Source organism: Carica papaya, chromosome 9 (assembly GCF_054855325.1).
Source record: "Carica papaya isolate Zhongbai chromosome 9, ASM5485532v1, whole genome shotgun sequence".
NCBI classification, from domain to species: Eukaryota; Viridiplantae; Streptophyta; class Magnoliopsida; order Brassicales; family Caricaceae; genus Carica; species Carica papaya.
In genome coordinates, this window is record NC_142317.1 from 17152941 (window position 1) to 17223758 (window position 70818).

The 70818-nt window shown below is 36.0% G+C and overlaps 6 protein-coding genes across 14 annotated transcripts; 3 read left to right on the forward strand and 3 right to left on the reverse strand.

Moving 5' to 3' along the window:
- The first annotated feature begins 2010 nt into the window (after positions 1 to 2010).
- On the forward strand, positions 2011 to 4437 carry LOC110807835 (UDP-N-acetylglucosamine-N-acetylmuramyl-pyrophosphoryl-undecaprenol N-acetylglucosamine protein). The gene is made up of 8 exons (XM_022033103.2): positions 2011 to 2518; positions 2826 to 2859; positions 2965 to 3183; positions 3356 to 3445; positions 3572 to 3637; positions 3762 to 3853; positions 3945 to 3992; positions 4125 to 4437. Exons 1-8 carry the CDS (start codon positions 2154 to 2156, stop codon positions 4240 to 4242), a joined length of 1032 nt encoding a protein of 343 aa, XP_021888795.1. The 5' UTR covers positions 2011 to 2153; the 3' UTR covers positions 4243 to 4437.
- A 1693-nt stretch (positions 4438 to 6130) lies between these two features.
- LOC110826370 (Phox (PX) domain-containing protein) lies at positions 6131 to 13147 on the reverse strand. Of its 7 annotated transcripts, none has more exons than XR_015816262.1 (6): positions 11304 to 13147; positions 8960 to 9958; positions 8091 to 8316; positions 6958 to 7100; positions 6675 to 6840; positions 6453 to 6591 (listed from the first exon to the last, which is right to left on the reverse strand). XR_015816262.1 is itself a non-coding variant. In XM_088211227.1 (5 exons), the coding sequence occupies exons 1-5, from the start codon at positions 12915 to 12917 to the stop codon at positions 6379 to 6381; spliced, it is 3282 nt and encodes a 1093-aa protein (XP_088067353.1). In that variant the 5' UTR covers positions 12918 to 13146; the 3' UTR covers positions 6131 to 6378. The 7 variants fall into 7 exon arrangements, 5 of the variants coding, with proteins under 5 accessions (XP_088067353.1, XP_088067352.1, XP_088067354.1 ...); XR_015816263.1 differs by having other exon boundaries at positions 6675 to 6798; positions 11304 to 13146; XM_088211227.1 differs by having other exon boundaries at positions 6131 to 6678; positions 11304 to 13146.
- A 15370-nt stretch (positions 13148 to 28517) lies between these two features.
- LOC110812589 (U3 small nucleolar ribonucleoprotein) lies at positions 28518 to 33663 on the forward strand. Its single transcript, XM_022039407.2, has 13 exons — positions 28518 to 29118; positions 29656 to 30354; positions 30564 to 30616; positions 31385 to 31487; positions 31623 to 31733; positions 31869 to 32006; positions 32123 to 32191; positions 32301 to 32342; positions 32514 to 32582; positions 32692 to 32763; positions 32848 to 32901; positions 32975 to 33116; positions 33251 to 33663. Exons 2-13 carry the CDS (start codon positions 29656 to 29658, stop codon positions 33334 to 33336), a joined length of 1638 nt encoding a protein of 545 aa, XP_021895099.1. The 5' UTR covers positions 28518 to 29118; the 3' UTR covers positions 33337 to 33663.
- Positions 33664 to 34615: 952 nt separating this feature from the next.
- On the reverse strand, positions 34616 to 41801 carry LOC110812611 (uncharacterized). 2 transcript variants are annotated; one of them, XM_088211097.1, is made up of 6 exons: positions 41604 to 41801; positions 41129 to 41349; positions 40368 to 40472; positions 35953 to 36208; positions 35512 to 35589; positions 34616 to 35176 (listed from the first exon to the last, which is right to left on the reverse strand). In XM_088211097.1, the coding sequence occupies exons 2-6, from the start codon at positions 41165 to 41167 to the stop codon at positions 35046 to 35048; spliced, it is 609 nt and encodes a 202-aa protein (XP_088067223.1). In that variant the 5' UTR covers positions 41168 to 41349; positions 41604 to 41801; the 3' UTR covers positions 34616 to 35045. The 2 variants fall into 2 exon arrangements, with proteins under 2 accessions (XP_088067223.1, XP_088067222.1); XM_088211096.1 differs by having other exon boundaries at positions 41590 to 41801.
- An 87-nt stretch (positions 41802 to 41888) lies between these two features.
- On the forward strand, positions 41889 to 45454 carry LOC110812610 (uncharacterized). The gene is made up of 3 exons (XM_022039431.2): positions 41889 to 42949; positions 43499 to 43546; positions 45224 to 45454. Exons 1-3 carry the CDS (start codon positions 42124 to 42126, stop codon positions 45280 to 45282), a joined length of 933 nt encoding a protein of 310 aa, XP_021895123.1. The 5' UTR covers positions 41889 to 42123; the 3' UTR covers positions 45283 to 45454.
- Positions 45455 to 56925: 11471 nt separating this feature from the next.
- LOC110815268 (tryptophan biosynthesis 1) lies at positions 56926 to 65100 on the reverse strand. Of its 2 annotated transcripts, XM_088211286.1 has the most exons (11): positions 64501 to 65096; positions 62160 to 62589; positions 61875 to 62018; positions 61072 to 61233; positions 60884 to 60967; positions 59592 to 59780; positions 58092 to 58182; positions 57935 to 57994; positions 57639 to 57757; positions 57365 to 57499; positions 56926 to 57284 (listed from the first exon to the last, which is right to left on the reverse strand). In XM_088211286.1, exons 2-11 carry the CDS (start codon positions 62394 to 62396, stop codon positions 57267 to 57269), a joined length of 1239 nt encoding a protein of 412 aa, XP_088067412.1. In that variant the 5' UTR covers positions 62397 to 62589; positions 64501 to 65096; the 3' UTR covers positions 56926 to 57266. The 2 variants fall into 2 exon arrangements, with proteins under 2 accessions (XP_088067412.1, XP_088067411.1); XM_088211285.1 differs by lacking the exon at positions 56926 to 57284 and having other exon boundaries at positions 57329 to 57499; positions 64501 to 65100.
- Positions 65101 to 70818: the final 5718 nt, after the last annotated feature.

Consider the following 70818-nt stretch of genomic DNA (forward strand, 5'->3'; position numbering starts at 1 on the left):
TGTAGCCTGTCACCGACATGCCTCGTCGAAATTGGGGTCCTCAGATCAGGCCCACCATCCAGAATGGGAAGTCAGGGTTCAGTCAAGGTCGGTCCCACATTCAAAGCACTCACAAATCTCGTGCCCTCATCAAAAGCTACCCATCATGATGATCATGATGACAATGACTTTTTTCTTGTCCCCACGTAGATGATCATCCCCAAATCAGACCCGCTAATCTAATCTGAGAGTTGAGATAGTGAACGGCTCATATCACGGATCGAAAAGTTGGATGATGGTGTTGAATCCAGCTTATCATTTCTCCTCAACCCCACTTCACTTTATGCTTTTATTTGCAGCAGCAGAATACAACAAATCCATTTCCTGTTCGCCAAAACCAAAAGCATCTCCTCCTCCATTATCAAAAAATCTCAATATAATACTAACTGTTCCTCTTCTTCTTCTTCTTCTTCTTCTCTCTCTCTCTCTCTAAATATCAGAAAAAGAAAAAAAAAACTTAGAAAGACTAAAAAAACCAGTGAGGAGTTATAATCACAGAAAAAGTTGGTAGTAGCAACAACATGAATATCTTTTAATTTTAGATTTATGAAATATCTTTTAAATTTATATATTATTTACATAAATATACATTTTTAAAATAAAAATTTATATATTTCATTATTCGAGTTATAAGTCACGTAAAAATCATAAAGATAAAATTCTAATAAAAAGATCTGGAATGCACAATTTAAATTAAAATTTATACTCTTATAACGAGAATAGATTTAATGTAATTCAGAATTTACGTAAAAAGAAAAAAATATTAATTAAATTAGTTGTTATAAAAATATATAAATTAATTAATTATAAAAAAATAATTATGAAAACAATAAAATGTTAAGAAATATAAAGAAACTATTTTTAATGTTCTATAAAAAATATTTTCTTTCTATTTTAATTATTTTATAAAATATATTAACCCTTTTTGTGTTTGTATGAATAAAGATATCTATAAGTACATATAATTTTAAAATGTTTTTATGTGAAAAAATGGCATGGCTTTGTGAATTGTGTGCATATAGAGACCATACAGAGGATTTTCTCTTGGACATGGCACCAAAGTTGCCAATAGGAGAACATAAAAGAGAAGCTTGTGCCCAAAGCACACCATCCTTCTATCACCTCTCTCTCTCTCTATATATATATATATGTATGTATATTATTATATTCCTCTGTTCATAGATTAAAGCAAAGAAGCAAAGCATCTCTTCTTACACGCCACCACATTGTCTTTTCTTTCTCTTGTAAGCCTTTAACAACATTCCTTTGCTTAGAATTTAGCTTCTCTGCTTTTTTTTTTAAAAAAAACATATATATAAATATATATATATATATGTATCATCTTTAATCTAAACAGAATAGTGGGTTTCCATTATCTTTTTCTCTGCAAAAACATTGCTGAAGTTTGGAATCTCTTCCTAGCTATAGCTTTCTGGAATCGATTAATTAATTAATCCATTAATTATGAGGTCAAACAAGTTCAAAATGGAATTCTGTTTTTCTTTCTTGGACTTCCTATTAGGCCAAATCTTTCTCTTGTTGTTTTTATGTTGATATATATAAATATGGAGTCTAAAACTATTAAGAGCCTCTTCTTTTCTTCTTCCTCTTAAGAATGCAGCTTTATGGTATTTTCAATTCTTTTAGTTAAGCTCTCTGTCGAGTCTTCAAGTTTTTTTTTTTTTTTTTTCCGTCAAATATGTTTTCTCAATTTATTCTTTTACCTTTCTTTGCTAAATTTCTCTAATGGGTTTTTGTAGATCTCTTTTCCCAAGCCTTCTAGTTACAAAATTAACTCTGTTCTCTGGTTCTTTTTCAAGCTTTCTGTGTCTGATATTGTTTCATTCATCAGTTCTTATCAGCTTCTATTGCTCTAACCCATTTCTTTATTCTCCACTCTCTACACAGAAATTTGAAAAATTTTAATGTATTTCTTCCTGAAATCATCAGCAAACCAGTGTTAGCACCTCTCTTCTTTTGCTTTCTTTGTTGATAAACTATCCCAAGTTTGAAGTTCCAAACTTTGTGTTTTGCTTTCCATGTGAAAGTTGAACAGCATCCATCAGCCAAATTCTTTGATAGGCGAAGAACCAGATAACGAAATTGTAACAAGCATGAGTTCATTAACAGGATCAAAAGACACATGGCATCCACCCACGACTGCCAATACAACCACCTCAAGCTACTGGCTCAACTGGAGAGTCCTGCTTTGCTGCATCTGGTTATTGCTCACTTTAATCTTTGCATCCACTCTTATTTCAAAACATGAAGGTTTTCGCAGAAGACGAGATGAAAACGAAGAAGATCAGCAAGACTCAGCAGGAACCTTGTTTGAGGATGAAACTTGGAAGCCATGCCTCAAAGGAATTCACCCAGCTTGGCTTCTGGCTTTCAGGGTTGTTGCTTTCTTTGTGCTCTTGGTTATGTTATTTGTCATTGTTCTTGCGGATGGTGGCACCATATTTTACTACTACACTCAGTAAGTCTCATATTTGTTCTTGTTATCAAAGTTGTAGTTTATTATTGAATTGATGGATTGATTCATTTTTGCACTGCCATTCATATCCATACAACTTGTTCTCTTTCTATCTTTTCACATTTTCATTTCAGAACTTCCAGTATATTTTTCTTTTTTTCCTTGAGGCTTTTAAAGGGCTTCCTTGGACATGAAGATATGAATACATTGTCAAAATCTCTTTGTGAAGTTGATTTTGTTACACAAAGGATGGACATAGAAATTTCTGTAGCAGTTTCTAATCAGTAATTTGTTTTGCTTTTTTCTACAGGTGGACTTTCACATTAATCACTTTCTATTTTGGGGTATGTTGTGTGTTTTAAAAGACTCTTCCATAAGATGGTTTTATTTCAGTTATATACCTCTTTGTACTGATGTTTTTTCTCTTTCCTATTTGGTTCTTTTTTTAGCTTGGGACATCCCTCTCCCTGCATGGATGTTACCAATATCACAAACGAACTAGGGGCGATAGGGTTGGCAATGTGGAGTTAGATGCAGAACAAGGAAACATTGACTCTACTGCAGTTGCTGAAAATTCAAATAATGCAGCAAAAAGCTCCAACAGCCATCATCATCAACCTCGACAACCAGCAGGCATATGGGGCTACATTTTTCAAATAATCTTCCAGGTAAATTTTCCCATAGCAAAATCACAGTTTAGCATTGAGTCGAACCTTGCTGTAGTATTACAGTTCTGTTTTGGTGTTTGTTTGAATTGATATGTCAAAAACATAAAAGTAAAATTAGCTTTGTTTTACTGTTATTTTTATTAACACTGTTTTTCCAATTAATGATCTGCAGATGAATGCAGGCGCTGTTTTGCTCACAGATTGTGTCTTCTGGTTCATAATTGTTCCATTCCTGGAGATCAATGATTATAGGCTCAATTTTGTAAGTAGTTTCTACTGTTTACTATCTTCGTTATAAGTTAATGAACATGTTTAGTTGGGTTTAATTTAATAATCTTGTAACGTAATGGAGTTTATCTAACAATTAATCTAATGTTCTTCATGGCAGTTGGCAATTAATATGCATACCATTAATGCTGTTTTTCTTTTTGGTGATGCTGCTTTGAATTGCTTGGTAAATAGCTAACTTCAATTGATATTTGCCATTAACTTTCAACTCTCATCATTATTTCAGTCTAAAATTTGATACTTTTTTTTTTTTTTTTTTTTTTTTTTTTTTTTTTTTCTGTTTTTTTTAGCGATTTCCTTGCTTTCGGATTGCATACGTTTTTCTATGGACAGTAACATACACGATATTTCAGTGGGTTCTCCATGCTTCTGTCAGGCTCTGGTAAATTCAGTACCCTTTTCATCTGTCTGTAACTTGAATATCTTTGGTAATTACAGTTCAGTGATGGTGAATTGTTCTTGCTCTGAACCAGGTGGCCATATCCATTTCTTGACCTTTCTTCTTCATTTGCTCCACTATGGTATGTATCTTCCTCCTCAAATCAACACATTTTTACCCTTTTAAGGATATGATCTATTTCCAAAATTCCCTATTATTATCTACTAATCGCGGATCGCATTCTTATTCATTTTCCAACTCGGAACTATTAAAGGTACTTCTCTGTAGCAGTGATGCATATCCCCTGTTATGGCGCATTTGCTTTGGTAATGAAGCTAAAGCACCATCTTCTGCTAAAATGGTTTCCCGAGTCCTATCAGTGCGTTAGGTAATTTCGGATACCTGTTTCAAGTTGTGGGAGAAAATTGTGATTTTCTTGGCAGAAGATGGAACTAAAGAATAGAGAAGATGAGTTATTGGATCTTCTGCTGCATAAACCAAGTTTTGCAGAAGAGTAGTGTGGAAATACTGGTTGTAACTACATAATAAAATTGTTGGTAAAAGTTAGTAGAGAAATTTCCTACCCATCTATATTCCACCTTTCAGTTTGCTTTTGATTTTCTCCATGTAGATGCATCTATAGTTTCAATCCTTCAGCTCACAGCATCCATTTCACGAATTCTATAGGGAATTAGATGGGATTCCAACTGCAAAACATAGTGGCTAGAAAACTATTTGGTTATTTCCAACCCTTATTATGCTTTTATCCGTATAAATTTTTTTTTTTTGTTTTCCTATGAAAACTTTGTGCATATAATTTTGATTACAAATAAAGAGAAATTAAAGTTGAGAAGGTCGGATTCTCACGAGTCATTGCTTTATAAATTTTGAGGTGTTAGTAGGGCGCAAGCTGTCTGGAAAAAGATGTTGAAGTCAAAGAATAGAATAATGACATATCTTCACTTTTAACTACAAAATTGCTGATTAAGGAGAAGCAATTTTGGTGCTTTTGAATGTCATCACTCATCACCGACTGCTTTTATTCTTTTATTACTACTACTATTTTGGTAATGCAAAGCACTTTACTTTTGCCAGGGGTTAATCCAACCCTCAACAAAACTATTGTCAATGTTGTTTCCACTTTCTACCAGTTAAATTATTAGATAAAAATTAATAGACGTATTGAAAAAAGATATGTACAAAATATTACATATGTAAGAGAATATTGATAACAGCTCAAATATCATTAAAAGATAATATATTACTAATTATTTATTTTTAATATTTTATAAAAAATATATTTATTATCATAAAAAATTTTGTTGTTTCTTTCTTTTCAAATAATCTAAAATATAGTAAGAGAAATAAAACAAAATTTAAAAGAATGTGATTGCAACTCTCTGGTATAACACTTGCATAGGAAACACCTATTAATCATAATTTTGACTCTTATTATCAAGTTGTCTAAAGTCAGAATCTTCTCTTTAATAATAATAATAATTCTGGGATAAACACCGGTTTTCCAAATATATTTAGAGGGGAGGGGAGTGGAGGGGAGGGGAAAGGAGAATTATTTTCAGTGCTGCACTGGTTACTGGTGTTGGAAAGAATGTTGTAGAATGACATTTGCTATATATATATATATATATATATATATATATATATATTTTTTTGTCCCTTCCAGATCAAAGTGTCCAGAATATCAAAGTATTCTCCTAGGACCTGTCTAAATCGTGTTCCTGAAGATAACAAAAACAATTTTGGAGCTTATAAGCGCTATGATGTAGCAGAATTTTACATAATCCAAATTTTTCTAAGAAAAAAAAAAAACCAAAACGTATCAAGCTGACATTGCAATTCAATTTGAATTTAATCAGCGTATCTTTATCTAAACCAATATCAACATGTATTTAAGCATCATCAAAATTTCTGGGGTTAACTTGCTTTTTTTGCTTCTCATAGTCCATTAAATTATCCAATGGCACACTTAAAAACCAAGAAAACCAAAAGGCAACCACATAAAGGTACTGCCATCAGCCAAAATAATTTATACGATGTTGTTATTATATTGACATTGTCACGTGCCAATACTTTTTTATGTAATAAAAAGAAAATGATATATAATAATTCTTGTCCATGCAAATCGGGTTTAGTTTTATTTTCCTTGTTCTACATTGTCTAAAAAGTTTTATAACTTATTCTCTCTCACTTGCCAAGCATGTGAAAGCTAATCAGACTTTTGTTCCAAACAACAATTGATAAACAGGGTTGAAAAAAATATAAGAAGAAAACAGTTGAATTAAATTCTATTACAAAAGAATCTGACTCCACAAAGATTTCTTTTTCTATTGTTTACAAAGAAAAGAAGGGACAAAATGTGAAAGGGTGCAGCATCCCACCTTATATATTTGGACGCAAAGATATAGTTTACTTATATCCTTATTCAACTTCCATACAAGTTCTCAACAAATTGGCCACTAAAATACAAAATCAAGCTAAAAGATAAATGATACACTAAAGATTGTAAACTACAAGGTATTACTTGGCAAAGAACCCATTAAAATGACAGTGTCACTATCCTTGCGTTCCAGCCTCTCACTCTTTGTCTTAGAAAATAAACTAGAGAGGAATCCCACAGGCAGCCCAGAACCCAGTCTCCTCCCCAACACATCCAGTCCTCTGTTTCCCTCACCATCGACACTACCATTGGCCATGTTAGAGGATCCAACAAGATCAACCACCTTGAGACACGGACAATTTGTGAGCTTCCTAAAGCAAGGCTTATGGAAGACTGATTCACAAGACAAACATTTTTCAACCTCACCTTCCTGCTATTCATTCTTCAAGAGTCAGATTATGTTGGTGGAGACGGTCAAGATTTGATATCATGCAACATGATGCTTGTTTTCAGCTTTTCCAGGAAAAGTCTCAAAACCAAGACATCCTCTCTTGGATATGAATATGACAGAAGAAACATTGTTCATTCGGAACTTATTTTACCATTAGTCAGTTTTGAGTTTGGATTCAATAAAAGACAGAAATCTTGATTGTAAGGAAAGTAAAATGAAAGATGACGATGACTTTGTGTCTACTGTATAGGTACTCACCTGAAAAGGGAATATAAGGGAGGATGGGTCATCACATGCTTGTCGAGCACCACACGCTACTCCTACATCACAGCATACGAGACATTGCTCCGTAATATGCTCCAGAATTCTTCTTGAAACATTTTCAACCATCATAGGAAGAACTGCCATTGAGAAAGATAGAATAACTTGAGCAAAGCACCTTAGAAGATATTAGCAGCTCGAAACCACCTCCTGATCTATAAAAAAGAATTATAAGCAACAAGAGAGGCCTCATTCATGTCCGAGGAATTTATCTATTTAGTGGTCAATATGAATAATTTGATGAGACAATCATCAAAGGCTTCATCTTCCAAACACTAAGATCCTGTTAGAAAATTGTTTTGGCTTTTTATTTTTGTAGATTCATATGCTTGATACATAAAACATAAGACTTAAATGAAAACAAGGCTGGCAAAGTAATAGTGAAAAATGTGACATGAGATTGATAACAATATCTTATTCTTCCTAAATTAATTTTATATTTTCACTTCATTTTCCACAACTATGTACCATTTGTATATAGTGTACATAAATATATAAAATGAAAACTCCAAGTAGTCTTCTACAATTCATCAAGGCCTCAACTTCTACTATCTTGTTGGTTTCATTCCAAACTTCTATTGCTATTTTCACATAGCCAGTGAAACAACTCATAACAACACTCACCAAGTTGCAACATTATTTCATTTCAAGGAAACAGTGCAGAAACCAGACTAAAAGCAATTAACCGACTCCAATCACTTATTTAGCTTAATTCAGATTTCTCTCCCACAAACCAAAAAGCTTAGTTGAGACAGCCAAACTGCTTTTCCTAAAAGCTGTCAGCCAATTGTTGCTAAAGGAGAATGTATAAGCTTCTTTTAACATAAATTCAAAAATAATATATATATATATTTCTATAGACATGGGAAAATTAAAAAGTTGACCTAAATTTTTTTGAAAGCAAAAAAAGTACATTTTATCAACCAAGTGAAAATTGAAGGAGCAAACGGACTGGATCCTCTAATTCTGTCCCATAAAAAATAATCATTACTTGCATCATGCTCCTCTGGGTCGATTCCCATCAACCCATAAAATATACATTAGCAGTTAACTTGTGATCAGAAATTTACCTGCAAATGCTCCTTTGGATAGATCAATCAGGTCTTTAAGTGCAAAAAAATCGTTGTTCTCAAGAAGATATCTTCGAGACCCAAGTCCTTTGTTGATTGACCTACGGAATGGGCAGCGAACATATGGAAGCATAGTTCCTATCTGTTTCCTAATGCCCATGACATGATTCAGGGCTGGCACCTTTGAGAATAGTAAAGGATTAACTGCACTAGCACAGAGCATTGGCTGCAGGATAGAATTCATTAGACATTAGAATAGTCCCAAAAGTGCATTAACCGATACTTAGTACTTAGCAATATTTTAAAACGTTCTTTTTGAACAAAACTAAGATTTTACAATATATTAGCATGCAAAGAATGTGCAGGCTTATCAAATTACAACTATTCGTTTCCAGAAAAAGCACAAGATGTCCTGGATCTAGGATAAAGGAAGTATTGCACTATTTTTAGTCTCCCTACCTACAGCAATTTTACAGAGCCTTGTTGAAAGAAATGGCTGTCTGAGCTCTTTGTTTTATGAGCATTATCTAGTATATTCTGCAAAGTTTCTTCAAGATAGAGGAGCAAATAAACAAAAGAAATTTGACCCATAAATATAAGGATTTTGGTTAGATGCTAATGATATTGATGGCAATGAAACATCAAGCTACTTGGCGGGCGGAGAAAATGTGCTGCTGTTGTAGAAGGAAGACCTATATATAGATGGATTGTCATTCACCCAAGGGAAATGAAGTGCCACCTGAGACAAAGGCTAGTGATACATATTCCCTAGTTTCATTTGCTCGCTAATGTGATATCAGTTTATCTCATATGCATTATCAACAAGTAACATCATCTTACAGCAAGATAAGCACCAGTCTTCAAATTACCTGGTCATGAATAGAATCCAGATATGATTTAGCCAATTGGGAAACTGAATATTGACCAAAATCCCATTGATGCAAAACTTTTGCTGGCAAAACTGCAGTGTCATTTGTATGACACGAAGAGCAAAACAACTGACCAGTATATACACAAAGTCGGGGTTTTCCCCACCCAAATGTCTGTACAATATCTCGCATTAGAGTCATTCCATCATCAAAGTGTTTATGGCATCCAGCACAAGTATAGTGTTGTGCTTCTAACAATTGTTTCATTGATTTATGTGGTTGAATTTCAACAATAAGTGATATAGTCTTTCCCAAACTGGAAATGGTTTCTGTATCTATGCCTCTGTTGAAAACCGTAGACTGAGACACTAGTGCATTGGATGCAGGGGAACTGGGGCATGAATCTTGAGGAGATAAAAACCAAATTAATGCGCTTGGGGGACTGGAAAAAAACCTTGAACGGAGGACAGATTGTAGACACTCCTGAATAAGAACACTCCTTTCAGCAATAACATTAGGAGATGCATTCCCGAATATCTTTCTGGATTCCCTCTCTACAGAGGACCATGGAGAAGGAAGAATCCAACCCTGGTCGGAAAATAATGATTTCAAGCGGCGGTAGAGGGTAAAGAAATCACGGTATCTACGTTCAACCTCCCATTTGTCCTTGCCACTCCACACTCTTATGACATATACGGCATATTCTTTCACCCCAACTAATCTTTCACTAAGTGAGACATCTCCTTTCTTTTGCTTTGCGCCAACAACTTCAATACTATCAATTCTTGATTGCCGCAAAACTTGAGGGTAGGAATTATCTGCACCAGAAGTAGAAGCAGTTCGCCCTCCATCTCTTAGAGGTAGAGATGGTTGTGATTGAAACATTGGATTACCTTGAGGAAACCTTGACCCAAGAGATTTAACACTAGAGTCAAGTAAAATTTCTTGCATGTCATGAACAAACTCATCATAAAATTCATTAAGCTCGAGATTTCCTGTCTGCAAAAGGAGACAAAAAAATAAATAATAATAAAAAAAGAAAATAAGCAGCTTAGCCTGAAACTAAATGGTCATAACATGGAATATTGTTAACAAGGAACTTCTGATTTTGCAGAACCACTGAGGACAAATGATGAATATATTGACTAAAGCATATATAGCATAGTATATTACAGTAAATATGTTATAAAACTTAAGGAGCCACATCTTCAACTACATTTCAACAACAAGATTAGAATTACTGCCAACTTGATTGCTAGATTTACAAAGATGAATAGAGAAAAAGAAGTAGCAAAAAACAGATAAAAGGAAAATAAGAACTCAAACCAGAGACAAAGATCCCAATAATTGCAAAAGTTCTCAATTCATTTAAAAAATATCGTAGTAGGTGTGGCTTAAACCATAGTAGAGGTACTCTTCTTAACTCTTACACATCCAAATAGGAAAATAAATGGTGACGGTTCTATGATCTGAAAATAGGAAATTAATTTATAATAGAAACAAAGTTAGTCCCAAATTTGTTAAAGATCCCTATTATAGAAAATTTAGAAATTAGACAATAATTTTCACAATATTACTTGATATTAGCATCCTTCCAATTTTTAGTTTCTACATGTCCTCATTAGAAAAATAATTTATCAGGAATACCCCTGTGTATGATGTAGGTATTATCAATCTTTTCTCTTTGTAACTTTGTATATTGGTTGCACCCTTTTAATACCTGTTAATCTTGTTTATTTTTTCCTCTTTAAAAAAAAGAAGAATAATAATTTATAACATTTTGTGCATATTTAAAATTAAATATAGATGTGCATCTAACTCAGAACAAAATAATAATAATAATAATAAACCATTTATAACTGTTGTAGGAGTGATGCTTAATAGAAACTATGGCTTATCCTACCAAAATGACAACTTTGCGTGTGAGCTCTTTTCCCAGTAGAGTTCTATATCAGTGGCCATTTTTTTAAAGTATAGAAATTATATTGAAATGAGGTGCCAAGGGGGCGTCTCCCATGTACAAAAGATTTACAAGTTTATGAGAATATCTACAACCGACCCTAAATCATCAAAATGGTTAAGGTTATGTTCCAAGACAGCGGAACCAAAAAAGTGGAGCCATTTGTTCATGATGTTACCAAAAATATCTTCCTTTCCTTCAAAGGCTCTATTGTTTCTTTCTTTCCAAATTACCCAGAAAAAAGTAAGTGGTATGAGTCTGAAATTCTTATATCAGTGGCCAATTTTGGACATGAAAAAACTCCAAGCACCAAAATCAGCCAAGCTACTAATAAAGGAAGCACAGCTACTAAGCAAGAAAAAGAGTACTGTTTTAAATAATTACCTTAACTGGTGCAGGATGCACTTCAAAGGGGTCTTCTGGGGCAGGAAATTTTTGTGATGTAATCATGTTTTCAAAAGTCGAAGACATCGACTTTGGTTTAAACTCTTCTGAAAACTGGGCATTTAATTTCCCTGAGAATTCTGTTGAAGTTGGAGAAACTTTATGAACTTCATTGTCAGCCAGGGGGTCAAATTGAACCTTAAAAATCCCAAGCTCTTGATTTTCTAATACCTGCGCATCATCAGTAGCAATGGTATCCATGACGAGATTCTTGCTGGCCGTGCTAAAATCTGTAGTTTTCAAACCTATTGCCTGTGGACGTTTTTCTTCCAGTTGATCGTGCACCTTCTTGCAAATATCACTAACAGAAAATTTTTCAAAGTTCATCTCATCATAAACATCCCAGACTTTATTGCTAGAAATAGATATGTCTCTGACATCTCTCTCAGGTTCATATAGCTCCCGAACACCAATGGTTCTGATGGAAGAACTTTTGTTATCGTCAACCAATTCATCAGCACCTTTTACCTGATAACTGTCTATGGTAATGTCTTTCACTTCTCCAACCTGCTCAGGTTTACCAAAGATCGGAAAGCATGTTGGCGCTGAAACAGAATTAACATTTACATCTATATGATGAGCAACTTGAACTTGTTCTCCAGCTATCAACACATCCGTTTGATCCTTTCCTTCTAGCTGACTAACAGTTGATATCTCTGGGGAGTTTCTTTCACTTTCGGGATTTTGTTTTTCACGCTCCTGGACCTTATCCAATATCAGAGGCATCAGGGGACCAGCTCCACTTTCCAACTCAAAATCATTCCAATCCTCCGAACCAAAAGCTACAGATGAATTTATAAGGAAGGGGTTTTCATGGCTGGCATTCGCATCTTGTGGATACGGTACCTTCTTTGGATAGTACAAATTATGTTCACCCTCATCATCTACACCATACATTGAACCGTCGTCATCAGAATATTCATGCACCGACAAGTTCTCATCTTCCTCTGTCCCCAATTCTACTCCACCAAACCCCACCTCCAATTCTGCGGTCGATCCAAGTATATTTCCCCCTCTCTCTTCGACAAACAACTTGGGCACAGAACCTCCTCCATCTACGTCACAGCCCATCAAATTCCCCTCATAACTTCCATCGTAGCCTACACCTTGAGCACCTGTACTCTCCGTATTTTGATGAAACATGTCAGCACTCAACTCACAACTAATCCCCTCATCACCGTTATCATCCTTTAAAAACTCGACTCTTCGATTCCCTAACCAATCTTTTCTCGCAGAGGAAAGGTTGAGGTTCGGCTCAAAACTAAAATTCTCCAATCCATTATCATCTCCAAACCCCAAATCACTCTTCATAGATCCAAAAAACTCCGATGCCATGCAATCAGTAAATGCCCCAACTGAGCTGCACAAACTTCGTGTTTCCATTACGGAGTTTGCACTGCAATACCGCTCGAATTCGGATTCTCCGCACGAGGAATACTGCGATGATTGTGCAGGCGAGCTCCCGCCATCGTCTGATTTCGGCGACGAGAGATCAAACGGATCAGGAGAGGCGACTGCTGAGGTATTATCGCAAGTCTCCTCGACATTGATCATTTGAAACGAAACAAAATCAAATTATTGATTGAAAATACTGACCCGAAACGGAAACGGATTGGAGCGCGATTCACTAGACAATAAGAGTAAGGGGTGAGAGAAATCAGAAGGAGAAGTTAGAGCTGAGCGCGAGAAAGAGAGACGATCTCTTTCGAGCGTGAAAGTTTATGGTAATCGTTTTGTTTGTTTTCTGTTTGGTTCCAGGATTCTGTTTCTTGAACGATCAAGACTCGTTTAATCACTTTTTCTGGTTTTTATACTTTTTTTTAAGATAAATTTTAATCATAATTAATGCATAATAATACCAGTAACTAAACGGAAATTACAGTAATTGTGAATGATAAAATTATTTTATGTTTAAAAATTATTGTATATTAATGACATATTTTTATTTGAATGATACGACGGTATGATTATATTTTCAGTTAAGTTACTAATTTACTCTTACTTATTTATATAATAATAATTAGTATATAAGAAATATATAATGAAAAAAATAAATAAATTATTTATTAATATAATTATATTTATGTTTAAATAAATAATTATTATAAATTAAATTTTTATATTTAATAAAATAAATAATAAATTATGAAGATAAAAATAAAATTAAATATATTATATGAAGATATAAAAGAAAAAAAAAAGTAAATTGTCAGTCACATACCACCAATTCAGTAGTTTTAAAATTCTTTCCAAATTTGCCGGTCAGATATCATTTGTTACTATTGAAAGTTAAAATAAATATAATTTTCTCACATTTGTGAAGTAACATACATTAAAATCTTATCATTTACTACGATCCAAACAAAATATAAGGGTTTGTTTGTCTGGTACCGTCAAGCCATCAATATCCTCATTTTTATTGTGCGGTTATCTAGTACTATATGCTACATTTTTGTGAATAAATAAAAAAATAATATTAATAATAATAACAACAATTTAGAGATTGGTACATGGCCCAATGGCATGTCCCACACCCATTAACTCACTTCATTTGAAATTAAAAAGTTACTAGTAAACATTATAATTCATAATGAGTAATTGGAAATATATATATATTTTTTTTATTGACAAACTCAATTTAAAACTCTAATTCTAGAAAAGTACCTACATTTCATATGCTAGTTGAGATGTCATCAATCCAACCTGATATCACAACCAACTTACCTTTTACTCTTATTTAACTCTTTAATATTATTATTAAAAGATTCATTTAGATTATTTATAAATTTTAATAAAATATCTCACATATATAAAAATATAGATTTATTCTTATTAACTATAATATTTTAATCATTTCTCCCTAGTGCTCTTAGCAAAACTAGCCTAAGCACTACTGTAATCAACTATTAGTCTTTGAACTCAACTTTTACAGAGTCAAATACCTAAAAGACCTTTCATTTCTACAAAAATGATGGTATTATAGGTTTGTATAAAAGGAAGACAAAAGAGAAAAAATGAGTACTTTTTTTAAGGGAAATACAACAAATATTGAGATAAAAAGTAGGGTGAACAAATGATCAATTTGTTAAAAGATTTAAAACATCGACCGAAATAAAATAATCGAAGAAACTGATTGAAATAGATGATAAAATTGAAACTCCCTCTTCCTCTTCCACACTTAATGCCTCTTACTCTTCCTCTTTAATGCATTTTCAAAATCTACATCCATAAACGTGCACCTCATCTTACTCATTGTAGCGCCCGAAAAGGAGGAGAAAAAAAAAAAAAAAAAAAAAAAAAAAAAAAGGGGGGGCCACGTCAGCAGCCACGTCAGCAGGCCCGGTCAGCAGTCCCGGCCAACCGGGGCCTGCCACGTGGCAAGATCGCGTCACTCCGAAAGGAGCCACGTTGGCGATCCGCGTGGGTGCGATCCGACGGTCCAGATCAATCACGCGATCGGACGGCCCAGATTCAAACGCACGGACGGCCCAGATTCAATCAAAAACGAACGGTCCAGATTAAAACGAAACGAACGGCTGTGATCAAAAGGCAAGGGGTTATAAATAGAACCCCCACACCAGACCAAAAACCCTAGCCGCCAGCCGCTCGCCGGAGAAGACGAACCAGAGGCCGACCGCCGCCACCCGCCGCCACTCGCCGCCGCACCGGGGAAATTTCCGACCGCCGATCGAAATAAATTTCATACCCCCGACTCGTTTTTCCCCACTGATTCCTCCTATGGCCAAATCGAAGCCGAAATCCCGGCCAAACGGCCGGAATACGCGGCCGAAGCCCAGCGGCGCCGCCGCGCCCCCTCTCGGTTTTTGCCTCCGACGAGGCCCTTCCCGGCCTCCGTTCGATGCAATTTTTATATCACCGTGATCACCATTCTTTTCTCTACAGGTTGACTGAAGCCAAATCACCAAAACACGAACTTCGCCGGAGAGTCGCCGTACCCGAGAGCGCCGCCGCCGGTAAGCTCCGCTTTTCCGTGATTTTTTGGCCCCCCGAGGGCCCTAGGGTTGTTTTCTGACAAGGACCAATGCGAGTGTGGCCGAATTCGGCCAAAAACGGCCGAAAACAGTCAACCCGAGGCGACTCGCCGCCGCCAGCGGCGGCGCCGTCGCCGGAGCACGGCGGAGCCGCCGTGCCGGAGTTGCGATTTGGGCCGAAAGAGGCCCTGGGCCTAATTTGGATTTTTTTTGGAACCCGTGCAGGTACTGTTAGCGTGTTTCAGTTCCCCAGAAAAAATTCAGGGAAAATTAGGGACAGCCTGCAGGCGCACTGTGAATCGTATTCGGATCCCGAAAACAAGTAAGGACCCCTCACCCTATTTCCTATCACGGTATTAAAGTTCAAAATGATAAAACAGTATTTCTTGAATTAACGCATGTGTGAAATTGCTTAAGGTTGCTAATGGAGCCCGAGTCTAGTGTGATTGATGATTTACTGTTATTTGGCCTGTTTACAGCTTTAAATGCAAAATGAGGTTTGATGTGTTCATTTTACAGATTTGTGTGCATGTACTACGTTTTTATTAATTATGGGTTGAATGACTGAAAAACTGATACTGTATGTTGTCTGTTTGGTATGAATTACGATTTGCTTGTTTAAATGTGAATTGATGATGCTGATTGAGGAAAAGGAAAAATGAAAGATTGTGTAGACTGATAATTGTATTATGGGGGTCAGCCTGACTAGATATCCTGGGAGATGGTGGACGGACCGGGTCTGTAGGGAACCCTACCGGGATTGTGGTCTCACATGCCGGACGGGGTATGGAGATCTTATGGTTTTGGCGCCCATACCGGACGGGGTATGGGGACGGCCCGTTTCACCCTCATACCGGACGGGGTATTGAGGTTTATGGTTTTGGCACCCATACCGGACGGGGTATGGGGACGGCCCGTTTCACCCTCATACCGGACGGGGTATTGAGGTTTATGGTTTTGGCACCCATACCGGACGGGGTATGGGGACGGCCCGTTTCACCCTCATACCGGACGGGGTATTGAGGTTCATGGTTTTGGCGCCCATACCGGACGGGGTATGGGGACGGCCCTGGAAACTGATTATGAATGTTAAAGGTTAACGGGTAGCGGAACCCCTATGGACCCCCACAGATACTAGTAGGCTGGTAAATGAGAAAAAAGATATGTTGTACAATGATTGAATTACAAGAGGCGTGATAAGTGTTATGTTTTACAGCTTAGATTATTCAATGATTATGATAATGTTATTGTTTTTCTCATATTGTTTTCATAAATTCCACCAAGGTAAGTGGATGGTAAAAGTTTTATTATTGATAAAAGGTTTTGTTGTTAATAAACGAGTTTATTGTAAATTATGCTCCATTGGTCTTTTTGTGGTTTTCTACCCACCTTTATCTCCGTGACGGTGAGATATCGTGATGTTCTTACTGGGCTAGTGTAGCTCACTCCTTAATTAACCATTTCAGATCAGGAAGACATGGTTCCCGAGCCCGTTCCGCAGGAGGACGACGAAGGGGATGCCTAGAGACTCTGTAGTCATACGCATAGTTTATTTTCGAGTTTTCTTTCTTAGTTAGTTTAACCTTTTATATTTTAAGTACGTTTGTTTGGTTTTTTCGTGTAAGGGATGTTAACTGAAATTTTGATCTCGCTTCCGCATTCGATATATTTAAATACTCATTTCATTTTAATATTTTCCGGGGTCGTTACAGTTGGTATCAGAGCCAGGTTTCCTCGGACCCATCCCTTACACTATAGTCCTTTAAAGAAATACTCACCGATTGGTCGTTACTCAACCATTCCTTGTAAATGCAGGTACACAGAAATGAGGAGAGGAAGGCCCCCACTAAACCGAGCGGCCCAAGATAATTCGCTTCGGGAGGATTTGGACAGATTATATGAGATGGTGGAAGCTCTCGTAGCTGCTCAGCGAAGGCAAGAGGAGAGAAGGGAGTTACCCGGACCTCCTCCGCTAGCGCAGGTTGAGCCCCCGTTACAGCAGGCTGATCCCGAGCCACCCCGGCAGGAGCCTGTTCCTCCACAGTACCACCCGGCACCACAGCCGCGGTACGACCCGGTACCACAGCCACGGTACCAACAGGTACCGCCACAGCACATTCCAGTGCCCCCACCCCATCAGCAGGCGCCACCACAGGGTCCCCCAGTTCACCCTCAGCCGGCCCCAGTTCCTTTACCTCGGGACCCCGCTCCCTCCTTGATCGACCCTGGCTTCATAGAGAGGTACAGGAGACTGAACCCTTCTACTTTTTCAGGGGGATCCTCTTTTGAAGAGGCCCAATACTGGCTGGCGGAGACTGAGAGAGCCTTTGAGATCTTGGGAGTAATTCCTGAGCAGAGGGCTGCCATTGCCTCCTACATGCTGGTAGGGGAAGCAGTACGCTGGTGGGAGCTCAAGCGGGCCACCCTGCCTGTACCAGTTACTTGGGAGCAGTTCCTAGCGGCTTTCCATGCGGAGTATCTCCCTAAGCACATCCAACATTTAAAGGAAATTGAATTTGCTCAGTTGGTCCAGGGTAATATGACAGTGTCGGAGTATGCCCGCAAGTTCCTGGAGCTGGGCCGACATGCCCCGGAGACATTGTTGGATGAGGGCCGAAAGGCCAGGAAATTCCAGTGGGGTCTCCGCCCGGCGATCAGACAGCACTTGTTGGTGATGGAGCTCGAGACATATTCGGCAGTCCTGGCAAAGGCGCAGATCATAGAAAGGAGCTTCGACACCCGCCCTCAGCTAGCGGGAAGTTCCCGACCTTCAGCCCCGCTCCGCAGGCCAGCGCCTACCATGCCGGTCCAACCCAGCAAGAGACCCAGGCCTGCCGCTCAGGGCCCTCCTCAGGCTATGGGGGCAGCTCGTGGGAAGATCTGCCAGTACTGCGGCAGGGATCATGGGGACCGACCCTGCTACCGCCTCAACAACACCTGTCGCATATGCGGCAGTGCCCAGCACTATGCGAGGGAGTGTCCTAGGAACCAGAATCAAGGGAGGCCTCCAATCCAGGGCAGAGTTTACAACCTTACCCAGAAGGATGCCGATACAGACCCGGACGTGGTACATGGTATGTATACTATCTCTGGCCACATTGCTCATATTTTGTTTGATACTGGTGCATCACATTCTTTTATTTCACATGTTCTTGCTTCCAAAATTTGTGTACCACCTGATAGACTTGATTCATTATTGTTTGTATCTACCGCTGGGGGGGAGACATTACTAGGAGAGGTTGTCTACAGGGCATGTGCCGTGGAGATAGCAGATAGGAAATTGAGGGTAGACCTGATAGGGTTAGACACAGGGAATTTTGATGTAATCCTAGGAATGGATTGGCTGGCGGCGTATCACGCCACCATAGACTGCTTTAATAAAAAGATTGTATTTAATCCTCCCAACGAGGAGCCATTTACAAGTTAATAAAATTATTCGGTACTGATTCTCCCAAATGACAAATTCTTTTCTTCTTAATTCCCATGTGCGTTGATATTGTATTTTCCCTAACTAGGTAAACCCAAGAAGGAAGTTTGTATCCAAGAGATTCCAGTAGTCCGAGACTTTCCAGACGTATTTCCGGATGAACTGCCCGGTCTACCAGGGGACAGAGAGGTCGAGTTCACCATAGACTTACAGCCAGGAACCCAACCCATCTCGGTAGCTCCTTACCGAATGAGCCGCATCGAGATGGAAGAGCTAAGGAAACAAATCACTGAGCTACAAAACAGTGGCTTCATTAGACACAGCATTTCCCCATGGGGTGCCGGGGTTACTTTTGCAAAGAAAGGAGATGGAACGTTGAGACTGTGTATTGATTATAGAAGGATAAACAAGGTAACAATTAAAAACAAGTACCCTCTCCCCCGGATTGATGACCTTTTCGATCAGTTGCAGGGTGCACAGGTCTTTTCTAAAATAGATCTACGATCAGGTTACCATCAGGTAAAAGTGAGAGCAGAAGACATCCCCAAGATGGCATTCCGAACCAGGTACGGACACTATGAGTTCCTGGTTATGCCGTTTGGGCTAACCAACGCCCCGGCCATCTTTATGGATCTAATGAACAGAATCTTCAGAGAGTTCTTGGATAAATTTGTCATCGTGTTCATCGATGATATCTTAGTCTACTCAAAAAGTAGAGAAGAACATGCTCACCATCTTGCCCAAGTCCTCCAGGTACTCAGGGAAAAGAAGTTGTATGCAAAGTTGAGCAAGTGTGGATTTTGGCTCGAGCAAACCGCCTTCCTAGGACATGTTATATCGAAGGAAGGGGTGTCGGTGAACCCCGAAAAGGTTGAAGCGGTACTTGGTTGGAAAAGGCTGACAACAGTTAAGGAAATTCGCAGTTTCCTAGGGATGGCGGGTTATTACCGCCGGTTTGTCGAAGGGTTCTCCAGTCTAACGGCCCCTCTAACCCGACTCACAAAGAAGAATGCAAAGTTTGATTGGAATGAGAACTGCGAAAGGAGTTTTTCAGAATTGAAGAAGCGACTGACTACTGCACCCGTGCTGGCTCTACCGAGTGGATCAGGAGGGTATACAGTTTATAGTGATGCCTCCTATCTGGGCCTGGGTTGTGTCCTGATGCAGCATGGAAAGGTTATAGCATATGGGTCTAGACAGCTAAAGAATCATGAGAAGAACTATCCTACCCATGATTTGGAGCTTGCCGCAATCATACACGCCTTGAAAATCTGGCGCCATTATTTGTATGGAGAGACCTTTCAGATCTACACCGATCATAAGAGCTTGAAGCACATCTTCACTCAGAAGGATCTCAACATGCGTCAGAGAAGGTGGATGGAACTCCTCAAGGACTATGATTGTGACATCCTATACCATCCAGGTAAGGGCAACGTAGTAGCCGATGCCCTCAGTAGGAAGAGTGCAGGCACCCTAGCCCATCTGATGGTTTCGGAATGCAGGTCCATTGGGGCTACGCAGCAGGTTCGACTGCAAGATCTGAAGAGGGTCACATGTTTGAGCCACCTAGCAGTCCAACCCGAGTTAATCCAAAGAATAAAGGAAGCCCAATCAATCGACCCCGCCCTAGTAAACCGCAAGAATGATGCAGAACAGGGAGTGAACTCAGAATTTCAGATCTCTGCCGACGGATTGATTCGTTTCAAGGACAGAATGTGTGTCCCAGACGACAATGAATTAAAAAGAGACATCATGACAGAGTCCCATAGTTCAAGGTTCGCCATGCATCCAGGAAGTACAAAAATGTACCAAACTATGCGACCCCGATTCTGGTGGAATGGGATGAAGAGAGATATAGCCGACTTTGTATCTAAGTGCTTGGTATGTCAGCAGGTCAAAGCAGAACATCAACGCCCAGGGGGGTTGCTTCAGCCTTTACCGATTCCAGAATGGAAGTGGGAACACATCACCATGGACTTCGTATCGGGACTACCCAAGGCACGATCGGGACACGATGCCATATGGGTAATTGTTGACCGACTCACTAAGTCTTCCCACTTCCTGGCCATCAGAATGACTGATTCGTTGGACAAGTTGGCAAGAATGTATGTCCGGGAAATAGTCAGACTGCATGGGGTCCCAGTAACAGTGGTATCCGACAGGGATCCCAGATTCACTTCTCGGTTTTGGAATAGTTTCCAGCAAGCCATGGGAACAAAGCTGTCCCTCAGTACTGCCTTCCACCCCCAAACCGATGGACAATCAGAGAGGACAATCCGTACGCTGGAGGATATGCTCCGAGCTTGTGTCCTTGACTCCGGAGGCCATTGGGACGACCATCTACCCCTGATAGAGTTTGCCTACAACAACAGTTACCAAGCAAGCATCGGCATGGCCCCATACGAGGCGCTATACGGGCGTCCGTGCAGGTCACCGATTTGTTGGGAGGAAGTGGGCGATAGAAGATTGTTTGGCCCGGATTTAGTGGAAAAAACCACGTCCAAGATAGTTAAGATCAAGAAGAACATCCAGACAGCTCAGAGTAGGCAAAAGAGCTATGCTGATACCCGGAGGAGAGACCTGGCCTTTGAGAAAGGTGACCGTGTGTTTCTTAAAGTCACCCCCTTCAAGGGAATTAGTAGGTTCGGCAGAAGGGGAAAATTAAACCCCAGATACATTGGACCCTTTGAAATCTTAGACAAGATTGGTACCACTGCCTACAGACTTGCACTGCCCCCTGAGCTCTCCCGGGTTCACAATGTGTTTCATGTATCTATGCTGCGCAAGTACAATCCGGACCCTTCTCATGTCGTGGCTCATGAACCGCTCTCACTCCGAGAGGACTTGTCTTATGAAGAAGTACCGGTCAGTATCACGGACCGAGAAAGCAGAATACTCCGTAACCGGGAAATATCATTTGTAAAAGTCTTGTGGCAGAACCACACGCCTAGGGAGGCGACTTGGGAGCTGGAATCAGAATTTAGGGCCCAATATCCTCATCTGTTTGATCAAGAGTAATGAGGCAAATTTGGGGACCAAATTTCTTTATGGGGGGGAGAGTTGTAGCGCCCGGAAAGGAGGAGAAAAAAAAAAAAAAAAAAAAAAAAAAAAGGGGGGCCACGTCAGCAGCCACGTCAGCAGGCCCGGTCAGCAGTCCCGGCCAACCGGGGCCTGCCACGTGGCAAGATCGCGTCACTCCGAAAGGAGCCACGTTGGCGATCCGCGTGGGTGCGATCCGACGGTCCAGATCAATCACGCGATCGGACGGCCCAGATTCAAACGCACGGACGGCCCAGATTCAATCAAAAACGAACGGCCCAGATTAAAACGAAACGAACGGCTGTGATCAAAAGGCAAGGGGTTATAAATAGAACCCCCACACCAGACCAAAAACCCTAGCCGCCAGCCGCTCGCCGGAGAAGACGAACTAGAGGCCGACCGCCGCCACCCGCCGCCACTCGCCGCCGCACCGGGGAAATTTCCGACCGCCGATCGAGGTAAATTTCATACCCCCGACTCGTTTTTCCCCACTGATTCCTCCTATGGCCAAATCGAAGCTGAAATCCCGGCCAAACGGCCGGAATACGCGGCCGAAGCCCAGCGGCGCCGCCGCGCCCCCTCTCGGTTTTTGCCTCCGACGAGGCCCTTCCTGGCCTCCGTTCGATGCAATTTTTATATCACCGTGATCACCATTCTTTTCTCTACAGGTTGACCGAAGCCAAATCACCAAAACACGAACTTCGCCGGAGAGTCGCCGTACCCGAGAGCGCCGCCGCCGGTAAGCTCCGCTTTTCCGTGATTTTTTGGCCCCCCGAGGGCCCTAGGGTTGTTTTCTGACAAGGACCAATGCGAGTGTGGCCGAATTCGGCCAAAAACGGCCGAAAACAGTCAACCCGAGGCGACTCGCCGTCGCCAGCGGCGGCGCCGTCGCCGGAGCACGGTGGAGCCGCCGTGCCGGAGTTGCGATTTGGGCCGAAAGAGGCCCTGGGCCTAATTTGGATTTTTTTTGGAACCCGTGCAGGTACTGTTAGCGTGTTTCAGTTCCCCGGGAAAAATTCAGGGAAAATTAGGGACAGCCTGCAGGCGCACTGTGAATCGTATTCGGATCCCGAAAATAAGTAAGGACCCCTCACCCTATTTCCTATCACGGTATTAAAGTTCAAAATGATAAAACAGTATTTCTTGAATTAACGCATGTGTGAAATTGCTTAAGGTTGCTAATGGAGCCCGAGTCTAGTGTGATTGATGATTTACTGTTATTTGGCCTGTTTACAGCTTTAAATGCAAAATGAGGTTTGATGTGTTCATTTTACAGATTTGTGTGCATGTACTACGTTTTTATTAATTATGGGTTGAATGACTGAAAAACTGATACTGTATGTTGTCTGTTTGGTATGAATTACGATTTGCTTGTTTAAATGTGAATTGATGATGCTGATTGAGGAAAAGGAAAAATGAAAGATTGTGTAGACTGATAATTGTATTATGGGGGTCAGCCTGACTAGATATCCTGGGAGATGGTGGACGGACCGGGTCCGTAGGGAACCCTACCGGGATTGTGGTCTCACATGCCGGACGGGGTATGGAGATCTTATGGTTTTGGCGCCCATACCGGACGGGGTATGGGGACGGCCCGTTTCACCCTCATACCGGACGGGGTATTGAGGTTTATGGTTTTGGCGCCCATACCGGACGGGGTATGGGGACGGCCCGTTTCACCCTCATACCGGATGGGGTATTGAGGTTCATGGTTTTGGCGCCCATACCGGACGGGGTATGGGGACGGCCCTGGAAACTGATTATGAATGTTAAAGGTTAACGGGTAGCGGAACCCCTATGGACCCCCACGGATACTAGTAGGCTGGTAAATGAGAAAAAAGATATGTTGTACAATGATTGAATTACAAGAGGCGTGATAAGTGTTATGTTTTACAGCTTAGATTATTCAATGATTATGATAATGTTATTGTTTTTCTCATATTGTTTTCATAAATTCCACCAAGGTAAGTGGATGGTAAAAGTTTTATTATTGATAAAAGGTTTTGTTGTTAATAAACGAGTTTATTGTAAATTATGCTCCATTGGTCTTTTTGTGGTTTTCTACCCACCTTTATCTCCGTGACGGTGAGATATCGTGATGTTCTTACTGGGCTAGTGTAGCTCACTCCTTAATTAACCATTTCAGATCAGGAAGACATGGTTCCCGAGCCCGTTCCGCAGGAGGACGACGAAGGGGATGCCTAGAGACTCTGTAGTCATACGCATAGTTTATTTTCGAGTTTTCTTTCTTAGTTAGTTTAACCTTTTATATTTTAAGTACGTTTGTTTGGTTTTTTCGTGTAAGGGATGTTAACTGAAATTTTGATCTCGCTTCCGCATTCGATATATTTAAATACTCATTTCATTTTAATATTTTCCGGGGTCGTTACACTCATCCTCTTTAACATTTCTATAAAAAACCGCAAACATCTTCCTCTTCCTCTTTAACACATCTTCAAATTTTTGAATGGCTCATTAGCTCTACTAGAAAATTAAAATTGGAACTAGAAAAGAAAAGAAAGAGAAGCAATATGTTAAAGAGAAAAAAAGAACAGTCTTATCTTTACCACTTGTTATACCACTGAAAAAGAAGGAAGATGGGAAAAGAAAGAACAAAAGAAGTTATTTTGTAGTGGCACACCTACGAGGCCAATATTGAAGCAACCTACGAGTTTGGAGTGATCGACGAGATATGACCAAGGTTGAACAAGAGAGAATTTATTTTTGTAAATGATGTAGAAGAGAGGAAGGGGGGGTGGGGGGGGGGGGAGCTGAAGGTAGGTTAAAGGTCTTTATTATTATATATTTGTATATAATATATAGACAAAAAAATTTATTGATTTTGATTCCTATATTTGGGAACTAATACCAAACCATTAGGGAACTAGTTTACTAGTTTTTAACCGGTTTAACCAATTCAATCAGTTTTCATTCTCTCCTAAAAAGAATCCAAGTTTTTGGAACAAATTTTGGTTATTATAGGTCTATAAGGGTAGAACTCAATCTCACTATCAGGCAACTTCAATTTATAGATGTTCTTATTAATGAGAATAAAGGTATTAGTATGTCCATATCGTACTATAAATGGACGAATGTGATAATGATTTAGGGATTAAAATTTTGTAATCTATTTCTTTAATTCTTATTTATTACCTTTATCAATATTGTTGATATAAGATGGTTGTTAATAATGATTTCAAGGTTACATGGACACTAATTAAGCCCTTATATTAGAAATGCTTATTGTCGTGATTAAGTTCAAAGTTTAATCATGCTAATATTATAGTTTTTTTTTTGTTCGTGACGTTTGGGACTTGCCGCTTAAATTGATTTCTTTAGAAATTGAGTATTACTTAGGATAAGTTATCACTTATTTGGTGAGATTTCTATGATAAAACTAAAAAGGAGGTAAATAAGAATAATTATGGCTATAAAATGGTGGGGTAGTGAGAATGAGAGGATTCTAGGTATTGTTCAAAAAATGAGAGTGAGAAATCCATAAAGAGAGAATTCTAAAACTGAAATTAGGATTTATTTTTTAGTGAGACAGAGAGTTTCTCCTTTGTTATGAATAGGAAGACTTGAAAATATAGAATCCAAGAAAAAATAAGGAATTAGAGGTGGTTTGACTCAAACTATTTTGGGAGAGACAACCTAATAAAAAAAAGGGTCTTAGAGGTATGCCCGAATCCCACCCTCTTTTGGGTGGGAAGACCTGAAAATTTGGAACCATCAAACAGTAAGGTATTAGAGGTGGTTTGGCTTAGAATGTTTTACGAGTTAAAACTTAATGATAATAATTTTTTTAGGTGATTTGAATTCTAAGTTTATAATGAACCATGATAATCCATTTACTTCTTGTTAGTTTTATTTAGAGCCACATTTATCAGTCTACTAAACCTTCTCAAAGACTTCCACATCCTAAACAATATTTAATTTGTTACTTATACCTACTTTGAATATTTTTTTTTTTGTATGCTTAGTTATTATGAATGGTTGGTTTATAATGTTGAGGAGTGGGGATTGTTAAGTATGCTTTAAACGTTTCTAATCTTTTAAACACGATCTAGTTAACAATTAATGAGTTAAAATCTAATTGTTTATATATGTTTTGATTGTTCACTAAATGGGTCTTTATTTTGAAATCATGTTAGTCTTAGGAATGTGCTAAATCAAAGGTCCATGACTCAGTGGAAATCTTTGATAGTATTTTGAAATTTTGACTTTGGAATAATGGGGATGATTTCTTTTTGAATAATTTTTACGAAGTTTTGTTTTATGTATGTTTTCTTACTCGAAACCTTTGAAATATAACTTAGCTATGAGCCCTATGTAAAGTAGATATTCATGGACAGTAAAGAATCAATTATGAAATGACTAGGACTTGAGTTTCATTTAAGGGCAGTGCTAATACAACTATGAAAGTAGGTTCCATTATGTTCATTTATTTAAACTCTAGCTACCTCTATCATAAATAATTCACTAAACAATAAATTCTTTCGATTGAGCTAGTTGAGGAATGTTAGTATAAGTATCTCATTAGTTTTAAGACCATACAAGATTTAATAGTACATTCAGTTTATCATTATTTTACCAATGCATGCCTATATCAAAACATTTTTCTTTCTTAATCATATGACTTCTTTGTGTAAAAGGAAAATTTTAGTGAAGTGGGAAGATTATTTAAATTCATGTTTAATTCACAAAGTATGTTACCTAGGAATTGTGTATATGAGTTGTGGGGCATTTAACATCTTTGTTCCATTTCCTTTTACTTGTGATTATTAGTTAGTTACCATATATAGTTATTCTTGCTATATATTTCTTTTTTATAGAAAGAGAAGAAACAATCATCATTCAGGTTTGTAATAATCTAATTTTAATTGGGTTAATTTTTGCTAAAGTTTGAAAAAATAAAGTTATTATATAATAATTATTGTTATTGTTATTATTATTTATGACATTTCATGCCTCTTTTGTTAAAAAAAAATAAACTAATATATATTTTATGTTTATTTTCTTGTTAGATACCTTTTAAATTTTTGAGTTTAGTTATCAATCCCATGTAAAATAAACGTTCTTCATTAGGAAAGAATCAATTATTACATGATTAAGATTTGAGTTCTGTTTTTTTTTTTTTTCAATTGAGCTAGCTAAGAGAAATGTTAATATACTTATTTCCTAAGGCTATAAAAGATTTGATAATATCTTTTAATTGATAATTTTTTTCCTAATACATGTTTAAATTGTAATATTTTCATTATATACTCATCTAACTTATTTATATAAAAGTGAAATTTTTGCAAAGTGTGAAAATTATTTCAATTTAGACATAATTCACTAAGCATGTTACCTTAGAGAATGTGAAAGAATCGATTAGAACATGATTAACACTTGAGTTCTGTTTAACGGGTGTGTCAATATAACTATAAACTAAATTATTTTATGTTCATTTATAGACACTTTTGGTTGTTTCTATCATGAATAAATGACTAAATGATATATTTTTTTTCTCATTAAGCTAACTAAGAGAAATGTTAATATGTTTTCTTAGTTGTAAAGTAAAAAAGATTTAACAATATTTTTTTATTGATATTTTTTTTCATAATCTATGTTTAAATTGTATTATTTTCATCCTATACTCATGTTGCCGAGCTTTGTAATCGTGTTGTTGTAGTAATATTTTCTTCTTTGACCTCTTCTTCTTCCGCTTCTCTTTTTCTAGATCAGAATCCATATGGAGAATAAGAGAACTGCAGGTTTCCATCTTGACCTCGCACGTATTAAAGAAGAACCTGAGCAGAGCTTCTGAGAGGTAGCTTTTTTCGGCTGGTTGGCCGACGCGAACAAGGGAGAGACTTCTAAGGTGTTCATTCTCGGCCGTTATTGTTTGAGAAAGAAAGAGAAGAAGAGTAGGTTTCGGTTTAACAACTAAATTATAACATGATTAAGATTTGAGTTCTGTTTAACAATTAAATTCTTTTATGTTCATGTATGCACACTCTTAGTTGTTTCTACCATGAATAAGTGACTAAATGATATGTATATATATATAATTTTCTAAGAGAAATGTTAATGTGTTTATTTCCTTAGTTGTAAGACTAAAAAAGATTTGACAGTATTTTTTTCATTGATATTTTTGTTTCTTAACATGTTTAAATTGTAATATTTTCATTATATACTTGTATGATTTATTTGTATAAAAGTGAAATCTATGCAAAGAGTGAAAAATATTTCAGTTTAGACATAATTCACTAAGTATGTTAACTTAAGGAGTGTGCATATGCGTGTTGGAGCATTTAACGTATTTGATTTTCTTTCATTTTGCTAGTGAATAATGAATCTTTTGTTAGTTATATTGATATGATGCAACTTCTCTTACCAAACAATCGTGTAATTTTATGATACCTTAATTTTATATAGTTTAATTTTTATTGAATTTTGAAAAAAATAAAATTATTATTATATTATTATTATTATTATTAGGTATGACCCATTTTGTATTTAGAACTCATATTCCATTTTCAAAACTTAATCTCAATTTCCTTTTTGTGCTTGCACTATTTTTCAAGCCATTTTATTTTTATTTCAATTAAATTCTCTTTCCAAATTAAAAAACCCCATTTAAGACACCCAAGCCTAGAAAGTCAAAACCCGGCTCAAAACCTAGCCTTTTCCCACCCCTAAAACGGCGCCGTTGAAGGACCTTCTTTTATGTTTTCTTCCTCGGGTTTTCAAACATAAGAGGAACGGGCTAGGGTTTAAAGGGCAAAAGAGAAGCTTGTGAAGAACGGTGGAGTTAAAGCAGAAGTTTCGGTTTACTTCGGAGAAGATTTTCAGACGAAATCAGTGAGAAAGAGAGGGAGTGAGCTCAGAGGGAAGTTTGTAAAGAAAGGGAGTGAAAACAGAAGCTTTGGTTTACTTTTGAAGGCGATTTTGGGAGATAGGAAGAGGAAAGAGAGTGAGTAGAAACCTAGCGAGAAGAAGAAGAAGGAAACAAGGAGAGAGTTGAGAGGCTGAGAGTGAAACAGGGACGAATAGAGTGAAGTAGAAGGGAGAGGAAAAAAAAAAAAAAGGAAAAAGGTACAGATAGAAAACAATTTAAGCGTGAAGGATAAACAAATAGAAAAACGAAAGAGTGAGACCGAGAAAGAGAGAATAACAGGGAAATTAGACCGAAACAAGATAAAAAGAGGCTAAGATTAAGAGGGCCACACAGCAGCAGAGGAGAACCAGATACGCTGGAAAGAAAAAGGAAAAGCTTCTGGGTTTGCCTCCGACTTCAGTTTTTATTCAGGTAATTTTGAGGTTGAATTTGTTTAATATAGTGCTTAATTGAAAGAATTTACAAGAATGAGCTTGCTTGTGTTTGATTCGTGTGATTGAGTGTCATGAATAATGATCTTGCACCTTGAAAAAACAAGTAAAACTTGTTGTTTCTTGATGAAATTTCCATTAGTATTCTCTGATCTTTTTTTTTTTTTATTTGATTTTGTCTAGTTAATGTAGGCAATGTTGTGATGGAAGCTACTATGGGTGAAACATTTTGACTTCGATTAGATGGTGTGTAATTTTGTGAGGCATGAAACTCTTTTGGATGATGTGTAATTTTGTGACCAATTTTCACAGTCCAGGGCAAGTGCCTTTGACTTCTTTTGGCCTAATTTCGTCTTGTCTTTTGAGCATCCTAACCCGCCAAGACATGAATTAGTAGAGATTTCATGGTTTTATGCTCAGTTTTGTTTGCGAGCTATATATTAATTGGTCACTATATTTTTATTTTCAAATGACTTTTTTTGTTGCAAATGAATGAATTGAGTCGTTTATGCTACAGATGGCGACTCCATTGGAGATAAACTCTACTAAAAAAACAGCCTCTGAAGCTTTACATCGACTAAAGTCGACAGAGCTGCCAGTTTGGCTTGCACCTAGCCCAGAGCTCTCCCAGGCGACTCGAATCGCCTCGCAACAACTATTTTCCTACTTGAAGCCGTTTAGCCCCAAATCGCCCTTTGATCAGCTCTTGGTTGATGGTTTTGATGCAGAGCAGATATGGCAGCAAATTGACCTCCAGTCACAACCTCTGCTTTCTAGCCTCCGCCGGGAAGTGAAGAAGTTTGAGAAGAATCCAGAGGAACTATTGAAGCTCAAGAAGGTTCTAGAAGGGAAAGAAAGTAAAGAATTTGATGAAGAAGATGATGATATGGACATGGATGCTGATGGGTTCAGTGATTCAGAGGAGGAGGAAGGGGAGGATGGTGGTGGAGGTGAGAAGGGAGACAAAGAGGAAGGACAAAGTGAAGAAAACCGAGAGGATGAGGATGAAGATGAGGAGAAGGGAAATGGAGACGGGATAGAGGATAAGTTTTTTAAGATAAATGACTTGGAGGAATATTTGGAGGATGGTGAGGCTAGGGAAATGGGGTTAACTAAGAGTAAGAAAGAGAATGGGAAAGGGCAGAGAAAGATCTTTTATGATGACGAAGAGGAAGATGAGGAAGGAGAGGATGAGGATGAAGATGAAGAGGATGGGGTGAGTATTTCTCTTTATTTTCTACAAAATATAGCTTCTTTTCTGGTGGTTTGGGTTGAAGACATTGGAGAGTGAAGTTCATTTTCAGAGAAATTTGATTCATTTTGCTATTATTGGTTTATTTACATTATTAGTTTTGTTTCTCTTACAAATCAGCATTGTTGCTCTTCTTTACCCTTGTTTATTTGAACTTTTTCTTCAACTTCCAGTTTGAGGCTTCTGACGACAAAGGTGAAAATGCAGATGAGCTGGAAAATGCAAGGTGCGGCTTTCTTTATACCTTTTTTCTAGTTGTTTAATGTTCCTTTAGTATAAACATTTGGCTGCAAGATTCTATCCATTACTTTTTGAATCAAGAAACTACTCTAAATATATACACAATAATGCTGTTTCCTTAATGTTGCTATAGAGTAATTCTTCTGCAAGCAGCATTCTTTCTACCTTCATATTTGTTTATATTCTAGTGTTTGGGCACCATGACCTGGTCCACCAGTATAGTCATCAGTCTCTCTGTTAACCCTCTCTTATCACTTTGCCACTCTTAGCATCAATGCCTTTAACATTATGCTAATGCATATCTTCCTTCTGGAATAGTGTTGCAGATGTTTATCTTATGCTATAACTCTGAAATAAATATAAAAGATAGTGTGTGTTTTCTGCCTATTGAAATTACTTTCAGAGGGTAGCTAGAATTTGAATAAGCTGTTAATGAGAATATGACTGGTATGACATGGTAGTTATGGTTTTATTTCAGCATTTTTCACATAAATCATGTCTCTTGGAGTAGTTTTTTTCTTTTTTTTTTTTTATGGCAAGCTGGGTGCGACCAGTATGTTTGAACTCTCAATCTCTATGTGAGAGATAAGGAGGTAACCAACTGGATTGTCGCTCAACGTTTGTCTGTTGGACTAGATTGATAATTCTTTGATGTGCCACGTGGACCATTAGGTCTGACCATATAGTTGGTGCTTTTTTACTTTTTCCAAAATGACAATTAATTCAATTTATGGTCTACTTTTGTGAGTATCAGATATGAAGACTTCTTTGGTGGTGGAAAGAAAGTTTCAATAAGAAAGCCCAAGTTGGTTAATGGATCAGAAGATGACTTAGAGGATGAAAAAGATGATGAAAAGGTAGTTCAAGATCAAGTACTTCCTTGTCTGCATGTTTACTAATTTTTAGTTGTATAAAAAATGTGCTCTTTATAATAATTGTAACCTCTTATTTGTAGCAACATGATTGAGATAACCCGTTCTTTTCTTTTGCAGGGAAAGAATGGTCTTTCGACGCATGAAAAAGAACTTGAGAACCTTAAATCTAAGATAGAGCAGATGGAGAAAGCTAATTTAGAGCCAAAAGATTGGACCATGCAAGGAGAGGCAAGTTTAATTTTTTTCTCTGGAGTTTCTGTCTGAAGGAAACTTCCTCATGGGATTGATATGTAGGCAAATATCTTAAATCAAATAAGGGAGAAGATGGTTGAAGGATATCATATGCTGTGGTTCTCATAACAGGTAACTGCTGCACAAAGGCCTAAGAACAGTGCATTAGAAGTGGATTTAGATTTTGAACACAATGTGAGGCCTGCTCCTGTGATCACAGAGGAGGTTACTGCATCACTTGAAGATATGATTAAGAATAGAATCCTTGAGGTGAAACTATCTTCTTCTTCCCCTCCTCTCCCCCCGGCCCCCACCTTCCCCCCAAAAGTAACTCCGTTTTTGGATATATCTTATTTCAACTACTAAGAATGTGAGGTCTGTTACAGGCCAAATTTGATGATGTTCAAAGAGCTCCAAGTTTACCTTCTAAAGCACCAAGAGAACTGAAAGAGTTGGTATGAACAATTCATTTAAAGTGGCTAGTTCTGGGGTTTAATTGTTAGATGGGCTTTTTCTAGGATCATCAACTATTTGCTTATATAGCTTTTTGATTGAAATTTCCAGGATGAGAATAAGAGCAAGAAGGGTCTTGGTGAAGTTTATGAGGTTTGTGGCTTTTTAACTTATTGCACCCACCTTTCTTTTTTCCTTGCTCGTCCTTTTATGTTCAAGTAAATAAACGTCTATTTCTGGTCATCAGGAATGGTTTTTTATGTGATGATATAACCGCTCTCTAACTTTAAAGCAACTGAGTTTTTTCACATTGATTATTGGCAGGAAGAATATGTCCAGAAGGCTAATCCAGATTTTGCTCCATCATCTTTCTCAGATGAACAAAAGAAAGAGGTAAAAGTTTCCTTACCCTATCCTTTAATGTGTTACCGTCGATTTCATTGTCTGTTACTTACTAATGCCATGTTTGATATTTGAGCTGATGATTTATGTTTTCTTCCAGGCAAGCATGTTATTCAAGAGACTCTGCTTGAAGTTGGATGCTCTTTCTCGTTTTCACTTCACTCCAAAACCTGTATGCTCTTAAATCACTATGGTAGTGTACATTTGTCAATTTTGAGAATTCTGGTATTGAATTCTGATTTCTGGATCTTGATAGATTATTGAGGACATGTCTATACAAGCAAATGTTCCTGCCCTTGCCGTGGAAGAGGTAGAGAGCTTTTTTATTTTCTTTCTTGGTCCTTTTTACAATTCAATAACTGCATGCCGCCTTTTATGGGCAGATTGCACCCTTGGCAGTCTCAGATGCAGCTATGCTTGCTCCTGAGGAAGTGTTTGCTGGCAAAGGTGATGTTAAAGAAGAAGTTGAGCTGACAAAAGCAGAGAGAAAGAGGAGGAGAGCCAACAAGAAAAGGAAATTTAAGGGTAAACTTACTACCATCTCATTCTTATCATGCACACTGTTCTGCTCTCAGTATCTTCTTGTCCAGTTACACAGCTTAATGTTTTCACGTATTCTATTTGTATCAACCACTTAACTTCGGTAATGCATGCAACAGCTGGAACAGCAAAAAGGATGGAGAAGAAGAAACAGATCAACACAATACAAAATCAGAATTTACTGCTAATGCATAATTTTGGCTAGAATCATCGATCACGTCATCACATCATACCCTTTGCAAAACTGCAGGCAAGGAAGAGGAATGATTTTTTTTTTTTTTTCTTCTTTTTGCGAATTTCAACATACACAACAATACATTTCCGACATAAAGGTTGCAAATATGGAGAGACGAGGAGGAAAGAAAGAGTTTTGAATAGGAAGAAAGATGTAGGTTGTGTTGGAGTTTAAGAAAGTCTGTGCAAAAAGAGGATTAGATTCAGGGGAGCTTTGTTTTAGTATCAGGATTGGTGTGGACATGAAAAGAATCAAGTAGGGTTTATATCCCCCAGCTTATTTTTTCATTCCTCTTAATTATTTTGTTTTATTATGGTTTTGTTTGATAAAATAAGAGGTGAACCATGAAATTGAAGAAAATTGATAGAAATTAAAATAATTTTTTATTTTCTGTCAAATAAATATAAAAACAAAAGTAAAATACGTTAAAAGGAAAATCGATCCACAAGAGAGGTTCTCAAGACTTTAATATATTAATTTTTTATTTAGAAAAAAGAAATAATAATCAAATAGAATTTTAGTATAAGGGAATAAGAGTGTATATAAAAGTAATAATTAATATTATTGGTGATCTAATAGTTAATTCTAATAATATTTTTAGTATTTTAATTCTGATTTTTGTTATAATTTAATTTTAAATTTATAAAATTATTTTAAAGATAATATTTTGCTATTCTTTAGCAGAAATAGTAAAATATTTTTTGTACTATTTAAATAAAATGAAAATACAATGTTTGGTATGCCAGGTTGAGAATTTAAAGAAAAATAGGTATTACAGGTTTTTCTATTCACTAATATAAGTTATTATTATATATATTGTAATTATTTTTATACAAGTCAACTTCAATTGTTATAGTTTTCAAATTTTATTTTCTTTAGAAAAAGAAAAAAAATTTTGTCCTATGAAAATATTAAGAACCGAGATAATTTTATAAATTTATGGATTAAATTATTATAAGAAGAAAAAAAAATTAAAACTGAATTGTAACATACTAATTCAATAATTAAAATGATAATTTATCATTTAAGAAATTAGAAAATTTACTGTAAATTTCATCTATTCCCACTCTTAACGTGCGCAATGTCAAAAATGCCAGAGTCTTTTTCCACCGTTGCAGCAGCAACAGCAAAATGGAATAGATGAATTTTATATGGATTATATGAATTTTATATACTTTAATTTTTTTAATATAAATATAATTATATCTATTTTAATATAACAGTATAATCAAATTAAATTACAACTAAGTAACCAACAAATTATACGTATATATATATTTTTTTAATAAGAATTAAACTCAGTCTCTGGTTTAGAGCATATTTAAGTCTTTACGCAGACGAGTTTAGAACAGATTTTATGACCAGCCCTACGGTTCTGCATTTTGAAGTACATATAAAAAACTATAGCAGATACCATCTGCGCAAGACAGATTGGGTTTAAAACCTCATTGCCATTAAAGTTGCAGGATAGTCATACCAACACACAATACAACATTTTAAGGAAAAAAACGATATTAGTTGAAAGGCCAGGGAGCGAGGCAAACAAATATCCTACTTTCATTGACAGCTTGCCACAGGACATTTGAGATTTGGAATTGTTTTTGCTCGCCCAATTTCTGCTCTTAATCTTGTGTCTCTTGATGCAAAACTGATGGAGACCTGTGCCAAAAAGAAATTCTCTATTTGTTCAAGTTTTCTTCAAGCCTGTCAATGGCTGCACTCACACCGCTCTTCACTTCTCCACTTTGACCTGAATGAGCAGCAATATTCCCTTCATTCGCTTTCTCCACAAGTTTCCAGTGGATCCAGCCTGTCATAAAACACAAATTTCATGTAACATGTTAAGACATTCTCAATTAAATCTTTGACACATTTCACCATAGATTAACTACCCTTTCACTCATAATATACAGAAACGTTTAATCTGGCAATTATTTCAACATGGCAAAAGATGTTTCAAGGAATATTTTGCAAAAATCAAGTCCATTTTAGATTAAGATCCCAAAAACAGCAATTAGTTGAGATTTTATTGGAGACTTCCAAATTTCAAAAAGAGTTCCAATTAGAAACTAGGATAAGTGCTAATTCACTTCTCAAAACCCTCCAAAATATAAAAATTCAATGTATAAGGTGTGAAATAATTACCAAGAGGCAAACAGACCGCTGCTCCCAGAACTGAACCCAGCATCACATTCCTTAGACGCCACTTGAGAGATCCGGGCACTAGTATATAATTTAGAGAGAAGTAAAATGTCATATTAAGAGAGATTCATCAATTTCTTCTTCCTACATCCAATAAAGTTCAGCTTCGCCCGTAGAAAAAGTCGATCCTAAGGATATTTTTTTAACAAATCAACTTTTCTGTGGAAATTATTTAGAATAGGCACCTAATTAAGGAAAGAGATGGTGAAAATCTAATAATTTCAATAGGGTCTAAATTCTATCAAAAATGATGAAATTTGTAATTTATTATTTCAGTTCCACTTGGAATTCCTTATGAAGCTAACTTTCATCTGCTTGCAATTTTTATCATCTCCGAATAATAGCAAAGAATAAGTCAGTTGTATTTAAGGCATGAATCATTACTGATTAAACCAAATGTTGCAGCAGTTGCTGAACCCGCTCCTACTACATTGAAAACATCATGTAGGCCTCGTTTTTCAGCAAGCAAGTTTTGCAAACCATAAAATGCAGCAGTAAACATCCCAAGCCGTACTCCACCAACAATTGAACCACGAGTAACTCGAATGAACCTTTTCTCCATTGCATCCCTCATTAGTTGATACTGTTCACGCTTATCTGGAGTGCTCCCAAGCTTCAACATGACCTCTGCATCCTTGCTCTGGCAAAATGTGGGGAATTCTATTTAATTTAGAAAACAGTAAATATATAAATAGTTAAAACCAATGTCAATATCAATGAGGTAGAGTACTATCAATGTCAATATCAATGAGGTAGGGTACTATTAATGTCGATATCAATGAGTTGCAGAAAGAAAAAGCATCAGCATGAATGTGAAAAATAAAATACTACTCTGAATGCACAAAAACATACCAAAAAATGCACAAGTGGGAGAAAGGAAAGCCAGAAGCAATAAATTCACAAGCTAGATGATGCAGAAGAACTAAAATTATTGACAGAGAATTGGCAAACAGAGCATGCTATACGTTACATGTAAATTATATAAATTGACAAACTTCTTGTGAACCTCGGTACAACCACACGTTTTTACGTGTCCATTGTAATCATTTTTAGGTTTAGATACTGTAGATTGAGAGATGAACAGAGAAAAGTATTCTGGTTGCACACATTACAAAATCTCCTACCTATACCATGAGAAAATCTTATGCCAAAGGAAACTAATTACGTTAAGGATCCCACAAATCTTCCTAGTAAAAAATTCCCTATTAATTACAAATATTTCCTATTATTTATAAATCTTCCTAGTCACTTATTGTTTATTAATTATGGAGATAATACTAGCGACTTAATTAAAAAATAAATATTAAAAATCTAGATAAAATATTTCAACACTTCCCTTCAAGTTGGTATAAAAATGTCTTCCATTACCTTGGAAAACTAAACTGTCCAACTGTTTCTTGTGAAGCTCTTTAGTCAGAATATTTGCCACTTGATTAATAGATGGAACCAAATCTTTTGTTATGTCATGAAGAACAGGGTGCAGTAGCAGTTGGTGATTTTTTGTCACAGTATACCTTAATCGATAGCGGTATAGAAATCTTTAATTTTTCAAGAAGTTTCTTTAACCATAAAACTTCACAAACTCCATGAGCAACAAAACTGAATTCAGTCTTGGCACTACTTTTCTGGCCACCACATTTTTGTTTTTTACTTCTTTGCATGCCCAAGTTTTCTCCCCACAAAGGTGCAGTATCCTCATGTTAACCTTCTATCTGAGACACTTCCAGCCTAGTCAGCATTCTTATAAACCTCTATCTTTAGGTGAATGTGATTCCTAAAGAATAATCCTTTTCTACGAGTTCCCTTTAGATACCTAAGGATTCTATAGATTGTTTCAAAATGTCTTTTGACTTGAAGAATGTATAAATTGACTTCGTGATACTTGTTGCAACGGTAATGTCTGGCCGATTATGTGATAGGTAGACTAACCTAGCTACTAGTCTTTAATACTGTTCCTTATTCACCAAATCCTTTGCTTTAGCAACTTGTACTGCATTTCGGATTTAATAGAACTCTTGATTGCGCTACATCCAAGTATACTGGTTTCACTAAGTGGGTCAAGAACACACTCGCCTTTATCTACGAAGATTCCTTCTCTTGGATTTAGCAAACTCCATACCAAGGAAGCGCTTCGAATTTCTAAATCTTTAATCTCAAACTCCTCAGCTAGCTTCTTCTTTAGGGTTTCAATTTCTTCAAAATCATCTTATATGAAGATTATATCATCAATATAAACAATAAGTATGACCAACTTACCTGATCTTCAATGTTTATAGAACATGGTATGGTCAGCTTGACTTTGAGAATATCCATATCCTTTTGTTACCGTATTGAATCTTTCAAATCAGGTCATTGAGGATTTTTTAAGTCCATACAAGAATTTTTTAATCTACGAAGCTTTTTTTCTCCCAAGGTTTTGTGAAATCCAAGTGAAAGATCCATAAGGTTCTTTGAAGCTGCCATTTAAAAAAACATTTTTGCCATCAAGCTGATATAAAGGCCAATTTCTTTCTGCTGCTACAGAGAGAAGAACTCAAATAGAGTTAATCTTGGCCACCAGAGCAAATGTTTTTTGATAGTTTATACTGAAAGTCTGAGTGAACCCTTTTGCTACAAGGTATGCCTTATGTCTTGCAATACTCCCATCAATCTTGCATTTCATCGTGAAGGCCCACTTACATCGAACAATTGTCTTACTTCTTGGTATCAACAATTTCCCAAGTTCCACTTGAGAGTATCTAACTCCTCCTTGACTGCTAACCTCCAATACGGGTTACTTAGTGTTTCTTGAATTACTTTGAGCACAGAGACAACAGAAATATTTGATAAAAATATTTCTTCACAATTTTTTCGGTAGGATAGGCACTTTTCAATAGGATATTTTGCAAGATCAAACTCCTTTTCTAGTGGTTATAGGGAGATTTAAATCAGTAAAATCTATGCTTTGTAACAGGGTAAGATCAAGTTTGGGTTTTACCTGTGTTTCTTGGACACCATCATTCAGGTTCTTGATTGGTCTGCAGAAGTTATAGTTGCAACAGTAGTATTTTTAAGAAATTTCCTTCTAGTATAGACCGGAACCTTAGAATTTCTCTGTAGTATTTGTCCCATCGGATCTGATTTCAAAATATTTGGCGTCTATTTAAGACTTTCTTCATTTTTACTACTTTGCGTAGTAATATCCTGCTTCTTAAAAGACAAAATTACTTTAGGTAATGGTTCATAAATTTGTCAGAAATCACTTTTACTTACAATATTCTCTCCCTGAAGGTCATTTGTGCTAAAATAAGATGTTTTTTCCATGAATATCACATCCATACTTCTGTGAGTTTTTTTTTTCTTCTGTAACAGGATCAGAACACTTTGTATCTCTTTTAGTTAGGAGATTAACCAACAAAAACACGTTATTTTAAATTCAAAGTCGAGATTTGATTGAAAAATATATATGAATGAAACAAGTAATACATCCAAAAACCTTCAAAGGAATATCTGAATATATTCAAAAAATTGGAAAATTCTCCTTTAATATGTCTAGAGGAGTGGTAAAGTTCACAACTTGAGTGGGCATTCGTTTTATCAAATAGGATGTCATTAAAATTGCATCTCCACATAAATATTTTAGAATATTCATTGTAAACAAACTAGCCTAATGATTTTAAAAAATTGTCTATTTTTTCTTTCGACAATCCCATTTGTTAAGGAGAGTTACAGCATGCGAATTGATAAACGATGCCCATGGTTTTTTTCTAAAAATCCCCTAAACGTTCATTATGGTTCCGCTATTTGATCTAAGGATACACATATTTGTTTTAAACTGTATTTTAATCATATCATAAAAATGTTTGCAAAGTGTTTCAATTTCATATTTTTTGCTTCTGAGAAAAACCCAACATGTCTAGTATGATCATCAATAAACATTAGAAAAACCTTCTTTCTAAATAAAGTTGTAAGTTTAGAAGGTCTCAAGCATATCTATGAATTAGATAAAATGGGTTTCAGGGACAATAAGATTTTGGCACAGATGTACCCAGTGACCTTTTGATAAATGAGAAATTTCATATTGGTATATATATCTAATGAATTCAAGGGTTTTGGCATAATAAAATAAAAGGGAGAAGGGCATCTTAATGCGATGAGATCCCAATCTCAAAGCAAAACAAAAATAAGAGGGGATATGGCAAAGTCAGTAGACGCTCCGAACTTATTAGATTGACCGTTGTATGGAAACCTACGATGTCATAACTTTCAAATTCAGAAAAATCCTAGAATGAAAAATGGGCAATCCTGAGTCAAATCCTATTTTACAAGGACAAACAAAACAAGAATTAAAAGTGATGAAAAATTCAAACATGTAAACATGGAAATAAATGTCTCACATAAAGAAAACAAGGATGTCCTAGTCTAAGATGACATTGCATTATTTATTCTAAACTAGAATTGAACTCATACTGCTTAAGGCTTGAGTCTTTCTATTCTTGAAGGAAATCTCATCAAAATAATATAATCCGCCTATTTCTCTAGCTGTGACAATCATCATTCCCAAATACTGGTCCTAAAAGCACAAGGAGGGTCATAAAAAATAACACTATTAGAATCTTTAAAGAGTTTACTAACAGACAAGAGGTTACAAGTTTTGGAATGTGGAGAATAGATTTAAGATCTATATCCCTAGATGCATATCTTTGACAAGCTTTCCCTCGAATTTTCACTTCCCTAGGTCGCTAACAATATTGTTAAAACAAAATTGAGATGAAAGACTTGATATGCAATTTAAGCTCTTCAACTAAATCCAAACTTACAACCGAAGCTGATGCTTCCTTGCTGCCTCCATATAACATGCCTGCAAACACTCCTATGACAGTTGCTGTTCCCCAATTGACAGTTCCAGCCAATTTACGAGCATCCTGATTCAAAGCAGGTGATTTGAGCTTCTAAAATATGTATAACAAATTTCAGATAATCATTCCATGCTTGAACATTTAGGAAATTTACAAAACAGATTACAAAAAGACTAGCATACATAGAAATGCAGCACATAGAAACATCAACCGTAACCTTTGCGGATTGGCTTGGCCAGCTTAACTAGGAGCTGAATTCGATTGAGAACTACATAAACAATTGGATTTGAAGTTCACTGAATGAAGCAATCAGGCCTCTTGATGTATTTCAAAAGTATCCTACTTTTCCTTGTTATAAGATAAGAGAGCGAAGAAGCCCCAAAAGTGTCCTGTCTATTAATATTAAAATGAACAATAGCAAATAACTCCAGCACAAATCCAGTTGTTTAATTTTGTTGCAAAAAATGCAATGTAACAGTAACAAGAATCACAAGATCCCCAAGAACATCGACTTGGTAGTTCTAGGCCATATCTACTATATCCATCAAAATCCATAAACAAATTAGAAACAAAAGTTCAAGTATTACAAACAAAATAAGACCATTTAAGAATTTCAGAGAAGTAATCCTAAATTCCAAACGAAGAGTCTTCATTTGATGATCGAAATTGAAGGATAATCTCATATTCAATAATAAAATTAGACTGAGAGAAAGAAACCGTACGTTAGAAACCGTTCCTTCAGTTATTTCCCGGGCTTCCATTGTGACAAGGCGAAAGTAATAAGAATCTCAAATTTTCTCCATAACAAAAGAACGGGATAGTTCTGGGACTGATCCTGATCGTCCGCTTCCGTTTACGCACCAAAGGGCTTCCCTCAGCAAGGAAGCAAAGTTTGAGAAGATAGTAAAGTACGAATGAGTCTCTTGTGATCCGTAATTCACACCTGTTTCATCAAAAGAAATCTTTTATTAAGACTACACTAAACGTAACTTAGAGTAATCAAACAGAGAGGAGACTGTGTGAAAACACAAAAATAATGAATAATGGTTTGTTCGAAAGACAGAGAAAACAAATTAATTTCTAAAACAGAACTTTCATTTTCGACAGACGAACACACAAAATCAGAAATTTATCACAAACAATAAACAGTTTAGAATTCAATTTAAAATTGTCACACACTCACCACTATATTTTCACCTCTTTATTCGATTGATTCTTCACGCGCTGATCATCTCTTTCTCCTCTCGCGTTGTTGGACGTGCTTCCTATTTTCACTTCTTCGGCAGCTCCGTGTCCGCCCTTTCTTTTGTCGTCCCGTGGAGGCGGAAAACAAATAAACAGCATGCAAAACGACGACGTTTTCGGACAAAATGGGCGGATTTGGGTTTGGGCTATTTTCAGATTTGCCCCGGGTTTGTTCCATAGTTTAAATTTTACCTTTTTTTAAGTTTAATTTTATTTATTCCACAATTCAGTAAGCTTCAACATCAAACACTAGAATTTTTATCCTTCTTGCAAATCCAGAAAAGCAAAAAGAAAGTTGACAGAACCGCAAAAGCTAGAGAAATATGGTCTCCATTGACAAAAACAAAACACCCACAAATTAAGATTCCCTCCCAACATGTGAAAAAAAAGCTCCCTAAATAATAAATCGTCGTCTTCTCCACTATCCAAGCAAAGCATATCACTCCCTTTCTTTTCCTCTCTACCCTAAGCCATGACTCTTTCACTCCTCTCTTTCATCATCTTCTTCTTCATACTTTCACCCCCAGATCACTCCCTTACTTCTGCATCTTCCCACATCAACCCATGCCGATCCTACTGCGGAAACATAACCATCGACTACCCATTTTCGCTCCACTACGGCTGCGGCCACCCAGGATTTCGAGATCTCCTCTTTTGCATAAACGACATACTCATGTTCCATATCGACTCCGGCTCGTACCGAGTCCTGGAAATAGACTACGCTTATCACTCACTCACATTACACGACCCCCACATGTCAACCTGCGACACCATCGTCCTCGGCCGCAGAGGTAACGGCTTCGCCATCGAGCAATGGCGAGCTCCCTATTTCAATCCAACGGCTGATAATGTGTTCATGTTAATAGGCTGCTCCAGCCAATCTCCGCTCTTCCAAGGTTTCCCCGGGAAGCATTTGCCGTGCCGGAACGTTTCGGGGATGGGTTGCGAGGAGTACTACGGGTGTCCGGCGTGGGACTTGGTGGGTCATAAAAGGGTCGGGTCGTTTTTTGGGTCAGGGCCACCGGAGTGCTGTTCGGTGGATTTTGAGTCGATTAAGTCTGTAAATCTGAGCAAGCTTGGGTGTGAAGGGTATAGCAGCGCATACAATCTTGCGCCATTGAAGGTTGAGGGAGCGAGTGGTTGGTCGTATGGGATCCGGGTCAAGTACTCGGTTGAGGGGAAGGATGAATTTTGTGGAGCGTGTGAGGCGACGGGTGGCACGTGCGGGTTTGGAGACGATGGGGTTCGTCAGCTTTGCATGTGTGGGGCCGTTAATTCCACGTCAAATTGTGATTCAGGTGACCATCACGCTTGATTTTTCGATTTTTTAGTTATTATTATTACCTATTTTACAAGGACATGTAAAATTGATATATCTTTAAAATATAATTTCTATTTTGTAAAATTTATTTTTTTAATTGTTTTGGAAAAGAATTTAAATGAATTAGGATTTTACTAATTCATTTATATTCTTGAACACTTAGTAATTATATATTTTTTTCCAGAGTATAGAAAATAAATATTGTAAAATTATTTTAAATTTTAATTATATATATTTGTAACAGTTCGACCCGACCCCAATATAAATGATTTACACATTATTTTTAAATTATTAATATACATCGTTTGTAACAGAATAATTATTATCATTTATTTTAAGATTATAGTTAATATTGATGTCTCATATATTAATTATTTTTTTTTATAAAAGATGTATATATTATATAATTTTGCTGCCTATATAATATTTATTAATTTCTATGCTTAAAAATATATCCCTTCTTAAAGATTAGATTATGTAAGGATAAAGCAATTTAAATAAATCTAAAATTTGTTGGAACCTGCAGTTAGTTCATCATCGGGTACAGCACGATCAGTGGTGAACATGTTCACAGGTATGTATGTATCTTGCTTTTATTTTTGTTTTTGTTACATATAAATATATATATATATATTGTAACGGTTCCAAAAATTTAAATGAAAATGTATGTATAAAAAATTTTAAATGTGGAAGCGTAATAAAAATTTTGATTAACATCCCTTATACAATAAGAAAAAACGCATCCAACATATGAAAGAATAAGCTGATTAAAAGAAATACTCGAAATAAAAACTATAAATAGAACTATAAAGTATCTAAACGTCTAACTCGCCCTCTTCCTGTGGAACGGGCTCGGGAACCACGTCTTCCTGATCTGAAATGGTTAAATAAGGAATGAGTTACACTAGTTTAGTAAAAACATCACACTATCTCACTGCCACAGAAGTAAATGTTGGTAGAAGACAAAAAGACCAATGAAGTATAATTATTAACAAACTCATTTATCAATAATAAAAACTTTTACCGTCCACTTACCTCGGTGAGATTCATGAAAATATCATATGGAAACAATAACATTATAACCATCATAAAATCATATACGTTTTGTAACATAACACATGTTATGCTTTGCACTTCAATAATCAGACAACAAATTTCCTCTTTTACCAGCCTACTAGTATCCGTGGGGATCCATAGGGGGTCCCCGCTACACGTGAACCATTAACATTAATAATCTGATTGCAGGGCTGTCTTCATACCCTGTCCGGTATGGGCGCCAAAACCATGAACCTCAATACTCCGTCCGGTATGAGGGTGAAACGGGCCGTCCCCATACCCCGTCCGGTATGGCCGCCAAAACACATAAGGTCTCCATACCCCGTCCGATATGAGAGACCACGTTCCCGTTAGGGTTTCCTACGGACCCGGTCCGTCTACCATCTCCCAGGATATCTAGTCAGGCTGTCCACATTATCCATTTATCAATTCACATAATTTTTTTCCTATTTTTCTTGGTCTCAATTTTCCGATCATACACAAACACGTAAACCAATAATGAAATCCAAACAAAACAACATAACATCGGGTTCACCACAATTCAAACCATAATAAAAGAAATCATGATTCATGCATACGAAACCATAAAATAAATACATCAAATACCATACTGCATTTAATACTGAAAAATAGATCAAACAACAACTGACCAACAATATATCAGATTTCGATTTTCTTTTCAAAAACACTCCTAGAATCCAAAATTTCACCCCATTTTTCCAAAATTAATTTCAATTAAATCTCAAAAATAATTTTACCATATTTTATTATTATTATTATTATTATTATTAAATTAAATTAAAATCTTATAAATTAAATATTAAAAAATTAAATTAAAATTCTAATATATATATATAAATAATAAGAAAAAATAAAAATAATAAATTGGGTGTTACATGTATATATATATATATATATATGTTTCATAAAATTGAATGTAAAAAGATGATGATGATAATAATAATAATAATCTCTTCAAGATACCCAAAACACATTACTATATTTTAAAACAAAAGTTGGTTTTATCTATTAATTATAATACAATTTTATATTTCAGTAATTTTTGAGATATGCAAATTACAAAATAAAACTTATATTTTGTATTTTTCCTTGACGGACAAATTTAAAAATATAAATTCTTAAAATATATTTTTAATTAATATAGTATGTATATGTTTGAAATTGAAATTTGCAGGTATTTTTGCGAGTATTTCAATATGGATGACAGCAACCAATAGCTTCCGCTTCAGATAACTTTTAAATTATATCTTTTATTCGAAAAAATTAGTCGTATAAGTATTAATTTATTTCACATTGTAAATTTAGTACGAGTTAATATTTATATGTGTAATTTTATAAACTTTTATTTTTGTTTATAGAATTGCATTTATCATTTATTTAAAATTTAAATGGTTAATTAAGGTGATTTTCTTTCTTTTGAAATTTTATTATTAAACTGCATTTGAGTTTCTAAATTATGACTTGTATTACAATTTAACATTTTATTTTTATGTATTCTAAAATAATTTGAATTGTCCCCAAATTAATCCAAACGTAAGAAAGAGAAAATTGTGTGTCTACACGTGTGTGTGTGTGTGTGTGTGTGTGTGTGTGTATACATATGGTTTTAATTGATTTCTTAAACATATTTTGATGCATGAAATGATTCTCATTTTTTTTAACTATTAATTATTTTCAAAATTAACCGTATTTACCATTTCAAGCGGAATAATTTTATCTACATAATTTAGTATAAATCTATTTACAGAAATAAATAAATAAAATATTAAATTTCCCAAATTTATAAAGTTATTTTTTAAAAAAGAAAACTTCAGTATTTTTGTTATTTAGTTAAATACACAAACATAATTTTAAATTATTATATTAATACATCTTGAAATTATTGTATAAGTTAAGAATGTTAGATCATTTTATTATGTGAGCATATATCATATTTTGTAGTAAATTGGTGTATTTTCATTAAATACACATTAAATAAATAAGATTTTGGAGAAATTGGTGAAGAGCATAAATGTGTTCGGAGAACTGAAAAAAGAGAGCTTAAGTTTTGTGAAATGAAAAAAAAAAATGAGGATTAATTTATAATAAGGAATCACAATGGTATTTATACACCAAACATAACTTAATACTATTTATAAAATTAACCCTAAATTAGGAGTATTTATTTTTTAACCCGTTATTTACAAGTAATTACAAAGATCATATCTATTCCAATACCCCCCCCCCCCTTTATACACCAAACATAAATTAATACTATTTATAAAATTAACCCTAAATTAAGAGTATTTATATTTTAACACGTTATTTACAAGTAATTACAAATATCATATCTATTCTACCCCCCGGCTCAATTGGAGCTTACAAGTTTTGAAAATCCAACTTGCCTAGAACAGTTTGAAATTGAGAAGTAACAAGGTGTTTGGTAAAACAATATGCCAACTAATGAGATGAGAAAATGAACGATAACCAAAGAAGACAATCATAAATATTTTGCCAAACCACATGACAATTAATTTCAATATATTTTGTACATTCATGAAAGACAAAAATCTCAACTATCTTGATAATGATAAGTTATCACAATACAACAAGGCTGTGTACACTCATAAGTGCACGGTACTCAAACTTCAAAAATGATCGAGATATAGTCTATTACTTCTTAGTTTTCTAATAGACAAGCGTATCATCAAGAAAAATACAAAAGCCTGTAAGACTTCCTTGAGTGGCATAAAAAGCCTAGTCGGATGTCCGGTATGAGGGTGAAACAGGTCATCCCCATACCTCATCTGGTATGAGTACCAAAATACTAATCCTCGATACCCCGTCCGGTATAAGGCAACGTTCACGGTAAGGTTCCTTATGTACTCGGTCCGTTCACCATCTCCCAGGATATCCAGTAAGGCTACCATTCATTCATCCATTCACTTAATCAAGCAATTTTTCATTTACATTTAATTTTTAATTTCACAATTTAACTGTAAATCATGCAAAACAAACAATACATGCATCAAGAAAACACAACCGAATCATCTTACCAATTTCAGTGTATTATCATGCATTCGAAACTGTAAAATTAAACAATTAGTTAAAACATGACAACCAGTAATAAATAATCGGTTACTGCTCCATTAGTAACCTGTAATTAATTACTAATATTTTTTAAATTACGAAAAATACTGTATTATTTATAATTAAACTTCAATTCTATAATAGAGAATAAGGTGAGGAATTTTTACTCGCATCGATGTATGAAACACTAAGCTTTCAGTTGCGCCTGTTGGCAGTCTCCGGATTTCCTGAATTTTTCTTTGAAGGTTAAAACATGCTTCAAGTACCTAAAAATACCCTAAACAATCCAAAACCAGTGTTAAAAACTTTTTTCGTCCAATTTTAGAATTCCGGCACGGCACTGCCGCTTGCAGTGACGGTTTGTCTCGGACTGGCCGTTTTCGGCCAGTTTTGACCGATTTCGGTCGGTTTTATACTCATCCATACGAGAAAACAAGTTAAAGGCCTCGGTTGGCCGAAAAAAGTCAAAAAACAATAACTCATTGGCGGCAAGATTTTCCAGTGCGGAAGCTCTGCCGGTTAACCTTCTCGGTTGGGCATTTTTATTCGGTCAACCTGTAGAAAACAGAATGGTAATTATAACAGTGAAAAAATCGCACGAAATGGGAAGCGAGAAGGGGCTCATCGGAGGTAGTTTTTAGTTTTTTCTACGGCGACTGCAACGAACTTTACCCGCAGTTTTCGGCTCATTCGTCGGTCCTTTTGATCCGATTTTACCATGAGAGTGTTTAAAATCAAACTTCAAGCGAATAGAATTTTTTTACCTTTTTTAGCAGTCGTAGGTTGCTCCGACGCGGCAGTCAGCTTTCTTCTCCAGCGACTGGTTCTTTTTCTCTGGTGAGGGACTAGCGATTAGGGTTAAGGTCGGTGTGAAGTAAGGTATTTATATTTGTCTCCCTTTAATCTGGGTCGTATATCGTGTTTGATCTCGACTGTCTGATCGCGTTTAAAGAGAAAATGAATCTAAACCGTTTATCGCGATTTGATGTAGACTGTACGATTGCGTTTAAAGAGAGAATGAATCTGGGTCACTCATCGCGTTTAATCACAACCGTCCGATCGCGCCTGAGGAGGGAACCGATCTGAACTATCTATGCGTGCGGGAATAAATCTGGATCATCCGATTGTTGATACGTGGATTGCCAGCATGGCCTCCCGTGCGGCACTGAGTCAACGTGTCTTCCCACGCGGCGTGATCCGATTCGTCGGGACTGCTGACTAGGCGTTTTACGTGGTACATTTTTTTTAAATTGCGTTTTGATCCTTAGTTTCTAATTTTTCTTTCAATGGTAGTAAACGTTATTTGACCAGCAAATTTGAGATGAATTTTAAAACTACCGAATTGGTGGTATGTGACCGGTAAATTATTTTTTTCCCCTTATACTCCAATATAATATATTTAATTCTAATTTTATCATCACAAATTATTAATTATTTTATTAAATATAAAATTCAATTTAATTATATGTAATAATTATTTATTTAAATACAAATGTAATTATATTGGTAAACAATTTTTTTCATTACGTATTTTTTATATACTATTTACTATTACATATAATAGGTAGGGGTAAATTAGTAATTTGATTAAAAAATACAAGCATATCATCCAAATAAAAATATGTCATTAGCATACAATCATACAAATATAAAAATATTTAATCCGCGCGAGGTTAAGATGGAAACCTGCAGTTCTCTTGTTCTCCAGATGGATTCTGATCTAAAAAAAAGAAGCAGAAGGAGAAGCGGAAGAAAAAGAGGTCGAAGAAGAAAACATTACTGCAACAACATGATTACAAAGCCCGCCAGCGACTGTGCGTGGAGGGGCCAATCCGTAAAAATTTTATTTTCACGAGGAGGAAGCAGAAAAAAACTGCTTTAAAAAATATATGTATACATATATAATAAAAAAATTTGATTTTATGGGGAGGTAGAAGCAGGAGAAAACTGTTTCAGAAAAAAAAGATATATACATATATAATAATTGATGTATATATATATATATATATATATATATATGAAAAAGAAAAAGAACTACTTTTTTTAAAAAAATAATAATAATAAGCTAAATTTTATTCTTGGAGACAAAATTGATTGAAGGTGAGGGTATTGTCAGGATATTAAGAGTAAAAAAAGAGAGAGATAATAAAAAGAATAAATTAGTTTTTTACAATTAACAATTAGGGTTAGGATTAGGGTTAGGGTTAGAGTTAATATTTTAAATTTACTTCACAGCACTACCGCTGCATTAATTTTGACAATGATAATAACTGTTTTAATTGCTTATATACTGTAAGGGCTCCGGAAATTAAAAGGAAACGCATATATAAAATTATAAGTGAGGAAGCGAAATAAAATATTATGATTAACATCCTTTACACAATAACCAAAACGTATTAAATGTATGAAAGAATAAGTTAACTAAAGTGAATATTAGAAATGAATACTATAAGAAAAACTATAAAATCTTTAGGCATCTACTCGCCGTCTTCCTGCGGAACGACCTTGGGAACCAAGTCATCCTGATCTGAAATGGTTAAGTAAGGAATGAGGTACACTAGCCCATTAAAGAATGTCACACTATCTCACTGTCACAGAAGTAAAGATTAGTAGAAAACAAAAACGACAAATGGAGCATAATTTATAACAAATTCATTTATTAATGATAAAAACCTTTACTATCCACTTACCTCGGTGAGATTCGTGAAAATAACATATGGAAACAATAACATTATAACTATCATAAAATCATATACACTTTGTAACATAACACATGTTATATTTTTGCACTTCAATAATCAGACAACAAATTTCCTCTTTTACCAGCCTACTAGTATCTATGGGGATCCATAGGGAGTCCCCGCTACACGTGAACCATTAACATTAATAACCTGATTCCAGGTCCGTCCCCATACCCCGTCCAGTATGGGTGTCAAAACCACAAACCTCAATACCTTGTCCGGTATGAGGGTGAAACGGGCCGTTCCTATACCCCGTCCGGTATGGGCGCCAAAATACATAAGGTCTCCATACCCCGTCCGATATGAGAGACCACGTTCCGATAGGGTTCTCTACGGATCCGGTCCGTCCACCATCTCCTAGGATATCTAGTCAGCCTGTTCACGTTATCCATTTATCAATTTACATACATTTTCTATTTTTTTCTCAGTTTTCTGTTTCTCACATAATCATGAATATTTAAACCAGTAACGAGCATCCAACAAGGCAGGCATATCATCGGATTCACAAAATCAAGCCATAATGAAGTAAACAGTGATTCATGCATTCAAAACCATAAAATAAATAGATCAGATACCATAATGCATTTAAAACTGTAAAATAACTAAAACAGCAACTGACCGAAAATATATCAGACTCGGGCTCTATTAGCAACCTTAATTAATTATACATATCTATTAATTCACGAAATGCGGTTTTATTATTTATTGAGCTTTAATACTGTGATAGGAAATAGGGTGAGAAATCCTTACTTATTTCGGGGTCTGAAATCGGCTCTACAATGTGCCTACGGGCTGTCCCTAAATTCCCTGAATTTTCTCTAGGAAACTGAAACGCACTACCGGTACCTGCATGTGTCCTAAAAAATTCTGAATCATACCTAGAGCCCCTTTTTGGCCAATATCAGAATTTCGGGACGGCAGCTCTGCCGTGCTCCGGCGACGGCACCACCGCCCGCGGCGACGATCCGCCTCGGGTTGGCCGTTTTCGACTAAACTTGTATTGGTTCCTGCGATAAAACAACCCTAGGGCCATCGGTGGGCCAAAAAATCACAAAAAACTAAGACTTACTGGCGACGGAGCTATCAGGAGTGGCGGCTTCTCCGGCGCGAGTCGCGGTTTGATGTTTTGCTCCAGTCAACCTGTAGAGAAAAGGACGGTGATCACAGTGGTGTAAAAATTGCATCGAACGGGAGCCGAAAAGGGTCTCATCGGAGGCAAAAATTGAGAGAAGTCGTGGCGGCGCCGCTAGATTTCGACCGTATTTTTCGACCGATTGGCCAGTGGTTTGGCTTTGATTTGGTCATAAGCGGATTCAGTATCGAAAAACGAGTCAATGGGAGAAAATTTACCTCGTTTGGCGGTCGGACAGTTCAGATCAAAAGCGATTGATGGCCTAGATAAAAAACAGACGGATATAAATAACCCCATCCACACCAAACCCTAACTCTAGCCGCCAGACCCCCTCGCCGGAGAAGAAGACCCGGCTGCCGGAAGGACACCGCCACCACCCGTTGTCGCACAGGAGCTTTTTCCAACTACCAAAAAGGTAAGAATTTCTCCTTTTGCTCAAAATTCAATTTTAAGCTCACCCATGGTCAAATCGGAGCAAAAATGTAGCGCCTGGGGAAATTTAAGAAGAAGAGAAAAAAAAAATGCACATGCCACGTCAGCAGCCACGTCAGCAGACCCAGTCAGCAGTCCTGGCCAACCAGGACCTGCCACGTGGTAAAACCATGTCGACCGGAGACGGGCCACGTTGGCGATCCGCGTGCGCGCGATCGGACGGTCCAGATCAATCGCGCGCACGGACGACCCAGATTTAATCGCACGGACGGCCCAGATTTAATCAAAAACGGACGGCCCAGATTAAATCAAAATGGACGGCTGAGATCAAAAGGAAAAAGGGTATAAATAAGACCCCCACACCAGACCCCAAACCCTAGTCGCCTGCCCTCGCCGGAGAAGACGAACCAGAAGCCGGCCACCGCCACCCGCCGCCGCACCGGAGGGATTTCCGACCGCCGATCGAGGTAAATTTCATACCCCGACTCGTTTTTCTACGCTGATTTCCCCAGTGGCCAAATCGGAGCCAAAATCCTGGCCAAACAGCCGAAAAATACGGCCGAAAGCCAGCGGAGCTGCCGCGCCCCTCCTCGGTTTTTGCCTCTGATGAGGCCCTTCTCGGCCTCCGTTTAATGCAATTTTTATACCACCGTGATCACCATTCTTTTCTCTACAGGTTATCGGAGCCGAATCATCAAAACACGAACTTCACCGGAGAGCCGCCGCACCCGAGAGCACCGTTGCCGATAAGCTTCGGTTTTCTGTAAATTTTCGGTCCCCCGAGGGCCGTAGGGTTGTTTTATCGCAGGAACCAATGCGAGTGTGGCCGAATTCAACTGGAAACGGCCGAAAACGGCCAACCCGAGGCGAACCGCCGTCGCCGGAGCACGGCGGAGCCGCCGTGCCGGAGTTGCGATATTGGCCGAAAGGGGCCCTAGGCCTAATTTGGGATTTTTTGGAACACGTGCAGGTACCTGTAGTGCGTTTCAGTTCCCCGGAAAAAATTCAGGAAAAATTAAGGACAGCCTGCAAGCGCACTGTGAAACCGTGTTCGGACCCCGAAACGAGTAAGAACCCCTCACCCTATTTCCTATCACGGTTTTAAATTTCAATAAATGATAAAACGGTATTTCATGAATCAACGAATGTGTGAAATTGCTTAAGGTCGCTAATGGAGCCCGAGTCTAGTGTGTTTGTCGGTTAACTGTTATTTGGCCTGTTTTACAGTTTTAAATGCAGCATGAGGTTCGATGTTTTCATTTTATATTTTCGTGTGCATATTTTACTGTTTTATTGATTATGGATTGAATGACCGGATATTGATGCTGTATGTTGTCTGTTTGGCATAAATTATCGTTTTGCTTGTTTGTATGTGATTGATAATGCTGACTGAGGAAAAAGGAGAATGAAAGATTATGTAAATGGGAATTGTATAATGTGGTCAGCCTGACTAGATATCCTGGGAGATGGTGGACGGACCGGGTCCGTAGGGAACCCTATCGGGATTGTGGTCTCCCATACCGGACGGGGTATGGAGATCTTACGTGTTTTGATGCCCACACCGGACGGGGTATGGGGACGGCCCTGGAATATGATTTCAAGTGTTAAGGGTTAACGGGTAGCGGGATCCCTATGGATCCCCATGGATACTAGTGGGCTGGTAAATGAGGAAAATATGTTGTGTAACGATTGAATTACGAAAAGCTTGATAGGTATTATGTTATACAGTTTATATATATGGTTTCATGATGATGATGATGTTGTTGCTTTCGTATATTGTTTTATGAATTTCACCGAGGTAAGTGAATGGTAAAGGTTTTATTATTAATAAAATGATTTGTTGTAAATTATGCTCCATTGGTCTTTTTGGTATTTTTTACCCACCTTTACCTCCGTGATGGTGAGATATCGTGATGTCTTTACTGGGCTAGTGTAGCTCATTCCTTATTTAATCATTTCAGATCAAGAGGACATCGTTCCCGAGCCGGTTCCGCAGGAGGACGACGAAGGGGACGCCTAAAGACTCCATAGTCATATTCGTAGCTTTTACTTTCAAGTTTCTCCTTTAGGTAGTTTGATCTTTTATATTTTGTGAGCACGTTTTTGGTTTTAGTGTAAGGGATGTTATTCAAATTTTGACTTCGCTTCCGCATTTGATATTTTTAATATACATTTCATTATGAATTTCCGGGGCTGTTACAAAAAAGACCAGCCAATTGACCGAAAAACACCGGTAAAGTCCGGTGCCACCGCCGTGGAAAATTTCACAAAACGCCTTCGATGAAGTCATTCCCGATTCCCATTTTGTGTAATTGTTCTACCGTTGTGATCATTGTGCACTTCTCTACAGGTTGACATGAGCAAAACACCCAACCACAACGTGAGCCGGAGGAGCCGCTGCACTAGAGAGTCCTGCCGCCAGTGAGTTTCGATTTTTTATATTTGTTCGGCCAACTAATGTCCTTTAACATATTTTCTCGCAGGAATTGATACAAAATCAGCCGAATTCAGCCGAAAAATGTCGAAAACAACCGACCCAAGGTGGACTGTCGCTGCAGGCGGCAGCGCAGTCGCTGGAGCACGGAGGAGCCGCCATGCTGGAATTTAAAAATTGGCCAAGTGGGCTCCGAGAGTATTTTGGGTTTATTTGGGACATTTATAGGTACTATTAGCGCGTTTTAATTTCCGAAGAAAAATTCAGGGAACCCAAAAATTGCTCATAGGCGCAGTCGAACAACTTAGCTTTTCGGATATCAAATCGAGTAAGGATCCCTCACCCTATTTCCTATCAAAAAATTAAAGTTTAATAAATAATAATATGGTATTTATGCAAATTAAATAAATGTGCATAATTAATTATTGATTATTAATGGAGCCCGAACTGAAAATTGTTCTCTGTTAATTTCTGTTGATTTATTTTACAGTCTAAAAGTATGATGGTATCTAGTTTATCAATTTTATGGTTTGAATGCATGAATTGTTGCCTTACGTGACTACTGTTTGATTGAAAAATTGATACATGATTGCATTCCCTTATGCATGTTTGTTTACTTATGTGATCATGGTTGATTTGGAAAATGGAGACTAAAGAAAACGGAAAAGTTGTGTGATTAAATAAACAGATGGAACGACAGCCTTACTAGATATCCTGAAAGATGGTGGACGGACCGGGTATATAGGGAACCCTACCGTGAACGTTGTTTCATACTGAACGGAGTATGGAGACTTGATAATTTGGCGCTCATACCGGACAGGGTATGAGGACGGCCTGCTTCACTCTCATACCGAACGGGGTATTGAGTTTTAATAATTTGGCGCTCATACCGGACAGGGTATAGGGACGACCTGTAATTGAGATTGTTAAAGGAAATGGGTCACATGTAGCAGGGACATCCCTATGAACCCCCATGAATACTAGTAGGTTGGTGAAAATATGACAATTATTGTTTGGTTATTTGACGATGTGTATAGATTTATGAAATGTGCTATGTTGTTTATCCTACATGAAATTATGATTCGTATGATATTATTGTCTACATAGATTGTTTTCATAAATTCTACTGCGGTAAGTGAACAGTAAATGATTTTATGATTGATAAATGAATTTACTAAATTTAGTGCTCCATTAGTCATTTTTGTTTTTATATCCACATTTATTTCTGTGTCGGTGATATAGTGTGATATCCTTACTAGGTTAGTGTAGCTCATTCCTTATTTAACAATTTCAGATCAAGATAATCAGGTTCCAGAACTCGATCCGCAAAAAAATTGCGAGTAGATGCTAGATATTTCCTTTTTTTCGTTTATTTTCTTATTTCTTATGTTTCTTTCAAAATGGTGAATTCCGTAATATTGTTTAGTATTTTTAGGTTATTGTGTAAGAAATGTAAATCTTAACCCTTTTATTTTGCTTCCGCACTTAAGTTATTATCTATTTTCTTTGGGTATTTTCGAGGTCGTTACATAAGTTTTTTTTTAAGTACACTATATATTAGGGTTTCTATTTACGATAGATCCTAGAAACAGAGAGGAAAAAAAAAGCTAAAGCCATTAGTTACAAATTTATAAATCGCATAATACTAATAAAATATAAAACTATGAAAATAGAAAGTCATAGAAATAATTGATGGTAGTAAGTTCATGAAACACTCAGAAGCATCATGTGAAATTTCAATTATCACTACCGGTTTAATCAACCTATCAAACAATTCTTTTTTGTGCAAGATAGAACCAGAAAAAGAGGAGACCAAGACGCACTCAAGAGTAAAATCTCAGTTCGACCTGATTTAAAGGCAACCAACACAATTTTTAAACTAGCACCTGCAGCAATGAACGGTGAACGCTAGTTAGGTCCATGGATCATGGATGAAGAATGGCGACAGTAATGACTGTTCCATTCAGTAAACAGAAAGATTCAAGAGAAAATATGAAGAAGCTAATTAAAGTTCGAAGACAAGGAGATATGGCAAACGATAATTGAAAGTCGAGTATGAGAAAATGTGAGAGGGGGAAAGACACTGAGATTGCCAAGTTGCTAGAGAAACGTTGTTGTATTTTATTATAAAACAATGCAGGTCTTGAACTGATAATTCTGCCCCGAATTTTTTTTGTAATTTCTGTAATGGCCACTGTTAACTTTAGAGTATGTTTGGATGACTTTCAAGATGGTTGATTAATATATGATATTGTATGATAATAGCAGAGTATGATAATAATAAAGTTATAGTATTTTAAAAATATTATATATTAATGTATGGTAATAACAGTTATTTTTGTTTAAATTGATAAGATTGTATGATTGTATATTTGATCATATTATCTATTTTACTCCTGAAATAATAAATAAAAAAATAAAAAATATATATAGTTAAATATTTTATATACCTATATATATAAATAAATATAGATATATGTACGTATATAATTAAATATATAATATATATAATTAAATATAATTAAATGAAATGAGGGTATAAATGTAAATAATAAAAAAGAGTAAGAATATAAATAGAAAAAAAATCATTTAAACCTCACAGCATCACTGATTCAGTAGTTTGAAAAAGGGAGAAAATTGTGATTTTAAGAAACATGCAACAACCACAAAAAACTTATATATTGTGGTTGAAAATACAAACAAATAAGGTAAAATCATGAAATTATTATAATATATATTAATAAACTATCATCTAAACACATCATTAATTTTAAACACATCATTAATTTTAATTTATAATGCAATATCTTAATTTTATTTAAAAAAATTTATGTTTATTCTTTTAATATTTAAACAAAATTTTTATATAAATATTTTACTTATTGTAAAATTTAAATAAGAATAAAAAAATTATTTTAAAAACTTTCCTCTAAATTTAGAAGATAAAATCCAAATTCTTTAATTAATTTTACAAATAAAACTCTAAATTTGTAAGTAAATTATTTATTTTCTTACGTTTACTTATTACATATGGTGTACCCATTCACAAAAAACTTATCAAACTCAAGTTTAAACTACAAAGTAACCTCCATCTCCACCTCCATGAATTCCTTATTGATATCAAAGTACAAATTGGAATTCTAACTGTTTATTGTAATCTTACACTGGATATATTTGGAGTCAAACTGGCATAATGGGAAATGTTCTAGCCTGTAAATCTACTCTTAACAAGGTGAAGACCAACATGTAAATTTCCTTTTCCAGAAAAAAATTCAGGGTTTAAGAATGCAGAATAATTTAGCTTGTATCTGTGTAATCCACGGCCGATGTTCCGCTCTTTGAATGAATTTACCATTCTTGCAACCTTTTCTGCCGCCATTGACAACAATTTCAGGCACCCCTTGCTATATCAATCTCCTAACATCTTCTGCAATTGTCATACCAAGGAATAAGACAGAGTACAATCTCAAGACAGGTAATATGAGCTCACAACCAGACTTCACTTACATTCGAAATTTCTATCCATGAGTCGAGTGTCTGAACAGCTTTCCCTGATAATTGAACCTCACGAGCCAAGGTCACTCCTTCAGCCAGGGTGCTAACACGACCACTAACCAAGAGAGCTGCCGCTGCATTTATAATCTAACCAAATATTGTGTAATCAGTACTCTTTTCATCGTATTACTTGAAAGTGTAATGCATGCTGTATGTTATGTAACTAGAGAGATGAGATTGAGAGCATTCATTTGAGTCTTGAGGTAAGTAGAGCGTCAAAACTCACAAGGGCATCTGCAATTGCTCCTCTTTCTCCTGATAGTACACTCCTCAATACCTTGGCATTATACTCCGGACATCCACCTTTTAAGCTCTCAAGAGTGCAACGAGGAATGCCAAAATCCACTGTTCAATACACATTTACCGGGGTGTATTACTATCCAAACAGGAATTGAAATGGTCGACTCAAACTGTGATATCACACCTACCAAACAGCCTCATTCCACACTACTTAAGACATAATTGCAGTTGACCTGCTTTTATTTACTCCGGAAAAGGAGGCAACTATATTTAGGATCTTACATGGATCAAATTGAAACTTCTCTATATTTCCTGGGGTGACATCAAGGATCAATCCTGGTCCTGTATTTGGATCATTATGGAGATATTAGTATGATCAAAAATCATAACGGCATATTGAGGAAAGAAAGTTCACAATTCTGGGAGGAAGAAATCTAACCAAGGGGGCTCATTTCATCCAAGCCAACCGAATGGACAACCAATGCTCTTTTCATGCCAAATCTCTGAAGAGCTTTAGCCATCTTGAGGACCTATCAGTTAAAGTAAAAGTGCTCTTAGATAAAACAAGATCGAAAAATATTCTGAATTGCAACCTAGAGCTTTATGTGACGTACACCAAAATATGCTTTCATGCTCTTTACGGTGAGTTGAACAAACAGCAAATGAAAACAATAAGATGCCACTATGATTTCTAGTAGATAGTAAATAATTAAAAGATTAACTAAAATATCACCTAATGCATCAGACTTGGAATCAAAAACATATAGTATACTCTTAAAAGCAAAGAAAACAAGAGCTCACACCACGAGAACTGTTGAGCCCTATAAAAAGCCTGCTCTGACATAATGAATGTACTAATCATCAGAAATTGAGGACAAAAATATTAATATTAACACAGTCGATATGGGTTAGATAAGTTTTATATGATTCATAAGTCTTCTTAAATCCAAAACAAATTGGCATTTTAGGCAAAGGTCTGGTATGAAAGGTACCAGACCGTTGCCTAAAATGCCAATTTGTTTTCTTTCTCTTCCTTTTTTGCTCCTTCCTCAGAAACAATAAACTTTGAGCATCAAACCCCCATTGAGGTTCTCATTAATTTAATCTTCATTCTTACAAGAAAAAGAAGAGCTAGAAATGAAGAGAGAGAGAGAGAGAGAGAGACTAGTTGTTGCAACCTCTGTCATATATAGAAATAGAAATAGCAATAGCAAATTCAAACAAGGGCACTATGAATTTTTTCCAGTTTGGCTCTATGTTGATCAGAGACCTTCCAAGAAAAGAATTGCCAAAAAAACAGAAATGACAGAAACCATGTCTTCCTTCGCCCTTATACATGAGGCCAAAGTATATAAACAACTGTTTAAAATGATTCACAGTAATTTACTAAGCTCCTAATTCTGCCTGTTAATGTCATCTGTTTTACAAAACCAAGAACCAAGTTATGCACTCAGCACCATAAGAACCATAAAGAGTTAGTCAACTACTTGCTTCCTTCTGATTTATCAATGTAATATGTAGTAAGTTCCAAAATCAGAATTTTCATGACAATCGAAAGCCACAATATAGAAAATCCATTTCCATGAAAAGGAGATCTCAAGAAAAAGTTTTATATGAAATGCTGGTTTGAGGAGTTAGAAATGAAGATTGTGGAATCAAAATCCAAATTGAAATTGTTAGAACATGATTACTTAAGAACCATGTTCTTAGGATGTAGGCCTAACTAGGAAGAATCAAATTAAGCATAAGTATACTGTGAAAAAAAAATATATAGAGACTAGTGCTTCTAGTTGAAAAATAGACATTACTAACAAATTATTCAAGTTAGTGTAAAGAAATATTAGTTTTATACAGGTGTTTCTGATGAGTTGAATCCAACTTCACAGATAATCTTTTTACTGTGGTTATCAAATTAAAGACTTCATCAGAAAACACTTACCAGATCTTCATTGTATACACCGACAACAGCAAAAGGTACTCTTGCAGGATTCAACATAGGGCCCAATACATTGAATACAGTTTTTACTTTGAGTTTCTTTCTAACGGGTATGACAATCTTCATCGCAGGGTGATACTTTGGGGCCATCATGAAACCAATTCCTACTTCATTCACACATCTTCTTACACCCTGAACTCCCAGGTAAGTAACAAAAGAATCAGACCACCAAATGAGTTTCAATATCCAAAATATTACTCTATTTTCACTTATAAAGAACACTGTAATAAGATATTGGAAGATGGAAAGTCACCTAGCCACGTTGTTGATACACCTTCATATTATGAAACAAATTAAAAGGAAAGGAAGCCCCATCAATTGGAGATATGCCCATATAGAGCAAATAATCACTTCATTATAGAACATACATTGGCGTAAGGTTCTTAAAATAGCAGATCTATTCCACTGAGTTTTTTTATCTAACAAGAAAAAAATTCAATTCAGCAACATGAATAAAGAAGTCTTAACTCAACCAGTGGTTGCAGTCCGTGTTTTGACTGGCACTCATTTCAAAGTATTTGCTAATGGTAAGAATTAGGGTTTTCCACACTATTAATGACCAAATGGACAAGAACTAGAGGACAAGGAGATAGATGGTTAAATAATGAAATGGAATGAACATAATAGAATATAGGATAATGAAATGCAATGTAAAACATTCTACCTTGTTTTGATACGTTAATAATGGAACCGAGTGAGTTACTTGGATAGGGTGCAAATGTAGGAATATGAAAAAGTTATGTCCTAGATTTTCTATCCCTCTCCATCTCCTCCCCCTCTCCCAAACAGAAAGTAAACGAAGTTGGAAGCGTCCCTTGATGAAACTAGCAAAACACCTACTAGTATGATGAGAATGCGTGGTGTGAATGTTCTAGTCTTGGCAATTCCAATTTATGCATATAACATTCTTTCCAAGTGCCCCTGTTCAATTGATGATTGAAAGGCCTTGTCTTAGATAATATCAACTTCAAAGTGATTGCTACAGAATTAAATAAAGCTTGCACTTCGTTAATTAATAAAAGGACAGTGGAAAGGCATCATGGCATCCTATGATCATTACGCAGCAAAACACCAAAGAGTATCGTGAAACTCCCCTTAATCACACTCTCTATCGATTCTCTAATGTTAGCTCCTTACAGAACTCTTTATTACAAGTTGTAGCTTTTGCATAGGAGAGCTGCAGGGCAGCTGAAATCTGCATTAAAGAATATAATATATAGTTTATACTAACCAACCTCTGGTCCCAAGTCAATAGCCACACCAAGTGCCTCTAAAACATCAGCACTTCCACATGAAGAAGAGCTGGAATAATTTCCTTGCTGCAAAGCAGACAATCAAGAAATATTAATAATTGAACCACAGAATACAGTTGTCGATATCATATTCACAAAACTAATAGCCTTAAATTATAAAAATTATAAACCTTTGCTACTTTTGCCCCAGAAGCTGCAGCAATGATTGATGCCCCAGTTGAAATATTCACCGTGTTCTTACCATCACCGCCTGTTCCAACAATGTCAACTGCATTATCCAATCCTTCTACCTTCCTGGCATGATTTATCATAGCCCTTGCCAATCCCACAACCTGTTAACATAAAATTGGATAATCATTTGCATTTTCACAAAGAAATGATAATGGTATATTGATTAGAGATTGCTGCTGTTTGCATTTCCTGTTAAAATCTGCAATTACCATTAGCAATATCCCTCCTATCAGAACCTCCCTTGTTCATGTTTTTACACTAACAAGTACATTTCTCTATCTGAGTCCACCTAAGAAAATATTGATATGTTCTTTGCCAGTGTTGAAATAAACGTGAAAAAGCACCAGAGTGCTTTCACTCATTCAAAAAAGATAAATTCTTATCCACATTTGCATAAAATATTTATTTTAAAAAATAAATATTTTATTACTTTCATTACTTTAAATATATTGTTTAATATTGTTAATATAAGACAACATTAAGAGATCAGTTAAGTAAATTAGTTAGATAAAAAGAAAGTAGGAATTAGAATAATTATTTTTTCCCTTAATAGCCACTTTTAAATCCCTAATACATTTCATGATATCAGAGCAAAGAACACTTATGCTTATAAAAAAACTAAATAATGCAATCCTAAACTCAAACTATACTTAAGAGTACTTCTAAAAACAATAACTCAAATGTATTTGATTTCAGGCACCAAGAAAAGAAATTCCAAACTTTTAGATTGAAACCAACTTACTTCTTCAAAAGTCTCTCCTTTGGCTCTCAATAAAACAAGAAAAGCACTAATCAACGCCTCACTGGCCTCATTCAGCAAAAATTCAAGAGAAGCTTCAGCCTCAGCCTCAGATAAATCCACACGATCGATCAACGATTCGATCAACTACTCAAAAGAACAATTAAAAGAAAAGCAACAAGAAGTGAGACCCATTAAAGAAATGAGAGGAAGAAGAAAATTAAACATCCAAAATAAAAAATTACCCAGAAGAAGAAACAAAAAGTAAAGTTACCGATAGTGACCCACCTCATTAAATGACGCTATGGGTGGGCTTGCATTTTTACAAACACTTGGCAGAGCATTAGCCACGCCACTGCCAGTAGCAGTAAAAACCCCATGGATCATTAATGAGACATTGGTTTGCCTCGTGCAACGATCAATCGGCGCAGTGAAAAAGCGGGTTGGAGTATGCGGAAATGGGCGGCGAGTTAATGATGAGAAAGAAAGGGGGGAGAATTGCAGAGAAACAGTTCTCGCTGCCATCGCCGCAGCTCGAAGGAGAAAAGTCAACTGTCACAAGTCTCAGAGAACAGACTACACGAGTGAAATCGAAGGTGGGTTCTGTTTATACAGAGAGAAGGCTGGAGAAGACAGCAGAAATGGAAGAGAGACTTGAGTTGGTGGGTTTACAGCAGCAGATCTGACAGCGTCGAGGTTATTCTGAAACTATGAAAGCCTGAAAAATGCATGGTTTAAATATAACAATATATATTTACACTCTATTAATAAATTTTAATAATTGTTAATTATTATATGACAATGTCGGCAATCGTATGATATTAACACAGAATGAAAATGACAAAAAAATTTTATGTTTGTATGATTGTATGTTAATGACATATTTTTATTTAGATAATAAAATGATATAATTGTATTTTCAATTAAATTACTAATTTACCGATACCTATTAATAATTGTAACAGTAAATTATCTACAAAAAAATATGTAATGAAAAAAAAAATATTTACCAATATAATTACATTTGAATTTTAAATAAATAATTATTATTTATAATTAAATTAAAATTTTATATGTAATAAAATAAATAATAATTTATGATAATAAAATTAAAATTAAATATATTATATTAGAGTATAAGGAGAAAAAAAAAAAACTTACCGATCACATAACACCGATTTGGTAATTTTAAAATTCATCCCAAATTTATTAGTCAAATACCATTTGTTACCATTGAAAATTGAAATAAATATAATTTTCTCATCTGTAGATTACCATACATTAAAATTCTATCATTCACCATGATCCAAACAGGGTGTTAAAGTTATTATTTAGATTTTATGAGAGTCTTGTCACATTCAAAGTCTCGTCTAAGTCTTCATCCTTTTTTTTCCAAGTTCTAACTGGTAATTTTTTATTTCTATTTTTTTCTTTACAAATTGTAACCTGTATTGCGTGAAATAATGAGAGTAGACCAGAAAATAACTAGAAGATGTTAATTTTTTAAAGTCATCTCATATAATTATGACTTATGATATTAGACTATGAGTTTTTTATAATTACTTGTAAATACCGGATCAAAATATAAATATTCATAATTTAGAATCAGCTTTATAAATAATTCTAGTTCAATGTATAAATACCTTTGTAATTTTTCATTAATGAATTAGTTCTCATTTTTTTTCTAATTCATAAAACTCGAGCTCTCTCTTTTTTCTCATTTTTTTAGCTTACCAAGCACGATTATGCTCTTCACATGTTTCTAAAAAATATCGTACATTTAGTGTATATTTACATTAGGTACACATTCAGATTTACTACAAAATATGATATGGTATTAGAGTTATTGTATTTTCTTTGATTGATTGATAGTGGTGAGTGTTTGGAGAAACCTTATACATACTAATAGATTATCTATAATGTAATACACGAGCCCGAAGACATTTCGAGATAAAAATTTTATTTTTTAATTATTAATTTAAAATAATAGATTAATTTATTTTATTTTTATTTAAATAAAATTTTAAAAAAAAAAATGAACTAAGAAAGAGATTGAAAAGAATTTTGAAAAAAATTGGTAAAAATTTGAATTTTGAGGGTGTTTTAAAAAAATTTTAAAATAGGAGATCAAAATACAAATAGAGAAAGTTTTTATTCTGTTATACGTAAAAATGAAAAGGGATATGGATATAAGTTTTTATAACTTTTTTTTTAAAAACTAGTTACGATAAGTATTAAATAAAGTTTTAAATGTATTTAAACGAAAGCCAAAAGAAGTCAAAGGCACTTGCCCTGGACTGTGAAAATTGGTCACAAAATTACACATCATCCAAAAGAGTTTCATGCCTCACAAAATTACACACCATCTAATCGAAGTCAAAATGTTTCACCCATAGTAGCTTCCATCACAACATTGCCTACATTAACTAGACAAAATCAAATAAAAAAAAAAAAAGATCAGAGAATACTAATGGAAATTTCATCAAGAAACAACAAGTTTTACTTGTTTTTTCAAGGTGCAAGATCATTATTCATGACACTCAATCACACGAATCAAACACAAGCAAGCTCATTCTTGTAAATTCTTTCAATTAAGCACTATATTAAACAAATTCAACCTCAAAATTACCTGAATAAAAACTGAAGTCGGAGGCAAACCCAGAAGCTTTTCCTTTTTCTTTCCAGCGTATCTGGTTCTCCTCTGCTGCTGTGTGGCCCTCTTAATCTTAGCCTCTTTTTATCTTGTTTCGGTCTAATTTCCCTGTTATTCTCTCTTTCTCGGTCTCACTCTTTCGTTTTTCTATTTGTTTATCCTTCACGCTTAAATTGTTTTCTATCTGTACCTTTTTCCTTTTTTTTTTTTTCCGCTCCCTTCTACTTCACTCTATTCGTCCCTGTTTCACTCTCAGCCTCTCAACTCTCTCCTTGTTTCCTTCTTCTTCTTCTCGCTAGGTTTCTACTCACTCTCTTTCCTCTTCCTATCTCCCAAAATCGCCTTCAAAAGTAAACCAAAGCTTCTGTTTTCACTCCCTTTCTTTACAAACTTCCCTCTGAGCTCACTCCCTCTCTTTCTCACTGATTTCGTCTGAAAATCTTCTCCGAAGTAAACCGAAACTTCTGCTTTAACTCCACCGTTCTTCACAAGCTTCTCTTTTGCCCTTTAAACCCTAGCCCGTTCCTCTTATGTTTGAAAACCCGAGGAAGAAAACATAAAAGAAGGTCCTTCAACGGCGCCGTTTTAGGGATGGGAAAAGGCTAGGTTTTGAGCCGGGTTTTGACTTTCTAGGCTTGGGTGTCTTAAATGGGGTTTTTTAATTTGGAAAGAGAATTTAATTGAAATAAAAATAAAATGGCTTGAAAAATAGTGCAAGCACAAAAAGGAAATTGAGATTAAGTTTTGAAAATGGAATATGAGTTCTAAATACAAAATGGGTCATACCTAATAATAATAATAATAATATAATAATAATTTTATTTTTTTCAAAATTCAATAAAAATTAAACTATATAAAATTAAGGTATCATAAAATTACACGATTGTTTGGTAAGAGAAGTTGCATCATATCAATATAACTAACAAAAGATTCATTATTCACTAGCAAAATGAAAGAAAATCAAATACGCTTAAATGCTCCAACACGCATATGCACACTCCTTAAGTTAACATACTTAGTGAATTATGTCTAAACTGAAATATTTTTCACTCTTTGCATAGATTTCACTTTTATACAAATAAATCATACAAGTATATAATGAAAATATTACAATTTAAACATGTGTTAAGAAACAAAAATATCAATGAAAAAAATACTGTCAAATCTTTTTTAGTCTTACAACTAAGGAAATAAACACATTAACATTTCTCTTAGAAAATTATATATATATACATATCATTTAGTCACTTATTCATGGTAGAAACAACTAAGAGTGTGCATACATGAACATAAAAGAATTTAATTGTTAAACAGAACTCAAATCTTAATCATGTTATAATTTAGTTGTTAAACCGAAACCTACTCTTCTTCTCTTTCTTTCTCAAACAATAACGGCCGAGAATGAACACCTTAGAAGTCTCTCCCTTGTTCGCGTCGGCCAACCAGCCGAAAAAAGCTACCTCTCAGAAGCTCTGCTCAGGTTCTTCTTTAATACGTGCGAGGTCAAGATGGAAACCTGCAGTTCTCTTATTCTCCATATGGATTCTGATCTAGAAAAAGAGAAGCGGAAGAAGAAGAGGTCAAAAAAGAAAATATTACTACAACAACACGATTACAAAGCCCGCCAACGGTTGTGTAGTAATTGAATATTTGGATTAAAAAATTCTTATATTTATATATATATGTATATGGTAATAATAATAATATATAAACATAATTATATGGTTGGGGAAAGGAGGAGAAAATGGTGTCGTTTGGAGAAGAGGAAGATAAAACGACGTCGTTTAGAGAAGAGGGAGTGGATGGATGGGATGAGATGGGATGGACGGGCAGGATGAGAGGTAGATGGAATATAAATAGGAAAAGAAAAAGAAAAGAAGGAAAGAAAAAGAAACAAATAAGAGGAGACGGGGAAGAGAAGGTTCGAGAGAGAGAAAAGCTAGAGCGGGAAGAAACAAGAAGAGAGAGCAGGAGAAAAAAGACGGTGACGTGCGATCTATGGAAGTACAGAAAAAAGAAAAGGCGATTTGAGGTACGGTAAAATTTAAGTTTTAAGCGTATGATGAGGATGAAATGTGGAGTTGTGATCGTAGGTTTTGAGGAAATATATGAACCGCTTAGGAAATGGAGTAGGAAACTAGGATAGATGGAATAAGAGAGTGGAAAGAGACGGTGAGTCCGTGGAAATGTGGATTTGAATTATGAGTAGAGGAAAATGGAGGAAGCCGCAGGAGGAGAGGTTAAGGAGTTCGGTGAGTGAGTGAGTTACCGTTAAAGGGAGGAATACAATGATTAAAAAGGTGCAAGGGAGTTCGTAGGGAGGTAAGGTGATTTAGAGTGACTTGGGACGGGCAGAACATGCGTAGATTGAAGCTGAGGTAAATGAATAGGAGGTAAGAGAGGTATAGAGAGGGGAACGGTTAGAGGTAGAATGAGTACAGGAGGTTAGTAAGGGAGGAGCTGAAAGAGGAAGATAGGGAGAGTTAATGTGCTGTGAGAGATTGATACTGTTAGGAGGAAAATGAATAGAAGCCGAGACAAACGAGGAGAAGGGAAGGAAGGGATGGAGAATGGATTGGTTACTAACAGGGAGTGTAGGCATGTAGGGGTGGAGTGTGAGTATTTTAGGAATTAAGGAGCAGGAAAGGTAGGCCTGTAGTGATTGTGTGTGTGTGGAATTGGAATAGAGGTGTATTGGTGTAAATGTGTTGTGTGTGGGTGTGCGTTGCATGTGAATGTATACTGGTGTAGCTGCTGTAAATTTGGGAATTGTATAGGTGAGCACTCGGTGTAGGGGTGTAGTGGTGTATTTGTGCTAAGTGTGAGTATGTGTTGTATGGGGAGGTGTGTGTAGGTTCTGTACATATGTTAAAGAATTGGAGAGTTTCAGGACAATGTTGTTGGTGTAGGAACATTTTAGATTAGAATACTCGTAGTGGGGGTTAAGTATGCGAGTTTACTAGGCATCTTGAGTAGGAACGGGGTGAAATTATCTTTGAGGTGGTTGAGTTGGGGACGCCGATATTGGTTGTCACTATTTAGAAAGAGTAAGTCGACCGCCAATAGTGGTGATATTTGGGGGTCTCCGACGGGTAAGGTGTTGAGTCGCCGATGTTGGTGACGAAAGAAAACAGTACTGGTGTGTGTGAGTGGCCAACTAGGGGTCGAGAGATAGAAGGATAAATGATGGTCGCCGATACTGGTGACGGATGAGAATAACTGTGTGGATGAGTGGCCTAGTCGGGGCTGAGGGGGTGATATCAGGGGACGATCACATCTAGTATGAGTAACGATTAAATATTGGGGATGCGTAGTAATACTGTAGAGTTAAAGAGTAGTAAGAAAGTATTACTTAGGCAACAAAAAGGGAAAATATATAAAAATGGGATTTTAATTTGGTTTGTATGTTATACTTGTGGCTTAATTTTTACTACACTGAGTTATATGTACTCACTCTTTATTATTTACAGATGAAGTAGGGATGGAGTCGGAATCGGAGTTGCCAGTTTCCGAACTTAGCATATAGAGAAAACAGAGCAGGGATTTCTACCGGTAGAATTGGGAGCTTAAATAGTTGGTAGTAATGTAGATTATATGTCCACTGAGGATGTATGAATTTGTGCCCTACTGTAATGATGCATTTATGATTGAAGGTTTCTATTTGACATTGAGTAATAGGTTGTGGTAGTTTCCTTTATGTGTGTGCTAGTATTTGGAATGAGATTCTAATATTCGGTCCATTGAACTGTTTGAGACTACGCCGCTAGAATAAAAAAAAAAAGGGATGTTACAGGCTGTGTCAGTGGCGTGGAGGGGCCAATCTGGAAAAATTTTATTTTTACGAGGAGGAAGTAGTAGAAAACTGCTTTAAAAATACATATACATATATAATAAAAAAATTGATTTTATGGGGATAGAAGCAGGAGAAAACTGTTTAAAAAAAAAGATATATACAAATATAATAATTGACGTATATATATATATATAATTGACGTATATATATATATGAAAAAGGAAAAAACTACTTTTAAAAAAATAATATTATAATAATAATAATAAACTATATTTTAATCTTGGAGATAAAGTTGATTGAAGGTGAGGGTATTGTCAGGATATTAAGAGTAAAAAAAGAGAGAGATAATGAAAAGAATAAATTAGTCTTTTACAATTAATAATTAGGGTTAGGGTTAGGGATATAGCTAATATTTTAAATTTACTTCACAGCAGCTATCGCTGCATTAATTTCGGTAATGATAGTAACTGTTTTAATTGCTTATACCCTATAAAAGACTCAATTTTTATGTTATAATTAATTAAGAAAAAAATAAAATTATTTTTCATATTTCTCTCTTTGTTTCTCTTTTATTCCTCTCTTATCTCTTTCTTTTTTTCTCAAGATCAAACAACTATATCAAAGGCTTCTGATAGGTTTATAGATGTTGTTCAACTGCTGCTAGAAAAAAAAGTCCTTATCCACAAAAATTCGTGGATTGGGGGTTATTTTTTATCGCCCCAACTTGTACAGAGATTTAGAATTTTGACACTGGAGAGTTAAAAGTTCTCGATTTTAACTACTTTAACAACTTAAAAATAGTTGAGGAATGAATTTGTTGATTAATTATAAATGATAATAAAATTTGTCATCAGATCTAAGGGATGAGTTTATAAATATGATAGCTTAGATGGGAATGAATAACAGTCCCTCTATTGTCTCTTCAATATCTAGTCTTCCATAATTTCCCTTCTCTGCTCATCTTTCTCTTCTCTTAATAGCAATTCAAATTGTAGATACAATTCTATTATATCAAATTCTCTTCATCATCAAACTAATTTTTCTTTTCTGCTTTTATTTTTAATATAATCTCATTCTTTTAACAGATAAACAAAACTACTGAAGAAAATTATAAAGATAGATTGCAAAGCCGAGAGATTCATATATTTAAATAAGTTCAAGCATATAATTCCAACATTAAACTTTTACACGTCACAATATCTTCACGTAGATGGGTTACACATGAAATTAACACAAACACATACCACATAAGTTTTTTTTAAGTGCACTATATATTAGGGTTTCTATTTACGATGGATCCTAGAAACAGAGAGGAAAAAAAAAGCTAAAGCCATTAGTTACAAATTTATAAATCGCATGATACCAATAAAATATAAAACTATGAAAATAGAAAGTCATAGAAATAATTGATGGTAGTAAGTTCATGAAACACTCAGAAGCATCATGTGAAATTTGTATTATCACTACCGGTTTAATCAACCTATTAAACAATTCTTTTTTGTGCAAGATAGAACCAAAAAAAGAGGAGACCAAGACGCACTCAAGAGTAAAATCTCAGTTCGACCTGATTTAAAGGCAACCAACACAATTTTTAAACTAGCACCTGCAGCAATGAACGGTGAACGCTAGTTAGGTCCATGGATCATGGATGAAGAATGGCGACGGTAATGACTGTTACACTCAGTAAACAGAAAGATTCAAGAGAAAATATGAAGAAGTTAATTAAAGTTCGAAGACAAGGAGTTATGGCAAACGATAATTGACAGTCGAGTTGTAACACCCTAATTTTTATTTTTATTATTGAAATTATTATTATTTTATTTTATTTTTATTTTTCTTGTATTTATTTATTTAAGTAATAATATAATTGTTTTAATTTAGTTTAATTTAATTTAATGGAAAATAAAAATAATAATAATGATAAAAATGGGTAAAATTATTTTTGAGGTGTAATTGAAAATAATTTTGGGAAAAAAATGGTGAAAATTTAGATTTTAGGGGTATTTTTGAAAAAAAATCGAAAATCAGGGATCAAAACATAATTTTAAAAAATTACACCAAGTCAGCAGCCATGTCAACAGCTCCGGCTAACCAGGACATGCCGCGTGGCAGAGACGCTGACGCGGGAATGCCACGCAGAACGGACCACGTGGGTGATCTGTGTGCGCGCGATCGGACAGCTGAGATCCATTCCTGAGCGCACGGACGGCCTAGATCAAATGCATGCACGGACGGCCCAGATCTCATCGCGATGGATGGCCCAGATTCATTTCTAATTTAATCGCGATCGGACAGCCCATATTAAATCGTGATGGACGGCTCAGATTAAAAGGAGAAGGTTATAAATAATCTCATCCACACCTAACCCCAAACCCTAGCCGTCAGAGTCCTCGCTGGAGAAGACAGCCCAGCCACCGGATGGACCGACCCCCGCCACCCGCCGCCGCACTGGAGCACTTTCCGGCTGCCAAACGAGGTAAAATTTCTCCCATTGGCTCAAA

Bases quoted from the DNA above. Each gene is read 5' to 3' on its own strand.
- LOC110812610 (XM_022039431.2), top strand. From the start codon at position 42,124: ATGACTCTTTCACTCCTCTCTTTCATCATCTTCTTCTTCATACTTTCA. The intron at 42,950-43,498 runs GTGACCATCACG...TGGAACCTGCAG, and splicing joins CACGTCAAATTGTGATTCAG to TTAGTTCATCATCGGGTACA. The intron at 43,547-45,223 runs GTATGTATGTAT...TGAAATTTGCAG, and splicing joins AGTGGTGAACATGTTCACAG to GTATTTTTGCGAGTATTTCA.
- LOC110812611 (XM_088211097.1), bottom strand. From the start codon at position 41,167: ATGGAAGCCCGGGAAATAACTGAAGGAACGGTTTCTAAC. The intron at 36,209-40,367 runs GTAAGTTTGGAT...ACATTTTGCCAG, and splicing joins AGGAAGCATCAGCTTCGGTT to AGCAAGGATGCAGAGGTCAT. The intron at 35,590-35,952 runs GTAATGATTCAT...ATTATATACTAG, and splicing joins TGCAACATTTGGTTTAATCA to TGCCCGGATCTCTCAAGTGG.
- LOC110812589 (XM_022039407.2), top strand. From the start codon at position 29,656: ATGGCGACTCCATTGGAGATAAACTCTACTAAAAAAACAGCCTCTGAA. The intron at 30,355-30,563 runs GTGAGTATTTCT...TTCAACTTCCAG, and splicing joins ATGAAGATGAAGAGGATGGG to TTTGAGGCTTCTGACGACAA. The intron at 32,343-32,513 runs GTTTGTGGCTTT...GATTATTGGCAG, and splicing joins GTCTTGGTGAAGTTTATGAG to GAAGAATATGTCCAGAAGGC.
- LOC110826370 (XM_088211226.1), bottom strand. From the start codon at position 12,917: ATGATCAATGTCGAGGAGACTTGCGATAATACCTCAGCAGTCGCCTCT. The intron at 9,959-11,303 runs GTAATTATTTAA...CTCCTTTTGCAG, and splicing joins TGCATCCTGCACCAGTTAAG to ACAGGAAATCTCGAGCTTAA. The intron at 7,101-8,090 runs GTAAATTTCTGA...TCTCAATGGCAG, and splicing joins ATCCAAAGGAGCATTTGCAG to TTCTTCCTATGATGGTTGAA.
- LOC110807835 (XM_022033103.2), top strand. From the start codon at position 2,154: ATGAGTTCATTAACAGGATCAAAAGACACATGGCATCCACCCACGACT. The intron at 2,860-2,964 runs GTATGTTGTGTG...TTCTTTTTTTAG, and splicing joins TAATCACTTTCTATTTTGGG to CTTGGGACATCCCTCTCCCT. The intron at 3,184-3,355 runs GTAAATTTTCCC...AATGATCTGCAG, and splicing joins TTTTTCAAATAATCTTCCAG to ATGAATGCAGGCGCTGTTTT.
- LOC110815268 (XM_088211285.1), bottom strand. From the start codon at position 62,396: ATGGCAGCGAGAACTGTTTCTCTGCAATTCTCCCCCCTTTCTTTCTCA. The intron at 62,019-62,159 runs GTGGGTCACTAT...TCTTTTGAGTAG, and splicing joins CCATAGCGTCATTTAATGAG to TTGATCGAATCGTTGATCGA. The intron at 57,995-58,091 runs GTTAGATTTCTT...ATCCAAATACAG, and splicing joins GGATGAAATGAGCCCCCTTG to GACCAGGATTGATCCTTGAT.